This window comes from Falco biarmicus, chromosome 1, assembly GCF_023638135.1.
Source record: "Falco biarmicus isolate bFalBia1 chromosome 1, bFalBia1.pri, whole genome shotgun sequence".
In the NCBI taxonomy this organism is placed as follows: domain Eukaryota; kingdom Metazoa; phylum Chordata; class Aves; order Falconiformes; family Falconidae; genus Falco; species Falco biarmicus.
Genome location: NC_079288.1, coordinates 36,821,321 through 36,872,365, shown reverse-complemented (window position 1 = coordinate 36,872,365; position 51,045 = coordinate 36,821,321). Strand labels below are relative to the sequence as shown.

General features: G+C 37.5%; 1 protein-coding gene across 1 annotated transcript; it reads right to left on the bottom strand.

The window, feature by feature from the left end:
* Nucleotides 1-3,622: 3,622 nt before the first annotated feature.
* On the bottom strand, nt 3,623-24,789 carry CCDC60 (coiled-coil domain containing 60). The gene is given in 12 exon segments (XM_056324859.1): nt 3,623-4,010; nt 5,472-5,661; nt 8,273-8,404; nt 9,620-9,742; nt 10,887-11,059; nt 11,943-11,980; nt 15,744-15,879; nt 17,772-17,862; nt 19,488-19,592; nt 20,436-20,555; nt 24,220-24,399; nt 24,749-24,789. Coding segments are annotated over 12 exon segments (1,428 nt in total). The 3' UTR covers nt 3,623-3,911.
* Between the last annotated feature and the right edge of the window lie 26,256 nt (nt 24,790-51,045).

Genomic DNA, 51,045 nt, shown 5'->3' with positions numbered 1-51,045 from the left:
GGCACCAGATGAAGAACAGTCCTTTCTACATGCATTTGGGGTCATTATTTCTGCTCTGATAATTCACAGCAGCTCTGATACTATTTTCCGTAAACCAGCCCTTAACAGTACTAAATCATTAAACCATTACTCAGGCATGCTTCCCAGTAAAATGCCCTTTGAAGGGGCCTCTGAACCTTTTAGCAGCCAGAAAGAGGAAATCAAGTCTTTGGAAGTCTATAGATAGAGAAGTAGGATGGGGACTTCAGCAAGAAGAATGGGTCTCTACAGAAACCACCCTGCCACTGAACAGCTCAAGGATTTGTCCAGATCAATGACCTCATGCCCTTGGTACAAGTCTAGTACTCGTCCTTCCTTGGAAGTTTCTTTTAAGAACATGAGAAGAAAACTCACAGGACGTGGGAAATTAAGGTTAGGGTAGCTGAGAATTCTTCCCAGCTGCATTCCTTCTGTCACATCTTTTTTTATCTTTGATCATTTCCTTTTGGTGGCTGGTCAGCTTTCCTACTGAAAAGTGTATTTTTATTTTGCATTGTGTAGGCTCACTGCATAGTGAAAAGTATTGCTACAAACTCTCAGTGCCTTGAATAAAAGGTCGATCTGCTGGTTACAAGATCAGCCACTGCACTTGTCATAACCTATTCTGATTTTACAGTAATCAATACTCAACAGGGTCAATAAGAACCTTTCCACTGACCTTAACAGGAGCTGGAGTCAGTCCCAAATATCCTGAGGTTTGTTAGCCTGAGCTTTTATCTTCTGCATTGCTACAACAGTGATATTTATTAAAACTTAGCAAAAAGAATTGCTGTTATTATTATATAAGGCCGAATATAATTGCTTCTCTCTAACATGCTGGCATGGTGCCATTAGTTTACAAGATAGCAGAACAGAGTGGTGATATATAAAGCTGAAATTCCAATTAGAAAGACATTCTGATTTCTGAATACCCCTACGATTGTAACATTTATTTACAATAAAAGAGTCTATCTCCAAGACAGACAGAGATGTTTATTTTATAAACCTTATTTATAAGATGCTACTTTTTATGGCCAATATAAAACACAGTGGGAGTACTGTTGTTGATATAATAAGATGACTGGCTTTTTTTCTACCACAGTAAAATCTTTCTTATGAAAAGAAAGTAGAGATGACAATTTCAGAACCGTTGTGAAGCAGAAGGGAAGAGTGAATGGTGAAAGAGACATTGTTTACTATTCATTACTGAGTTTTCCTGTAACCCTTGTCAGCCTTATACCCTAGCAATTCTCATGCAACAATAAGTTTCTGCCCTGCTGAAGACTAGTGATACCCAGGAAAATGTTCCTATTTTGGTTTCACAGAGGTGTAATCCACGGGAACACATCAGGCAGCAGGAAACAGGATCTAGATTCTCTCTAAGTTCAGTGTCTGAATCCCCCCAAACATCACTTCACTGCATGAAGCAAGTGACCAATCCAAGCCTGCACAGTTTGTTTTGGCTAATGGATTTTGTGAATGACAGGCCCATTAGTTGAAATTGTAAAGGACCAGAACAGAATGGGAAGGATGGGTGGACAGAACGCTAATCCAAGCAGCTCTAACACATGTTCTGTTGAAATTGAGCAAATTGCTTAGACTCTTGGTGCATCCATTTCCAATGTGTTCAACTGATTACTTTGAACCTACCTCACAAGGTTCTACTGAAGCAGTGAGTCGAAGACTGTGAGACTTTTCACAGAGTTATTTAGGAGAATCCAAGGTATCTGCAAGAAAAAAACCTAGAAGTTTAAAAAGTCCAAGTCGTCCTTTGAGTATGGACCTCTAACCTCTTTGTATTGTTTTAGTCCTTTAAATTGCTAGACAAAGACTTGAGTAGGGCTGAGGATCTTGCCGGAGTAAACAAAGTTTGTCAGGAAGCAGGAAAAGAGAAGCTGCTCTTTTGCTCCAGAGGAGCTTTTCTCCATCTCAATGTAAAAGAAGCAAAAAATTTTTCATTTGGCTGGTGGCGGAGGAGGAGAAAAGACTATCCATTTTCTTTTTAGAGGAGGAATCCTTTTTGTTGCTTGGTAGCAATAGAAGCAAGACAAACTACTGTCAAATGAAAACATAGGTAAGGTATTTCATAATCCCACAAAAACATTAGACATTCCTAAGATTCAGCACTGGAATCCTGCTTTGGGAGCTCAAAAAGCTGCTCAGACATCAGCTAATTATGTTTGGCACAATCATCTCATCTTACATGCAGACAGACACATTAGGTCGCATGCTTGGCTGGTCTAAAGTTTTGATTTCAGCAGCACGGCTCACGTACTCCAGCTTGGGAGAAGCCCCTTTGTAACCATTTCTTATATGTAAGGAAAACTCACAAACTTACATCTGCAGTTCCATGTAGTGAGGAATGACCAAGATTAAGGTTTCACCTTGTGTAACCACAGTTCAACCAGGAGCTCCCAAGCTCTAAATTAAGACTTCTTTTTACTTGCTACAGGGTAAACACAAAAGCATTGATGATAAAATTTGACTCAGATCATGGTGAAATGATCTCAAAAGAACAGCAGAATTGCTGTTCCTCAAAATCCATGGTTGACTGCAAGGAAGTTAAAATAAATGGAAGAAGACAGTGAACAGTAGAGTTGAGGTCTCACAGGTCAGAATGAGACCTCATCCTGCTCATCTGACAGAAGCCCTGCCACTGATTTCACGAGGCATTAGATCAGTCCTACAGAGTTTTGGGTGGATGTTTGCTACCAGATTTTGAGATGGAGGGAAAGAAAAGCATGAAAAGGGGAAAATATGGCTTCACCACCTGAACAAATGCTAACTTATCACCACCACATACAGAGTGAGAAAAATGGGAGCACAACAGAAATTTAAGAGCTTACTTTTCTCTAATGGCTGCAAGTCAAAGAAATCTGTTATTGGCTCTTCTCCTCAAAAATCATTTATCCCTTGATAATGAGGAGGGGACAATTTGGTCATTAATAATAACATATGACACGTCAGTGGTCACTGTACTCACATGGACCCTAAGCTGGCACTGTTTCCCCTCATTGCAGCTGAAGGATCAACAACATTTCTCCCTTGTGGGTCCTCTGGAAGCTTTGACAGGCAAGTAAGAAGCTCATTAAGATCATCAGCTTAGAAGGTCACTGTCACTGATTCCATTATCCAGCAATTGTGACCCACCATACACAGTTAAGCCCAGACAGGTTCACATAGGTCACGCATTTATCACTGTGAGTTCAGGGGTGTCATTAAGGTCTGTCAGCCAGTAGAGTAATGGCAAACATATACTAAGGTAATCAGGGGAAAAACACCTTCAGGTGAAAAGCTGGGACATGCATCTAAGGATGTTTGTTTATTCAATACTAATTTTAATAAGGCAAGAATTAATCCACAATCACAGAATAAACTCAATGCAAAAACAGAACATCTAAATTACAAAAAAAAATAAAGAAAAAAAAGATTGTCTTAAAGCTTACAACTACCCTGTGCTTGGGATATTTTTTTATAAGGAAGAGGTAAAATGAAGAGCAAATAGAGACCATGCTATTTAGTTATGGAAATCAGTATATCCATACTGATCAGATGCTTGTTACTCTACAGTTATTGCTTGAGGAATGTCTGAAGAAATTACCTGTCCTGTGATTAGAAACTCAGCCTTCATCCTACACAGATGAGATTGAAATTTGACAGTGGTTTCAGGACATCATGCAGGAAGGAGCAGTAGTATTTAGCTTTTATTTTCTATGGCTGACTGCAGTGGAGCCACTGCAGAGAGGCAAATTTGAGTTGTGCAAGAGTGGTCAGTGGGACTTCCTAAAGCAGACTCCTCCTTCCCTAGTCTTCCTTGAGGCAAATCTCAACAGGCAGTAGTTTTCTGCTTGAAGACAGTTGTAGCTGGAAAACCATCTCATCTGGCCATTTGATTAAAAGGTGGAAGACTGTCCACTGACAGGGGCTACTCTTGTCTGAAACCACTTGCTGAAATCCTCTTCCGGCATCTGCACAATACTTTCACGTACAAACTGAAACAGAAAAAGGTTATTTCCTGAGCTTTTGATTTATGTATATGAGAGGTAATGTGGGACAATGTGACCATTGTAACAACAGTAACAAATGTAATGGCTCCTGCAGACAGTTAGCAAAGTGCTTTATATCACCAAAACATTTTAAATGCAACTTTCAAAACACCTGGATATGCTCTAAAATGAAGTGAAAGGAAGACTCTACAACTGTCATTGCAATTTAAATCCTGAATCCTTTCAGGTCAGGTATTTGTGTTTTAAACTTGCAGCTGTCTCCTACCTATCACTGCCATACATACATTAAAGCAACTCAAGTTAAATAAGAACTTCATCTGGAATCTCTGTCAGTACCAACAAGGTCATATTCCATGATGCCCTTCTTGCTCTTAAAATGCAACAGATTTCTTTATCTATTCCACTCAGAAGAAGCACCAAGGTCCTCCTCCCTCTGTGACTATTTTTGAAAGACATATAAACAAACAGGAGATTCAGCTATGCTCATGTTTTTCTCAGTTACTACTGCAGTAATATGAGGTTTGATCCCTGTCTTTCAAAAATGCAAAGGGAACAGAATAGAAACAGCAAAGAAATAGGTCTAAAACCAGCAACTAACAGAGACTTATATTGAACATTAAAGTAAGGCTGCTTCTGGTTAGTGACTATGCAAATTAGGGCACAAGACAAAAAGGTTATTTTTATAAGACTTCAAATAAATACAGGCAATCTGAACTTGACCTGTTGGGTGCTAAACTTTTGCCTTTGTAAGGCATGATAACACTCGAAGTCAGATGCACAGTAACCTGCTGCCTCTCAAGAGATTTCTATTGGTCTTGTAGATTAGGGAAAATAACTGTGATGAGAACAAAAAACACAAGGTGGCATTATTGCCATTTTCTACAAGTCAGTTACCTGGTTAGACTACATAGCACTATATGTTCTAAATATATTCTCTTCCCTTTCTTGTGTCCTTCCTCTTCTGCCAACTGTTTCTAGAAGTACAAGAGTTAAGCCCAACTTCAGATCCTGAGAAGCCTTTTTTTTTTTAACGTTGCTGAAGCAAAACAAAGGTATCTGCAGAGTTCTTGGATTGGTGACGAAGTATATTACTTGAATAGCTCATGGATGTGACTACCAGGAATGACAGGCCTTTTCAGACCACAACAAGTTAATGTTTCTGTTCAAGTGTCCTAACAATTTATGACAGATGTTGCTTTCACTGTGGCAGTAAATAAATCAACAATGCAATAATGATAAAATGATACTAATTCATAATCCAATGCTTGTCATAATGCCTTTCTTCCAAGGAGTTCAAAGTGCCTTGTAAAAAGTGAATAGTAGCATCTTCATTTAGTGTGATCCTAAATTTTTTCATCCGGTAACTTTCCACTGCATGAATTTCACTCATAGGTGCCTGCTCTCCCCAGCCTCATCACACAGAGAATCAAGAACAACTCATCTCACCTCCACAGCTGCAGCAATTTCTGGATAACACAGCTTCCCCACCTGTAGATCAGCCAGGGCCTTAAGAAAGGTGTCTGGATGAATTTTCAGGTCAGGAATCTTGCCATATTTTTCCAGTTTCTTTAAGATTTTCTGTACATAATGGCCACTCTTCACAGACTCTGGGAGTCTGGCAAGCAACACAGTAAACCTTTAGCAGAAAGAACAGCAGCAATAAAAAAGAAGCCATGGGAACAAATGCATATCTGATTAATAACTGGGTTTGTCTGGCATTTCTGCCACTTCACCACCTCCATAACGTCCACAGAAAAAATGGCTCTTTGGGGAATGCAACACTCAGTGTAATTCCAAATGAATAATGTGAAAGAGCTTTACTTTATTGGACTTGTGCACCAATTCCCCTTGCAGGGCATTGAAATAGATGCTTCTTCATTGTTCATTTAAATTTTGGATGACAAACTTGGGCATGAAAGGAAATAATAAAATCCTAACTAATGTTTCCATTTTACTACAGATCTGTCCTCTTCATCATTTCTCTATTTATCTTGTTTAGCCTCTACAGATTTTCCAGTGCAATCAGTGCCTGATCTGACACACTTTCTGATTCTCTTTACTATCCCTTTTCCCTGTGCTACCATCATTCTGCTATCTCTATGTGCTGACATAAATCTCACTGATGTAAGTGCACTGTAACATGCAGTCTTTACCATTTCACTCTGAATATAGAGATTCAGAAGCAGAATTACACATTACAATGAAAATAAAACTCTTGTGAAAAGACTGCCTTTTTTTTTTAATATTCTGTGTAAATTCTGCAGTGCTGCTTCGACAGTCCTGGAGACTGATGTTCCAAACCTTTCTAGACTGTGCATGACTGGGGTGTGCTGTGGCTTTCATTGCAAAGGGCTGAAGATTTTTCAGCACACCAGCAGAAAGTGCTGCCTCCCTCCAGTTTAGGATACATGTTACTGGTACAGCAGGAGAGGGGTGAGGAGTTTCCCCCTTTTCAGTGAAAAACGAAACACAAAGGTTCTTGTCTTCAACAGGGCCAGTTCTACACTCAGTAGTGCACTGCTGGTATGGCTGTATAGCCAATTTATTATCCCTGGGTACATTAAAAGGCCTGTATATGACACGATTATGGTAACCTGGGTATAATCCACCCATGCATTAAGATACTTTATCTGAGAAAGGAAGCTATGTTCAGTGTACTCTTTATTGCACTGTTTGTATTTTACATTATTTTCGGTTTTTCTCAGTTCATGAGAGATAAGACAACTAGGACTGACACCATATACCAGTAAAGTGTTCCTACTGTGATTCAGCTTTCTTGGCTAAGCAGTGTTTGCAAGAGCATGGGGAAAAAACAGCCCTGTTGTAAATGTAACAAGTGCTATGGGGAAAGTAATTTCTCTGTCATGACTTTGTGTCTCCACAAGGGGGTTGACCAGCCTTGGCAGAGATTTCACATCTCACGCCCTCATGGATAGATAGCACTTCGCAGAACAGGCCTGGCATAGAAGCATATACTCGTATAACTGTGCTGGCACAGTTCAAAGCAAGACAGCCTCCTCTCTATGGAAGCACAATTTTCATATAAAGGAACAGCAGACTTGTAGTACTGTTCTTGCATAGGGGGAAAAGTAAAAAGCCATACTGGTATAGTCTCCTTTACACTCATGGAGCGTTGTCCAAATTAAGGCTTCTTCTAGCAGAACTAGAAGTATAAAAGCAAAGCCACATCCACTCCCGTTTCGGGGCTTATTTACATGCCAGATCTAAAATTTAGGGAACAGCTGGAGCATATATGCTTGACAATTAAAACCAGAGTTCTGCTAGATAGGCCAAGATTAGGTTTATTCATTAATGCATGACTGATGTGTTCCTGATGTGTCTTGGGGCCAGCTGCATTTTGGACCTGAGATTAGAAATGGACTTTTGTTAACTCAGATTCTGAAGGACAGAAGGCTTACTAGCCAGGAGAGCAAAACAGAGCAGGCTAAAAAAAAACCAAACCCAAACGAAACACCATTCCATGCCATTTGCATACTCTGTAATCCCAGGTCCAAGGATTTCTCATGGACAGGGCAGCAGGGAACATGCTGTGAGCTTGCTGGGGTATTCTGGTAGGCTATTTCTAGCGTGTATCTGGAAGCTGCTGACTGGATACAGCTAATACCCTTCCAAACATAAAATGCTTGTAATCTGCAGAATTATTGTACTGGAAAGCATTTAGGTTATTACTCTACTTGCCCTTGTAAGTGTTGCAATATTATCTATCTGCAGTTCATGGATGGACAGCTAGAGCCAAAGAATCCTTTGCCATCGGTTTTCAAACTGTGAATGTTCAGTTCAGTAAGAAGTTGTCAATCTAACCCACGGACATTTATACAGTACCTCTTATCTTCAAGGTACAGTGTGTTTTACATACTTCTTAGTGAAAGAAGTCTCCTATAAAGTTGCACGCTGGGGAGAGTGTGCAAATTCAAGGACTGAGTGCTTTTTGCCCATTATCACTGGAAAAGAACTCTTCGTTATCCCCTTTCACACCATTTCCAATTAAACCATCTGCTGAGCAGGCTGAGACCTGGCTCCTGGAGATCATGTCTGTATTTTTGTTGCTACCAGTTTGAAAAGCCTGTGTTTCCAGCAACTGATTCAGTGGTTTCTAGTGATACTTTGCTTTGGGGAGGGAAAAAAAAAAAAAAAGAAAAGAAAGAAATCTTTTTTTTTTTTACTACTGATAGAACTCTGGGACCCTGACCATCTCATTTGAACTGAGGGGTTTGGGACCTTCTTACCAGTTTAGTCTACCTTCATCATGTTTTCTTTCAGCTGTCATTCCCAGCTGTCTTATTCTGTCCATGTCTCTTCTGAAATACTTCAATTGTTTCAAAGCCTAGCATTTCTGACAACATCGCTCTTCCTGTCTTCTAAAAAACACAACAAGCAACAACAAAAAGTAAAAGTTAAAGCTGTATTTTAACTGTGTAGAAGTATGGTAATGTTTAACTGGGAAGACACTAAGGAAGGCAGAAAACAATGAATGTGAAGACCACATTGTATGTTTAAGTCTGTGGACGCTAATGCGATTTTTGCTTTTGTGTTCTGTCTACATTGATATTTCTACAAACATATTAAGAAGCGTTTACATTTTATACTAACTCTAGGCTGTAGGTAAGAAACAAACTTCAGAATCAAAACATTTAAACTGAAATTCAACATCCACTCTTTATCAGATATCCACTGCTTAAAAAACCCCGACTGTATAGTGATTTAGGGTACAATATTATTTAAAATACAACATGTATTTTAAACGCTGATCAAACACAACACACTTGTGTGGCTGTATGGAGAATGGTAAAATAGCTGCAAGTAGAAAGTTTCCCTCTGATTTACCCTTCCATACTACAAGATGCTGGAATGGTTAGTTCCTTATGCAGTCACAACAGCTACTCAGGGAAGAAAACAAGGACCCAGCTCCAGATAAGAAAAATTCCGGGGACAAAATAATTTAAGTACAGAATGGAACTGAAGACTGGAAAGAAGGAGGAAGTGAGAGGAGCAAAAAACCCACCTGTGCCTGTAACACCCTTCAAAGCAATATTTAGAAGGATCTCAGGTCTGGTGCTTAATGAGACAAAAGAATATGTACAAACATCACAGATACATGTTTCTGGGTGAAAGGAAAAGGATGCCAGGCTTTGGCTGGTCAACAAGGTGGAAATGTCACTGATCTGGGAAAAAGTCTTGGGAGAGGACTGTGAGAAGAGTCAAAATAATGTTGAAGAACAAATACAGTGTTTTCAGTTCTGAGATCACAAGACAGCCATACCAATTGTATATGGACTAAATTTACTATTATGTCTTTGGGTGAAAAGGACTGTGATGCCCAAAGTAAATATATCCAATGTTTTTAGCAAAACTACTTCCAGAAAAGTAATTCAGAAATATCCCAAAATACTGCTGTAAATATTTAACCTGTAACATATTTTCTGTATACAGTCATAAAACTTTTTATCATCCCCTCTCCCATATTCTTATTTTAATGTCAGTCCATATAAGTGCATCTTTAAAAGGTCTGAAGACAAGTCCTAAATCCGGTCAGAAGCAAGGTGTGTAGTGTTTTAAAAGTATACTCTTCCTACCTCTCAGGGGTCACTAGGGTATCATGTAAACAACAAGCTGCTTCTTCACATACTGCTCTGAACTTCTGCCTCATATCAGCACACAAGCTAAACTTATTTTTAATGAAAGAGCTGATATGGCAACTGCAACTAAAACAACACAGAAAACTAGAATTAACATCTTGCAGTAACCATTTTGTGGTAAGCAGCTGTGTTGCTCAGAACATACAGCAACGTGAGCCCATGTAAATTTTGAGATCTCCTTATTCTCAGTAAAAATCCAAATTTAATAGCATTTACAGGTTTTGTTAATTAATCAGATTCATGAAAGAATTTTATGAATAAACCCCCCCTGTAAATTATAATCAATTTGGATTTTTACCATACTACATTCCAGTCACATCCTTCCAGGAAAGTGCCTTCGCATTGCACTGAAACGTACTAGATGTGCTGCAAGGTTTTGCTGTCCTGCTCTGGTGTCATGTAATAAAATGCTCTCTGACTTTTGCATACCAAATGCTTTCCAAACAGAGTGCTCAGTTTATACAGCATATAATGTGCTTCAAAACCAGAACTGGACCCTTACCCCTGCCTTCTGGGCCTCTGCTTCCTTGATATTGTACTTTCTTGGTCCTTAATGAATGGCATGTTTACTCTGTAGTTCTCAGCCACCGGCAACAAACTTTAAGACACAACAAGGTTTAAAATAGTGTACAGTATGCCTTCTCCAGAATGTGAAAAATTCTACAGGTGCTGATAAAGCATGCTTAATATTACAGACTTGCTGGAGTTATCCAGGTACAAAAAAAATTATTTCTCTTGACCTCAACTCAAGGGAAAAAATGCTTCAGCAAAGTCTAATTGTAGGAATAGTTTTTCATGTTGATCTTAAACTGTGGAAACCACCACAGAACTGAGTAATGGGGGAACACATCTAATGTAAGCTTAGTTGGAAACATTAGAGAGAGAATGCTGAAAAGTGAAGTGGTAGAAATGGAAACAATTCTACTGGAATAAAATAGAACACTGCTTTTTCTACAAAGCTGCTGAGCATAAGAGCTCTTCTCTTTGCAGCAGCAAGATTCACGGGGTATTTTACAGAAAATACATAACTGCTTGCACAGCAGTAAAATGGGCTATTCTGCCACCCATGCCAAAAAAATGAATGTCATCTGAATTCACTGAATGCTGGATTCAGTTGTTCAGGGGAGGGGAAAAAAAAAGAAATTAAAAAACCCCTTAGGTTTTGTCCTGATTAGTTGCTTCTCCTAGTTATTCGGTAACATACCATTGCAGTCCTATCTTCTTAACCATATCTTTTCGTTTATGGACATCTTTTGACACATCTTCATTTGTTACCTTGATGACTTTCTGTAGGGCTGATAAAAAAAAAAAATCTGTAAAAACATGCCAACTCAGTAGTGCATTCCTCTCTTCCTTGCAGAAAGGATGCCATATATGCTGGCTTGAATGAGACATCCTAAAGAAACTTGCTATTTAGTATTTCTAAAAATTAAAGTTTCTTCAAGAAAGAAGCAGATTTTTAAGGAGGTTTCAAGATAGGTACCCAAATATGAGTGCCCCAAACTCAATCATATCTGAAAACATAAGCTTTGTTCTTTCAACTGTGAAAAAGACCCTCAAACCATCAAGTAGAAGATACCAAATATTTTTTACATTAGATGCTTATCAGAATAGTGTATTAGAAAAATAGGTAGGTTTGAAGAAATTATGCAGAAAGTCTGTTTTCAGTTATTGTACTGTGCTGTTAGCATTCTACTGGCATAAATGTCAAGTCTTCTGAATTTCTAAGTCTACTGTATCACTTTGCCATTCTTCTTTTAAATGTCATAAGGAATTTAAAACATTTAACATCAACAGGTATCTAATTACCCCTCTGTGTCTCCTTATCAGCATCCACTAAAACTAAAGACATATCCTCAAGTAGCACTTCACTGGCTATAGTTTCCAGATTATCCACCTTCGAGCAAATCTCTCTCACTAATAACACTTCACTTCCTTTCTGCCTTCCACTATAACGTGAATGCTTATATTCTCTTCTCCTTTGAATACCTGGAAGCCAATTTAACTCACTGTTTTCCTTCAAACTGACATCTTTGTTTCCCTCCTCACTGCTTTTCATTACTGCTTTGATGCCAAACCTCTGGAGAGACACCAAGACGGCCATCTACTCTGTATTATTCCCTCCAATCACTCGTGCAGTAAAAACAACTGTCACACTTGTTATTAAAAATCCTAGTGTTAGCTTTCAAATTCTAAGTCATCCTCTGAGGTGCTCAATATATCCTACATGGTAATAAGAGACATTTTACTGAGCACTCACCTTGAAGTTGTAATTCACAAATTCAAAAGGTCCTTTTCCTACATTTTTGTGAAACACCACATATAGTATAAGAGAAAATCACCGCTAAATGTTGACTGTGTTAAATAGCAGCACAAACTATTTATACTTGTTAAAAGTACAGATCTGAATATTACACTGTGAATTTATAAATGTAAGACATGGATGGAAGAAGTTGCTAGGCACCAGCTAATGGGTTAACATTTTAAAGAACCATGCTTATAATTAAGATATTCTATTAGCTGTGGCCAGGTGAGTTTCAGTAGTGCCAAAGTCCCAGTCAGAAACTCCTAAATTCTAGCACTGACTAGTTCTAATGATGGCTCCACTGCCACCCTTACTAGTCTCAAAGTGTAAGCCTGTAAGATGTTGGCTAAGCCACTGGATCTTCTAGAACTCTAGAGCTGAGGAGCAGTTTGAATACAAAAGCTGACCCACACGGGGTCTAGAACCTGACATTGATACGGGCAGGGAGCCTCTCCTCAAACTGAGATAAGGCTGCATACAAATCTCATCTGTTCTTGGCATGCAGTGTCAGAACCCATGTTAGAAGAACCTAGTCCTTTCTATTTATGGTTACCATTTGGGCAGATTGAGTAGCTGGATATCTGAAACCCATCTACTCTGCAGATAATGGTGCTTCAGGGGAAGAGGGCTATACTAAGCAGCAGCTGCATTTGATTTTTTCTTCAAGATCAGCTGAGTTGTCTAAAACCAGTCCTGAAAGCAGTCCTTCTGGCAGATTGTGGGCAGGGATGACAGGAAGCAAACCAGGGCTAATACCACAAAATTACAGCTCCTCTCATTGGCTGATCAACAGAAACAGAGGGCACAATACCTCTCTGCTCTCCATTTTGTAGCATTAGAATCTGTTCCAGTTCTCCATCTGGAGAAACTGGGAAAACAAATACTCAAGCTTGCCCATATTCATAATATTTTTGAAACATTAACCTCCATAGCTGTAAGCTACTAAGAAATTAATTAGAAAAGAGAAAAAAAAAAAAAAGAATGTAGTAATTTCACCTGACCTCTATTTCTACGCCTTAGTTAATCATCTGTGAAATGAGGTACTAATATTTACCTGTTTGGCAGGGATCTAACAATGATAAATCAACTGAAAAGACAGTGTTCAATTCCAAGGAAAAGCCTCGAATTCAGGTATGCGTTTTATAATGAAGATCCCTTGCACAAATATTTATACCTCTTCCTTTAAAAGTATGTTTTTGACTGAGAATTCAAAGCTAAACTGCTGGCCCAAAAGCTTTGGGGATAAAATCCAGTTAGTGTTTAATCTCTCAGATACAGGTCTCACATTTTACTTCTCAGTGTGAAGAAAATGTATGCCATCTGAACTGATCTGCATACACACACACTTCATTATGCAGTAACCATGAAAAATTAGGCTTACATTTAGTACATTTACATCATATAGTCTATCTGCACAAAAAGAGACCCTTTTTAAAATGTGGTTAAGGAAGCAAGCTTAGAACACTCATCTGCTTTGTAAAACCTTTGACTGATTAGGTGGGGACTGGATGATAAATGAAACTACTTCAGCAGCGACCTGTCGTTATGCTGCAGCTGCAAGGACTTCAACTTCCATATTTACCTTTGTAAACATGACGTAACATTAGACTAGTACAGGTCTTCACTCAACCAACAGCACTAAAAAAGTCAAATCTGTATAAGCAGACATTCTACAGCAGCAGTCTCCAAACAACAGCATCTAAATTATAGTTGGGACAAAAGGCTTTATATTGAGTTATGAATTCTTTCCTTAAAATAAATCTTTCTGTAAGAGTCACACTCTGCTGTGTCTACTGATTAGCTGCCTACTACAGAATCTCTTTTCCACTTTTTAAATAAATATATGCATACGTGTGGGGTAGGGTTGTGTGTGCTCTCAAAATTATGTCTTACGAGTTACATGAAGCTTTGTGAATTTGGGATTTAAGGCTATAGGGCAGTTTTAATCCATTTCTGATTTGTTCATGAAGCATCCTATAATCAGAATCCTGGATTAAACATGATTCTAGCAGCTTCAGAATTCATTACACAATTCAACCTTTGCTACAGAGCTGCCCTGCAGAAACTACCTTCTCATATTTTTTAAAGCTAAGAAGATAATGCTTGAGAGGACCAGACTGGTAACTCAGGCCAGTCTCCTGAAATCACAGGCAATCACATGATAAATGCTGTTCCAAAGGGGACACTGAACATCCTTCCCATACATCACAAATACCACAAGATACCTCTTTATGTCCCATAGCAAACAGAGGTTCCCAGCTGCTACAGCTCTCAAGATTTTTTTCAAATCGCATGTCACACTCAAACCAATTGTTCACCTATGTAAAGAATTTGCTTGAAATTATAGCTTTGAATTCTCTGCTCCCCCGATTCATGTCATAGGAAGGCCATTCATCTATGCTTAGTGCCATGGACAGCAGCAGCTGTGCAGGTAACATACGATGTTATCGCAAGTTTCCTGATATATCCACCCAGCTTCTGGGAGTCTGAACCTAAAGGTCTTTCAGACCCAGAGAATGTATCCATTCCTTTACATTTAAGAGCAATTTTTTCTTCTGTTCATTTAAATAGTTTTTGGACTTGAATACACTTCCACAAATATATTGTAGCAATGAATTCCTAAGTTTGATCATTTGTTGCATGAAAATACTTCCCATTGCTTTAAATTTTCTGCCAGGAAATATAATTTGGTGCGCCATAAAGCTGGTACCAAGGGTACTTGTGAATAACTACTCTAATTGCTTTTTCCCATGCACTTTGTGGTGTTACAGAGATCTGTCATAACCCTGTATTCAGCTGTTTTTCAGCACTGAAGAGCCCTAGTCCATTTAATTGGTTCTCATATGGAAGCTATTCTGTATCTTTACCATACATCACACTTTTTTTTTTCCCCTCAATCAAACTCTACTGCTTCTGATACCAGCCTGTCTGCACTGGCAGGACTGAAACTGAAGAAGCATATAGAAAACATCTGTATTTTTTCCTAACATGTTTTCTGCTTTGTCTTCCACTTCATTCTTAGTATCCTTCTTGCCTTTTTGATAGCTACTGAACATTCACATAACTATCCCAGATGACTCCAAAAGCTCCTTCCGGAGTGGCAATTTAGAGTCTAACATAGCATGATGTCAGCTTAATAACGATAATATAATATCAATTAAAAGCTAATTAGCAGTACTACATGCCAACATGCTGTTCTGGTTCAGCTTTACTTAGAAGGAAGAGAAAAAAAAATTTAAGATTACCTAGCTTTGTACTGGAACACATTGCAGAGCTAACAGATAAAACTATTCTGTCAGGTCTATCAAGTGCAGATAATCACTGATGGATGAGTAGGAGGAATACAGAGTAAGAAACCCCTAAGTTAAATAGAACCCCCTAAATTAGACAGATACATATTCAGTGGATCAGTTGCTTATGACAGAGGAAAGTTTCACTGCCTTCACTGCCTGCTGGACCTTATAGATGTGGATGACAGTCTGATTATACAACTGGTGTAACTCAATTTAAAATCTTTACTTAATACTCACATGGAATTACATTGTCTTTAAACCAATTTGCTAATGGGGAAGGCACAGAAAGACTTGTAAAGTTCCATATGCCTGAAGAGAAATATACTAGTACATCTAGTATTGTCTTTGACACATGTTCTCCCTAATAACACCAAAAGCAAATCCATTTGATATTTATTGGCAGTCAAGAAAAGTAACTTACAGGTGAGAAGAGGTGGTTGTTCTTCAGGTCATGCTGACTCACTCATAAGATCAGATGAAGCTTCATTAATCTTGACGTCTTCAGAGCAAAGTACAGTGGAAGTTTTGCTGCCACAAGGGATTTGACCACAAGGAGATGACTGACTGTTAAGCTGAGATACACCAGAGCTGATGTCCTGCTAAGTGGATCATATCATGCTTTCCAGGTAAATTTCTGTACACAGAAGAAAAAATAAATAGAAAGGAGGTGTTTTCTATAGCAGTTTAACAACAAAGAATCACATTTCTGTAACTAATACCAATCTTAGATCCTTATGGTTCTTCTGTAACCTCGTAGATTTTTCTCCAGTGACTTCAAACAGGCTAGTGATTTCTTGGGTAGGACCTCCTTCATTTTGTTATCTTTCTTCAATATGCCTTTACTGTAACATTAATGCCAACAGATTAAGCTAACTTGTAAACACATAACTGCAACTGTAGAGAGGGTTGGTAATCGAGCAACCTTCTCATGTACAGGGAAAAATAGGTCAGAGTGGTTTGATAAATATTCGGGTCTCCTCCCAACACCCGAATGACCTAGCAAATTAATTTTCTGTGTCAGGAATGTAAACCTGAAGTCTGAAAGCAGACAGTTCTGCAGGCTTGATGTCATGGTTTAACCAACACTTGATAATCAGAACAACGTGTATTACAAAGCAAGCGTCTCTGAAGGAACCCAATACTACCACTAGAAGTTTCTTATCAAATATGTAAAGCAGTTTCCAAGTAATATTAGTGTAAGTGACAAGAAGGAAATTGTCATTAATTCAAGGAGGAAAACGATAAAAGTCTCAGCAATGTAAGTTTTAAAAGACACATCAAGACTGACATTTCTGCTCACATTCATTTGGACCCAATTCTAGAAAACTGCTAAGACTGCTTGGAAAAATCAGAAAGCCTCATATTTAGAAACAACTCTTATTTGTGTGACCTGCTAACTCTCCCTCTGTTTGCTAATAGCAGGAAGAATATTTACATGAAAACAGAATCTTTGTCTTCTAAATTTCACAACTTTTCCTGCTGTTTTGCAGGAAAAAGAAAGCTGTTTTGCCCCAACAGAAATTGCAATCTTCTACTGAATCATTTTAATTACTATGTCATGAGGGTACAAGTTGCAAGTCTCAACCAATAGCAAGAGCAAACAGCCTGCATGTAACAACAGCTCATATTTCTAGGAGTACCTCACCTAGGGTCCTAAAACCACTTCACAAAGCTTGTTTATTTTAGCCTTATAGGGGGCAAAGCAAGGAACTAAAAGCTGCTGAAGATCAAAATGTAAGATGTGCTACACAGTGAGAAACCCACTGGTTCTTTATTGAGTTCTCCTAGTTATACTCGTAAGCATCACTCATTCCCCTTCAATTTTCCTTCAGTCACTTCAGCAGTTCCAAAAAGCCTGTCTGTGGTTTCACAAGTAAACCAGCATTACAGATAGTTTTATAGTGTTTCATTTCCTCTCAGGTATTAACTTTTTCTTTTAAAAGGCTTTCATCTGAATTGCTTGTTTTCTCCTTTCCTTGGCTTTGCTTTCAATGTGGCAAGTGAATCCTGCTTTCTTTAAAGCTCTCAACACTTGGCATTTATTTCCAAATTTAGCTTTAAATTCTGTGTAAAAAGGCAACCAAACAAATCATGACTTGAACATAGCAGAGTAAGGCCTCCAGGATACCAGTCTGACATCTCCATTGGACTGGAAAAGGCCTATTTGTGAGAACAAGTACTGCTACATGACTCTAGGTCACAAAAAAGGGGCCAAAGGCAAACAAGAGGCTAGTTATGTTTTAGCTGAATATTTAATTCTTCCCACATCAGTACTTAATACTAGGACCAAGCCACAGTTTCAATTAGGTACATACTGCTCTTCCTGTTACCTGGTATCAAATCATTATTCTTCAAATATTACAGACACTGGTAGTCTTGCAGTCACAAGATCCAGAGTATAAAATGTGTATCATGGAGTTCATTAAAGCAACAAAACAAATGCTTGAAAAGTTGGATTAAGTCTCAAGGGAGAAATTAACAATGAAGTTACCTTTGTGTTTGTAATAAAGAGGTCCCACATGTATGTTGCTAACTTTTCCTCTTCTGTTTCTTTTGCTGTTTTTTTACAACTACCAGGGTCCCTAAGTGAAAACAATTTAGTTTTCCATTTCGAGATTCTTGCTTTTCTTTTAAGTTCTTTCAAGAAATGTAATAAATGGAGACTAAATGGTGGCTGACCGCTACTCTGATGTAGATCTTTGCTCATAAAAAATGGAAAGACAATGCAAGGTGTATAAGCCATGAGTGAGTTACAGTCACAAGTGAAGAACCACCTAAAGAAAGCACAGTCATTCGACAAACTATCATGCATATACTGGGTCAGATTATGCTCTCAACTTCCTCTGCGCAAGTACTGAAGAATTTTGTACAGTATATCAAGATTTCATAGACAGAAGTGACAGCAGGTTCATACAAGTTTGACCTTTCCATGCTATTAGCTGAGTGAAGATCTATACTGGTCCAAAAATTTAAATGTTACATCATGTTGACAAAGGTAAATGTGGAAGCTGCAGTATAACAGGTCACTGCTGAGGTAGCTTCATTTATCATTCAGTCCCCATCTAATCAAAGGTTTTACAAAGCAGATGAGTGTTCTAAGCTTGCTTCCTTAATCACATTTAAAAAAATATATCGTTTTTTACAGACAAGAGACTATATGATCTAAATGTAAGCCTAATTTTTCATGATTACTGTGTAACGAAGCGTGTGTGCATGCAGATCAGATGACATCAAAGGAGAGGAGCGGTGGTTAGAGACAGCAACAGAGAGCAGAAGCAAGTATGCAACAAGAGATTGCACTACTTCAGAACCTGGAAATTAATCCAGGGCTTTACGCATTTATACTCTGCTCTCAGCCTGTATTCTGTGAGACTTGCTGACAAACTGTTTCTTTTATCCCAGTCTATTGATTGGTCCTCATATGTAAAGAGGTGAAAAAACCATCCACAATATATACTGGACTGATTCCCTCCTCCAGTGTATCATGCTAACTCTATATAACGCTACTCTGCCACCTCTGTTATACATGGGCACAGTTTGTCTTGACTGAGAATATACAGAGATAACAGCTTTGAAGAGCTCTGCCCTGCAAATAAAGCATAAACTGCTCTTTTACCAAACATGAATAATTTAAATACATGTTATGTCAAAATGATTTTATTGACTAAAAATGTTGGGAACTTTAATATTTACTTTTAACAGTATAAAAGTTCAGAAGCAATGCATCTTTTACAAGTACCCATCACTGTCATACATAATTGAGCGAATAAATCCAGCTACTACATACCACTTAATAGCTGGCTTTGTTCCGTAATTACAATGTGTATGGAACTCTTGTTGAGTTCACTGGGATAATCCTCCAAGGGAAGGCTATGGGAATATACACACATGTATTACTACATGTATTTAAGTTGCATAATTATTAACCAAAAAGAGAAAAAGAAAATACAGCTAAATTTGGCTGGGATAGCTCAGTGTTTTCTCCTAGTTCTGCAACCTGCAATAACAGAGGACCATGCTGCACCACTGATTTGACTATATAACTCCCTGCTGACTTCATGGGGGCAAAATTTGTTTGTTGCATGGCACAGAAGTAACAACGTATCACTCAAACAGTTATTACTTGAAAGAAGAGAAACAACAACATATAAAGGACAGAAGGTCCCAAACTCCTCATTCCATCTACTATGACGCATTGCACACGTACCTTTGATTCTAACAGCTTAATATTGAATGCATCAAACCGTTGGATTCAAAAGTGAAAGCTTCCAAAAGCCAGTGTATGGCACACAGTTGTTGGAAAATACATTTACTGCAAAGAGGAGAAACAAATATGTTATACTACACTGTCATAGAAACAGTCAAACTGGCATCATGCTGGCTGAAATACACACATCTAAGCACTTCTGTAGCAGATGATCTTTTTCATTGTCCCAGTGAATTCTAGATACTTCTCAAGGTTTTTGTAATGTTAATACGTAACTCTGAATCCTGAAAGCATATTTTTGGATGTGAAGTTTTCAATGGCCCTATCTTGATAATGCGCTCAGTGCTATAACACCTATGAGGACTCTAGCATTTATCCCTTTAAGGTATGGACTCTTATGGGTTTGGAATTCTACAGTAACTTCTAAGCTCTGTATTTAAGAAAAAGCAGCATGTAAGTATTAGTGACTAATATAAAATATAGAATAAAATATAGAAGCATACACCGTACCAGTACTGTATTCTCCCTCTCTCTTTCATAGGCCTATGAAAAAAAAGGCCTACTTTTTTTAACTGGGATTAAAATTTAATTTTGACAGCCTTTCCTTAAAATGAGCCTAATAATCTTGAGACCTATATCACTTAAGAAAACTTTATGCTACTTAGAAGTTGCTGAGTGAAGATCAGCAAAGCGAATGATGTGTGTTTGTGTACACGTGCACATAAAAGGTTATCAGTATCTCATTAGGATTCAATCATTTAATGTTAGAATTTAACAGTTGTTATTAGTAAAGACAGACTATTTCACCATAAACTCCTGAAATTCTCAGGACACATTCCCAGCTGAACAGCAGCTCTAGGTGTATCTATTATGGGTCTGCATTGCTGTGAATTTCACTCATGTCCTCCTACCAAGGAGGGCAGGACATATATTTGCCTTCAAATATACCTTTTTGCTCCAGGGAGGACTGAAATCAAGACACTGGAATAAACAGGAGTGAAAGACCACAAGGTCGTCTTTTTCTTCTTCCCCGACTTCCTCAGGTGGTTGCCTTCTGTTAGAGAGCAACTGTGGGAAAGGACAAAGACTGAAGTTAAAATAGGAGTATATGAAATGAAGACAGAACCGTAAAACTGTTTATTATGTTCATATCACCACACTCCCTCCTCTCCTTACCTTTAAAAAAATACTGTGGTGTATTTCTAAACTGTTAATTACTGCACTTATTAGCATTTATTAATATTACAAATCTGATATTTATGTTTACCAGCATATATAATTATATTTCTAATGTTGATGGTACTTTATGAATTATAAATATGGTATCATTTGCATTTACATATTTATACTAATACTTATTATTAGCAATTAAGCATTTATGTGTAATCAATTTTTGGGGCAGACAAAATAATGTGACTGATTTGTTTGAGAAAAGATGCCAAGATTGTGCCTACTTTCCATTACACTTTTTTTCTGTTGGTATCATGCTGATGGAGTCAGTAGGATTATATACAAGGCCAAAGTTTCAAGATTTGCCTCAAATTCTGTTCAGTTTTTCCTGGGTTAACATATTGTGTGCGCAGAAGACAATAAAGTCAAAAAGATTCACCCCAATGACAGGGAGTCCTTGAGGGCTGGCCAAACCAATGTAACAGAAAACTGAGTTCTCTATAGGCTGTAGGCACTGTTCCTTCACTGACACAAGCCTGTTTGGCCATTTATACCTGTGCAAAGTACTTATAAAATGCTACCGAGCAAGAAAACAGAACGTTTACAGCTGGTTTTCCCAAGTATAAAAAGAACGACCTGCACCTTGTGTTAGACAATGGAGATTCAAGCTTAATAAGCACAGTGAGATTTTGTAGCCTTCGTATACGGCTAGTATACAGAAGATAGAGGTCTACACAGAAAATATAACATGAACTATTATATGCTGGATCATAAATTCGTAAAAAACTGAAGTGATACTGGCCATAACAATATAGCAGAGAATTTAACTGATGTAGGTGAGTCAAAGCTTTATGCAGATTTCTTTAGCAAAGACTTCCTAGATTAATGAAATAATGATTCTGGATTAACATTTCCTTTCTAGATCTGAAGTAGTTTGGGGGGTGTCAGCTTACTATGGCCTACTACATACTAGCAACTAGTTGGAACAAGGGTTGATGAGTGCATGCCTCAAGCGTTCTATTGATACAAATTTCCTAAAGCGAAGCAGCAACTGTAAATAGTACATACAAGACTGGCACGGGCATCTCAGCACTTTATTTAAACAGAAATCAACATCTATTTTCTTCAGCTAATTAACAAATTAATAAACTTACATTTTTTTTGTCTATCAAATAAGATATCTAACAAACATTATAAGCTGGCAGGTGTTCCTGCCGTCCAAAAAGTTCTTACACAAAATCTCAAGAAGTGGTTTTCTTCATTCAGATAATCTTAGATAAATTGTAACTATAATTTTGTACTTAATAAAGATAACAGAGCACATGAATTCCACATACTTTTACTGTTCAAAACAACATGCCTGTCTTGTGCTTTCTCTAATAACATTTCCAGTTTTCTCCCCTCTGTAGTCCTAATGAACAACAGAATGCCAGAATAGACAGTGAGACCATTGTATAGACAGTGAAGTGTCTGACAGAGTCCATATTCCTACTAATGAGGGATAATTAAATTTCTGCTTTGTCTGTTATGATAAGAAACTGTTAACAAGTTTAGAGTGTCAATACATTTAAAAGAGTTGATAACAAAATTAAATGCTACAAGTTATTTAACAGCAGTAAGAAAGTCCCACTAGAGGCTTAATATTTGCTGTTGTCTTACAGGATAAGAGAGGGAAGCGGAGTGGAAAAGGCCTACATCCATCACTGAAATCTGTCCATATAAAAGCATGCCAACACTTTCAGCCACTCTGAAAGACTGAAGCCAGACATCATTTGTTAAAAAGAGACATCATGCCCCAGCAGTTTAACATTGCTTCAGAGCTTTTCTTAATCCATGAAGTTCCTAATTTTTAAAAGTCAGCACTATGAAAGCTAGGAGTGAAGTAAGTCTCCACAAAAGATAATGGTTTCTATTTTGTATTTAGGCTTCCCCCCACCTCCTTTTAAACTGCTTACCACTGCAGGCAAGCATATGTATAACCGCACAACTGGAACTAACACGTGCTAGCAGGGCTCCTGCAGGTGTGCAAGCCACATGGGACAGACTGAATGAGTAAAGGCACACCTGCCAAAGCCATGCGTTTCTTGTTTCATGTGTGTTTCATTCTGTACTCCTGTCCCCCTCAACGCATCCTGGAGCTGAGAAAGTTATCCATAAGACTCCTTAATTTTGACATCTGATCCTAAGTCTAATGAAGTCCCTCTGGCAGATGTTAGAGTTCTTTTCTCTAAGAATGAAGTTAAACTCTCAATTAATACTAGTTTTAAGCAACACACAGAAAATATTAAAGGATATCATGTTCACACTAGGAACTTTTGCTACTGTAGATTTTTAGGATAGTTCTAAGATTTAGTAATAAATTTTTACAATTGGCAATACCCCTGGTGCAGAGGTAGGATTAAAGTGGCTTTGTCAGTATTCACCCACAAGCCTGGTATACTCTGCTCCAATAGAAGTTTTTTTTACTGCTAGGAGAAGCAGTGTCTAAATGAAGATAATTTTGCTTATGCAGGTATCCTCCTTCATAAAGGAAAAAGGAACATTAAATCTTTATAGGTCAGCCTTGCTGAAGAAAGAAGCCTTTCCTTACAGAAGAAAATTACTTCAGTAATCAGAATGGTCACAAAAAAGGCAATAGTATTTTTCATATGTGTAATAAATTACTTGTCTGCAATAAACATGGATTAGCTGAGTTATGGGTAGATAGAAGTTACATATCAAAAAGAATAATAAGCATATAGTTTAAAAAAGTTTTCAGGGAGGTTCTTATGCATTCAATTTATTATTTTTTTAAATGAATAATCTTGTTTACCTAAAATGTTCACATAGCCTTCATTAACGTAGGATCAAAGTGCTTCATAGTGCTATTTAAATAATACAGCTATAGGTGACTTCTTTAAGGTGAATGAGAGGAAGCTGGTACCTGGGAGTGAAAAAAAGCCACAGCAAACTGATGAGAAAAGACTGCTGGAGATGGATGAGCTTTCGATGCAATAAGGTTCCAAAGATGTGTAACTTCTAGAAGAGCTACTCTGTCCTGCTGAACAAGTACTTAATCATCACCTAGCAAGGGCTGACAAATGGAAGACAGCATTACAACAGGCATTAGAGGTGCACTGGCAAGACCAGCGTGAGCCAAAGGATTGAAGACTATCTAATGATCAAATGGAGAGAAACCCACTCCGCAAGCTAAGCCACTTATCCTGCTGAATGCAATTCTTTTTTATTCTTAATGCTGTGGTCCCATCGCGGGAACAAAAGCATGGTATAAACTCATCAGGCCTCCTTCTTTTCTCCTGAGAGACTCATTTCTGAGTTGGCTACAAAACCTCTCCCAGGTTCATAACCTGCCTTCTAAACGTCTTCCTTTTTAAACAGGATCTTTTTTCCATGCTTGTTAAGTTTACAGCTGCTCATTTACCCAGATCTTAAGCATTTTCTCTTTCTAGTTCACACAAGTAGTAATATTCTGCTTCAAGAACAAGTAACATCAGAAACTGGAAACGGTCACTTTTTAAAACCACTGCTCTCAGACCACCCAAAGCCCACTGAGTTGACTTACATGTTTATCTCTTCATCTGACTCCTCCACATCAGAGGAGCATCTGGGTGGCTGGAACTCAGTTCTCCATCTTGTGACCTGAGCCTGCTGGGCTGCTTTCAGTGCATTCTTCCTCTCTGGTGATTCTTGGTGAAGTATATGAAAGTATTCTCCACCTTGCTTCACAGAATTTATATGATGCCTGCCAAAAATCACAAGTTGGTCACTGCACTAAAGACATGCTATCAAATTAATTACTCTGTTGCCCACCAACTTTGACAGTTCTATATTCAAGAGTTCAATGTTAGCATTTCCTTCTACAATATAACAAAGGACAAGAATTCCCCAGTAAGAACTTGAAGATCTTTCCCTTATCTCTTTCAGCACCGCACAGGTTAACTATTGGATGTCTTGAACTTAGCATCACTTTGTCCAGTACTTGATTTAAAAACTCCCTGGCTAATTCTAATTTATAGCAACCAATTGACCACTGGGTCCCTCACGGTCTTAACTCAGTTGTCACAGCCTGACAGGCACTGCCCTGAAGCTACCTGTTAGCTGCTAATTTGCACTTGCTGTCAAAAGGCTGCATTGTTAGTAATAAGGAAGGCACCAGTGAAGCCTGTGAGCTGAAGGCAACAGGCCGGGTATTGCTGTAACACAGAAGAAAATAAAGAAGACTACATAATGCACTCCATGTAGGATGACAACAGGTTAAAAAAAAAAAAAAAAAAAAACCAACAAAAAAAACCCAACCAAGAAAGGTGAGCTAGGGCAGTGAAAGGGATATGGCACACAATTACTCTGATTACTCTGCAGCCTTTGGTTACAATGTTAGCCAGAAACTAGCAGCTGATTCAAGTCACACCAGCATACTACGCAGGCACAGGACACATCCCCTTAAGTTAATGTGTGGCTGACACTTGAAGCAAGTGTCATCAAGCTGTATCGATTCTTTCAAACCCAATCTAGGCTTAAAAGCTGGGCCTCATTTGTTTTACTGACAAGCAATAACTCCCTTTTCTTACCAGACATGTATTAAAGCACCTGAAGGTCATGTAGGGTGCAAATTTCAGGCATCAAATCCACTAGTTCAAGGAGAGCAGTTTACTCCCTCCTTACTTCCCTTGGTGAAAACACTTGTACAATTTAATTGAGTTTGGATTGGGGTTTTGGTCTTGCTGACATTATTTTTTAAGTCCAGCAACTCTAAAGACAAGCCTGAAAACATTTCCAGTTCAGGTAGATAACCTGTCTGCTAGATATTTCTAAATTAACCTTGGGGATAGAAAAAAAAGAAAATAAGGTGTCCCTAATAAGAAAAGCTGTATGCTTTGGCAAAACATAAGGATTTCACAGTCACATCAGACCAGCTTAATGTTTTTCATAAGGACCTAGTATTTTACATAACAGACTGCTGTCTGAATAGTAGGAAATGTTTAATGGCCTCAAATTCTTGCGTTATGTCTTTTCCCAGTAGTTGTCTCTCTCCTTTCTGTCAACTATCAAGATATTTGTATGTAAGAGTATTTTTTTCCCCTTCGTAGTGCTTTTTCTACATTTCTGCACACACTAAGTATTCCTTCTTAAAAATCAAAATCCCTGTTGCAGCTGTGTATTATAATGCCACGAACAGCAAACAATAAGGTTATTACATGAATCAAATGCAAGTGGTAGGAAAAGATAATTATAAGCCAGAAAGGTCTTTTACACTAACAGCCATAACCAGTATTATTGGAAAAAGACGCATAAAGGGCAAGTACAATCAGTCCTTTTTAAAGGTTTAACTAATATAGAAGGCTTTAATAGTGTATACCAAAATCAATGATCACTCTCATACACCGATAGGAATAGGAAACGTTATGCACGCTTGTGAATGAATGTTTTTAGTCTATGACTCCCCTGAAGTCCCAAGTATTACAAAAAGAAATAAAAGAATTAACAAAAATGCAGCATATAAAGCTATAATAACTAACTGATTTTTAAAAAAAATCCTCTCATAATCCCATAGAATTATTTCTAGGATATTTATGAATGACCCTAAAGGTCAGGAAAACAGTAAAATAAATCCAAATTTAAAATACAGAGGTGACCAATGTACTTTTCTATACTGTAGACTTACAGTAGATTTCTGGAATAGGACATCAAATATTTCTCCATTTAAATTCTGGCATCACAATATTCTGTTTATATGATAACTTAATAAATTTAGCTGAGCTACCTACTCGACAAGTAGGTGAAAATTGTTCATTAAAATGTAAATTAATCAAAGTGAAATTTGGAGTAAGTTTATTGAAGTAATTGAGCTTCAGTCAACTGTAGTCACAACTGCATTTCAGACAGAAGGATTTGGCTTATTTTTCTAATTTAATATCTTTATCGGTATGAAAACTAAGAGTTTCCTGAACAGTAATAACATACCATGGAATACTTCCTTTTCTCTGCTGGAATATATTATTATAGATAAGGGTCAATGACATGCACAAAGGAGTGATCCAGTAGTATACTACATACACAGAAAATTGGTTGCAAGCGTATTCTCAGTGCTTGGTGCAACTCTGTACTTAAATTACTCTAAATCCTTCAGGGACTCAAGGTCATCAGTTAATTGTAATATGAGGCCATTGAAGTACTAGGGAACTGAACTTTTACTGCTAAGATTTGGGATTCTTGGTGCCTTTCTTAGAGTAAAAAATGACTCACAAAAACAAAAGGAAATCATAAATTTGTCTCAATTATAATTTAGGTTCTAGAAAAACAAGATGCTATAATATACCTTAAAATATACCTTTAAGTACACTGGGTCATCTTTGCTAAATTCAAAAGATTGATACTAAGGATTATTTTTTCCCAGAAGATCAGATTTTACAGTTAACAACCTCATATCTACTGTATAAAAAAAAATAATCAGTGGGAGATGGAATTGTGTGCCCTCCTGAACATGTGATGCCAAATCCTTGTTTACCCTAAGCTGGTACACCTCCAGCCTCAACAGAATTGCTAGAAAGATAGGGAGAAGGCTGCACACCCTTGCGACTGACTGTGCTCTAAGCAACTGTGTTCAGTGCGGTGGGCAGAGTTACCTGGGTGCTGCAGTCTCATTAACTCTTCCAGCTAATCTCCCTCTGTCCCATTCCCTGAGGCACAAAGAAGTTGCGGTCTATTTCTACCGGCCTGACACTCTTCTCTCTCTAAGACCAAACATTATATTATGATCACAAGTAAAACAACTATGTATCTATCAAACAATCTAACTACATACATATTTCTCTGATCATGGCAATTGTTAGCCACCTTTTCGTAAAAATGGCTTATTCAATTTTCTTATCTTAATGGATACAGCCTTTATAGCAATAAAGCTAATGACAGAACATGTCCTGCTCCAGCTGCTACACAGAAAGAACTCAGCCTTTTCCAGAGGCTTATAACCAATTGTAAATATAAATGAAACCCATGTGGCATTTCTCTGAAAGCCGCTGAGAGCATAGGCTTTCTAAATGCCATTTCCTGTATTTTCATAAAAGCATTTCAATCTGCATCAACTTATTACTAGACCAATAAAAGCTCCTCTTCGGGCACAAGGCCAGACCCTACTAAGGGTGTTGCAAGGTTAGTATCAGCTGGGCACTGCCTAACTTACTCAGGTTTGTCAGTAGTGCAATGTAAGTTAAGGCTTCCCAGGTGAAAAGCAAGTGCAATTTTATGCACACTGCCACTTAAAAACATTCCGAGCAAATATTTTTTATAGCACAAAAAAATACAACAATCAGTTTCTGTATAAAACAGAAAGCACAGGAGACAATAACTTTGAAACTACAGTAAATACAGCTAAATTGTATTATAAACATTACAAACTAGACCCATGGATTAGAAAAAACAGTAAAATTCTTCTAAATGAACACCTAGTATTATTTGCACCTGTGCCACCATAAGCTGTGATCCCATCACAAATTTCACATGAGGCTGATGAGTATTTGGACACTAAAGAATTCAAAGAAATAGCCACTGAAAGAAGCACCAAGAGCAGGAAGCTTGCTTCATTAGGATTAAACTTGATATCTACAACCTTACCTAGTTTTAGGGGGCACTATGGTACTGGAGGATCTGTCTTTTTAAGCACATAATAAAATGGAAGTTCTGACAATCTGAAGTTATTAAAGATCCTATGGTAACCTCTGCAGGAACACAAGCGTTAACACCTGCATCCTCATCAGACTTCAATTGATTAAATGTTACTGTCCTCACTTCTCTTTCAGTTTGAATATAACACTTCTTTATCATTCCAGTCCTTCAAAGTACTATCTTGCGTGAATGTGCATTAACACACCTCAGACTCCATTTGAGCCGTTGCTGTATTGAATAGCTGAAGTAATTAGTGTAATTTGTCCCTTAACTTTCTGACAAGGTACTGTAACACCTAAATAGCTAGTAATTGTGAAACAGCAGGAAATGCCAAGATAAAAGAAAATTCATATGCACGCAGTGCTTTTCTTATTTACAAAGCACACAAGAAGGAGTGCAAACTTTGCATGTCTTTTAAGTTGTCAACAGTGATACTGACGTACACCATTGGAGAATCTCTTCCACTCTCTTACCAGTAAATGCTGGAGCTGTTGACCATTTCATTCAGTTCTTTAGTACTTTACAGTCAGTGTTTTAATCTATGCCAGTATGTTCCAAATTTGTTTACATTAAGGCTGCTTCACACCATTCCTGAGTGATGCAAGGCAGTCATACTATAATTGAGAATTAGTGCATTGTTCACTTTGATTACTCAGTGAGTTATTACAGGGCGCATACACTCTCCACCTTCTGAAATTACCAAAACCCATGGAGTTAAGTTTACATGGTAGTGAGCCTGATCTAGCAAGTCCTACTATTGAGCTTCACATTCGGGTCATACCCTGAAAGCTTAGCATGTGGACAGGAAAATCTTCCAACTATTCACAATTAATATGTAGATACTAATATAAATAAATAATGAATTCTGACTGGGTAGTGTTTACAGCCAAGTTGAGATGCAAATGTATACACAGAAGGCAATGGAGAATCAGGAACATGCTGGTTACTGCTCTGATTTTAAAGTTGAGTAATCATACAGTAAGAACCAAATGGGTAAATATTCATACATCTAGTCTTCTTAAATTCAGTGAAGACTAGATGATAATGACATTAAAAATCTACTAAATACAGTTACTAACTCACAGAACTCAGACACATGTGATCATTACCTACCATACTGAATCATTAACCATTCTGGCAAGGAACTAAAGTAGTACCATATCAACATCCGTTTGAGGAGTTTAAGACATACAATCTAGAGTACCCACATTATTTCAGATGTAGATTCCCATTTTATTCTCCTGCAGGCAAGTACAACATTCTATACCCAAACGCCTGTTTAAAAACAAAACCCAGGATCTGCATAATGGGAAAGATGCATATTATCACATGAAAATCTGACCACGAAGTCAGTCATGAAACAAAATATGAGTAAATCTGTGGTATGTTCACAGAAGATTGTGCAGTAAGAAATAAGGATCTTCGATTGTCAAAACTATATACCCCACACTATTATAAAAGATGTCACCATGTGAATGTATTCATGTATTACTGCATATTTAAAGATGTCTCAGAGTGGTATTCAATTAACTACAACAACATTAAAACACAGAGGATGCTGCTTCCATTGTGAAAAGAGGCAGAACCTTTCCTTTGAAAATGAGGAAAGATTCTCTAACATTGAGAGGCACAAACATTTGGCTACCTGGAGATACAAAAAACAACATCCAAAAAAAGTAGCTTATTCTTAGCTGGAAATATGTTCTTCTCCACCTAGAAAAAAATGGCAGCAGCAATTTCTCTTTTAAGAAGTCTCAGAACACAAGAACATGCACACACACACATCCCTCCATTTATGCCATGCTGTAACTCCCATTCCTGTCAATATTCAATATAAAAGTTTTCTTTGCAGGTAGGCACATCTAGGTTTCCAGCCCTTGGTGTCTCTGGAGAAGTACATAAACAAAGGTGAGTGGGGGAAGTACTTCCAGAGCAGCACTGAGAAGATAGCTTCGCACAGATAAAGGGCTGGGGGGAAAATATTTATCTGTGAGATTTCAAGGTTTCACTTTATATTCTTCTCCAAAAACTTCTGGGAAACTATTACTAAAACTTCAAAAGAAAAAAAAGCAAACATCTGGAGATTTCTGGGCCTTCCATTTTCTTGCTGAATAATGTACAATAGTAACTTTATGTTCATATTACCAACAAAAACTCACTGCTTGTTAAGTGGAACTTCACTAAGGTCCCTGATCCTCTACCAGGAAATACTGCTGGCCCAAGATTTTCACACAAATGAAAAAAATCTCATGATCTAGTGTCTTGCCTTACCACATAAAGGTATGTACAGAGCAGTGACATTTAACTAAGGAATGGAAAAGCCATTTTAAAGTGGTAGCTTTGTTCAAGCATCCAGTGACAACGTGTCATTTTGTATCAGAACACATGGGATTAGACTGTTGTGTTTAGATAGACAGTAAAATCTAATATCTGAACTATTTCCCCTTATGAAACTTCAAACATAAACAACCGTATTTTTGCACAAAAGGAAAGAAGATTGAGACTCAAATGAACAGCCTGGAAAAGCAGAAATGTTGATAGGAATAGCAGTCTTTCCCCTGACTGATGGTAGAGATAATGATTCATACATCCATACACTTAAATGGTTGTCTTTACCCATGACTGCTATCTAATTAATGTGAGCCATCATTCATGTAAAAGAAAATTTTTGCTTCTGGAAAAAAAAAAAAAATGCTGCAAACTGCCAGCAGTGACAGTGCTAGAAACATGCCAATTAGAGTGAATTCTGCCAAACAGAAAAAGGGCACAAAACACTGGTTTCCAAGCAACTGACATTATGAAGTATTAAATACATTGAAAACTAAAATTGGCAGATAAATGTTTCACCTTCTCAGTTAGTACTGTTTCTCTCCTCTTCTTAACTCTACGCTGCCTCTCGTTCCTGCTCTTACTGACTACACTGCATCTTCCAGTAAACTCTATGAATTAAGGAATGCCAACTTATAACTCTAAGCACCAACATCTTTTTTGCCTGCATACATTAGAATAGGATTGGTATATATTCACAGGTAAGGATGGACAAGGTCATAACTAGAACTCCAGAAATAACATATTTCTTGCCATTTAAATCACAGAATTGAAATGGGTTTGTATTAAAGTAAACTACAAAGCCACTAGCAGGAAAAAGAAGTAGGAGAAACTGCTCTTCAGGTAACAGTCTAACTGTTGTTGCAGGCATAAAGAATGCATTAGTAGAGGTTAGGCTTCCTGCATGCAGAGCGACTTACAGAGATTTGCCTTCAGGAAACGAACCATTTTAAAGAGCTGTCCAGTTCCTAATTTAAAACATAAAAAGCATCCAGTTGAATACTGTTAAACTGCCAGCAGCTTGACATTTATTTAACTAGCACAGCACAGTGAAACAGATGCACAGGAGCTGTTTTCTTCAAACTATGGGAAACACAACACAGAGGTTTAGCATGCCCTTTTTGCAAGTAAAGGCTTGACCAGCTCATGGAATAGCATGGACACTTCTCCTTTGACCTTGCAGCTCAAAGCTGTCAATTCCTAGACATCGCTGGCCGAGGAGGACCACAACTTGTTATTTTTACATGGGCACCTACACTTAGATGACTGTCACTACATACAAAGTTTCCATCAACTTTCCTACCTCCTTTTTACACATTTTCAACTAGTTTCATTTGAGGCAATATGCTAATTTTTACTAATTTTTGTGGCAATGTTTAACAACAAGGGAATTTCCAGTACACTTAAATGGTCTTGGTGGGCTGAATTAGAGCACAGAAGTGATTTATGGCAACCTGCTTTTATTATGGATTAACAACTACAAGCTTCCAATGCTTTGGTAAACTCTTGCTGTGTAACTGTTCTTACATCTTTCTACAATTTCCTACTTATAAAGACTTCTACTTTCTCAGTTCTCATATAATACATCCTCACACAAGTGTGGATTACTGAATATAATTTCTGGATCCCATTTACAGATATCATTGGAAGAAAGCAATAAGAAAGGATCTCCTTCAGAGTGGAATGTCATTTCAAAGGGGCTGTGCTTCTTGAGTTTGCTTAGTTTTGCTAAGAATAGTAATAGAAATGAAACAATAATCCTTAGCTCAAAGCTGAAGATATCTGAATGCTCAAGGACAAAGCTGTTGTCTTTTCTGCCATACTGTATTACACCCACTGAATCTGACATCAGGAAGTACTTAGTCAAGTAAATCAGAGCTACTTTGTGTCTACATGGGCAGTTTCTACTGGAAGTAAGATGTATTGATCTACAAAGGAACAGGAATGATCATTATCTGTAGATTTTCCAAATTTTTTTTCATTTTAGACTACACAAAGATAAGAAAATTCCTTCCTACATTTTAATGCTGTGTCTAGGTGGTAAAATGGTATCTGACAGCTGGCAGGTGTCTCCCTGAAGTGACTGGCTACAACTCATCGGTAGGAAAGTGCTGGTACCTCTTTCTACTTGGGATTAGTGACTGATAAGTTTTGAAAGATGAGCAGTCCAAGCAACCTCTGCATCCTGTCATCATCAAGACTCAAGAAAGTATAAGAGAATATTACTGACAGGAGGTATGAGGTCATCATTATAAAGGTTTATCTTCACTTTAATTATGCTTTTAATGTGTAAGGTAGAATATTAAAGCTTCATGAATGCAGCTAAGTCTGTTCCAGTAATGACTCTTCAAACATTTTTGAGATAATTTTAAAATTGATACGACTGTGCTATGTCACTGTAATCATTAAAAAAATTCCTCACAGTTTGTTCCATTATACTCTTTCATACAAACAAGCTGCAAGATCACAGACACTACTTCCTGTGAATATGTGTCAATTAACGTCCAATTATGACAACTGCTGGGTGTTCCTTTTCAATCAAAAGGAGGAAATGGAGCAAAAAACAAATCCACAAAGGTCATTTGTATTCACCGACTCCCTGTAGCATATATTAGCATGCTGCTCTGCTAGCCTGACTGCTTTAATTGAAACTAAAAGTTGCTGCTCTTTCTTTAAAAAGCAGAGTGGAAAATACAAAATAGCTCCTTTTCTATAGTCTAAAATTGTTACTAAGAAGCATTGCTAACATGCCCTCTGGTCCAAACCAGCAGTGCAGTCATTCTCCTAACATGCCCTCTGGTCCAAACCAGCAGTGCAGTCATTCTCACTTGAAATTATCTTTTCCTGCAACCTCATATTTCAATATTTGGTTAAAGAGTCTGGGTTTGACTGCTCTGTTTTTCTAACTGATCTTTTTTCTACATGCAGATTTAGTCGAAGTAACATTGTGCAAACACTCAAGATGAATGGCTAACACATTGTCATTCTTAAAAGGTCATAAAATGGCACTCAGGGAATTTCCAGGGCTTACACAACACAAAGATTAAAAAACAAAACCAAAACGGTTAATGTTTACCTTTTATTTCCAGATATTAAGTCTGTTGGATATTTTTCCATATACTAGGTCATTTGGCTACCATACATTTCAGAGGGCATTAAGGGAAAGTGAGTTCATATTTTAAAATCTGTTTCCCTGACTTCTCGAGCAAATTTCTCCATGGCCATTATAGTTCATATCGTACTTCACTTCTTAAATAATATAAAACATGTAGGATTCATCATTTAATTGCCACAAAAAATAGAATTAATTATATTAGATGTGTTAAAGGATCACTAAGATTACAGGGTAAAGAATGTGTGGTACTGCACCATATGACAGGCAAACTTCATTTGAGCATTTATTTAGATAACAGTGCTTTCCAGAAACTAGTGTGACCATTGCCTACACAAGAATAAAGAGGCACATTTCTCCTGAGGTACTAAGCAGCTTTGACTAGGCCCTGACCATGCTACACTTCCGATGTTCAAAAAACAAAACGTGTGTAAATATATCATTCACTGTTTATCAAGTGTAAAAGTAAACATACATTTATTAACGACAAGACAAGGTTAAGTCTTCCTCTTTCTTCATCTACCATCCATTTCAATTGCCATGGAAAACTTGTGGTCAGGAATATTTCCACCAAGGTATCTGAAATCCCATTAAACTAGTTTTGGATGCAACTGAATTAGATTTATGGGACTAGAAGGAGATGGCACAGTTGGAGATGCTTTAACAGGTAGGTATTTTCTTACTTGATAAGTACTTCAGACTCTGCTTGGGATATTAAAGTGGACTTAAATTCTTTCCATAGTCTGCAGCAGCACTAAAAAGGACTCTGCAAGCTAAATTAGATATTTAAGAACAATTGCACAATATCACTATTCTCTGTGATTGTGGTGCAGGTCTGATCAGGACTTAAACAATTCTGCTGATAATGTACTTAAAGGAATATAATCTTGTTTCTCCCTTCAGCTATATTGGCTTCTGGAGGTAAGGAGGGATGAAAAGACTAAAATCTAGGAGTTTAATCACTCACAGAAAAAGACATGACATCAAACCACTTTAGGATCAAATCTATTTACGTCATAAAATTATTTACATTTAACATAATTTTTCAGATTGCATTACCATTAAAAATTCAGTGGAAAGCAAATATGCATTTATCGTAATGTGGTACAGGAAACAAGAAGCATCTTCAGTTAAAAGTAGACTAGACTAAACACTTCATCTGTTACAGGAAACAACTGCACTCACTCAGAGTAATGGGCTGGATCTCATAAGACAACCTTCCCTGGAGCTTCTAATTTAGTAGGCCAATTTTGGAAATAAAAATAAAAATGAGAGAAATAAAGACATCACTGAAGCCTAGAAGAATAGCTAAGGCATTTACTTACCTGAGACACCTGAAGTTCCAGCTCTAGCTGTTCCAGTGATAATTAATCTTTCATCCCAAGTTTGACTTCTCTACTATACCTATGACAGTAGTAATATTTATCCACCTAACACCTAGCAGTGCTGCAGAGATGAATAAGACAATGCCTGCATGTAACGAGTGCTAGGCATTGCAAGATTTATTGAATTAACATCCCTAAAAGCATAAGATAGTGGTAATAAGATTTAAAAAATTAAAAATAAAACTGTAGGGAAAAAATATGCCCTATATGCAAAAAAAAATAAATTTGCCTTCCGTAATGAAAGCAATCCTCATTCACATTCTGCATTCATGTTAATTTAAAAGCCATATCTTTATGCAGCGAGTTTAGTTCAGATACATTGCCTAGTTTCCAATCCCAATTTACTTGATAGAGCTGCAGAGGGGTCAAGTGATTTGCATGAAGGTACATAAAGTTAGCTGCTCAGCCAAGAGTTAGGATCCATATCTTGGCAGCCCCGCACTCCCACAGCATTTCTGACCTCCCCATATAGCGCTCAACAATGCTGTAAGAGTCAGAAACAGACTGCACAAGGAGGCAAATTACTTTTTTTCCCTTCTTTGGCACTGACAAATCACACCAGCTTCAGTTTGTACCACTCTTACCCTACATGGAGCTTCTTTAGCACATGAAAAGGCTAACTTTGAAAAGCACAGCCTTTCACACCATTGAATTCTTCAGATTTAGTCCCTCCAAGGCCCCAAACACCATTTTCTGTGAAAGTAGTCCTGTATCACGTTACTTGCTATAATCTTGAAGATGATCTAGGTTTTTATAAAATCTTATTTAATTTCACAGGTCTCTACAATTATAAGCTTGGAAACTCAATCTACTGAACTGGAGAAAATTTCAATGCTGTGGAAAAGCTCAGCTGATCCTAAACAACTCTAGGCTGGCCAAGATACACAAAAATGCCATGTAGATCCTAATGGCATTTCAAAAGCACATTCGCCAACAAGTATCAAATCAAGACCCCTCATGTTAACTTACTAACAAAATGACACTTCATTTGTTCAAATTGTGCACTGCATTGAAATGAATGGTCCAGCCTGCTTAAAAAGTATTAACAAATTCCTTTGTAGATATTAGACTAAAACAATCAAGATCTTCAGTACCAAAGTTGATGGGAATTTTCATCCTGCAGAACACTTGCAAGTATTTTTTATCCTACTAATCTGAAAATAATGTAAAAGCAAGCAAAAGCAAACTCCAAGCACCTGCAACTCTTATCAAGCAGCAAATTGATCTTTGGCAGGTTATTATCAAAAGAATTTTAACTTGACCTCATGGAGACAATCCCACTGAAACTTAGTAATGAACAATGAATGCAGACAAACATAACTAAAAGTGCATTTATGGCAAAACGAAGTCATACTTTACTGAAATGGCTTATCCAACCTCCAAAGTACATAGCATTTATTATTTTGTTTACGGTTTACTACTATTTTCAGCCAAGTTTATCAAGTGAAAATTCACTACAACTGAATGAACAGAGTAAGTGAATAATAAAAATAACTGGGGGTAGAGAAGGATAAAAGGGGAAAATGTGAAATTTAATGTTATCACTAGTAACTACTATAAAATTTAGAAATTGCTCTGATGTAAAAACTCAGGAATTATTTAAACACACTACATAATTGTGAAATGTAAATTTCCGATTCCTCTACAGTAGCACATGCAAAGCAGCTACTTCTCTAACTTCCTTGACTTTTATACAGTTAATCTCAGTCAAACAATGCAAGAGACTAATTTGTCTTCAACATATTACACTGATACAGTATCATGTGTTGTCTTGACTGCCATATTTGCTTAGATTTAACCTAATTATTAGGGTTTCATATACATCCCATCTTATTGCTGCTTGCTTTAATTCAACTATTTTTATCTAGTGAACAAACTCCAAAGACTCAAAGTCTAGGAGCCTCATAAACACTTGTGTAATTTGTACACTTCTGGGGCTGGCAGTGGTCATTTGTCAGTTTTATTTGCATCAGGCTGTAACTAAACCTTGCCAGATATAAATCATCTTTTTGTACTACTGCTTGCTGTATCAGTTGCAAATGAATCACATTTCTTAGCTTAACACATCAATAACTCTAGAAGGTTCCAGGAAAGTTTAGAAAACCCTAGTCACCTACTGCAAGTCTTTTGCAGTTTGTTTAGCAACTGTTTAAGCTAATAGTGAGAAAACAGAGTGAATGGTCTCCATAGGCAAGTTTAGAGTGCAATCAGAATGCATGATGGCAACAAAAAAGCATATTGAGCATCACTTGCAGTGAAAATGGTGAAACATGGGTGACAATAAGCCTAAGTACATTTAAGAGTATGAGTACCTAAATGGGAAAGTGCTGTTTGCTAAAGCTAGTTCCCAACAGGCCTCCCTGGGTTTTGGGTTGTTTGGGTTTTTCTTCTTTACATGAGCCCATAAGAAATGCCCTGCTAGGACAGAAGTTTACTGTATCTAGTGGCAACAGAAGATACTTTCTAGGAAAAGCATGCACACCCTGCTACCTTCTGTGGTCAGTCCCATAGAATACTAGCTGCTGTCCAAACTTGGCTAACTAAAAGGCATACAGGATCCCAAACCTGTGTCCTATTAGAACAGCTCACTACCCCTCAGATAAGGGGCACAAAAATCTGTCCCTTCCATATCTGTATCTTCCTGAGGCTTAAGCTGGTATATTCCAAGTGAGTCCATGCAGGTGTTTAACAGCAGTAGATATTTTCACCATTATTTTCTATCACATAATAGACATTATACATCCTAACATCACTCTTTTTTACGACTGTTACCAAATCTTGGCACAGCACTGTCTCATGCAAAAGAGTGCAAAGTAACAAGCACCTTTATAAAAAGAAAAATAAAACAATATAGTATTGATACAGACAGAACTACCAATCAATCATTCCTCATACAGCATTGACAACATTTTAAGTATACATAAAGCCTATAAAGGAGTAACTGTAAACTATCTTTTCTAAGCTGTTACAGTTAGTTATTTCACCTATCATTCAATTGCTGTCACTGCAGAACCAAAGATTCCTTTAGCCCTGACTGGCCCATTTCTGCGTGCTCTGCATTCCCTTACCTTGAGCAAGCTAGAGCTTCACTAAGAGTCATCAGCTCCTTTCCTGTTTCTCTAAATGGAGGGAGCCTCCTCACTGGTTCCAGTGGATCAGACTGAAAGTAAATATTGCAGTATTAGGAAGAGCTTAGCATAGAGAAGGTATGTGCAGTCTCAGGGTTCAGTTTTAATCACCAAATATTTTCTGAGATAGTCATCATCTGGGACAGCATTGTGTCATTTTACAAGCATGTAAGTCAGTCTTACATGATACCACTGTGCATGCCTCTGTGTACATGTATTACAACAGCTTTTAATTCATTGGCTGACTTCAAGTTTGACAGAGATCTTACAGGCAGTTAAGCACCCATGAGCTTCATTAAACTACGAGGCAAGAAGAAGAGATTGTTCAATGGCCTAGACGTAAGGAATGGCTGCTGCAAGTGCTTATGCATTAACTACAAGAAATATGCATGGAAGAGAAATATTTTAATAAGTACCAACCCAGAAAAATTTTCAGTTAAGACTCAAAATAAGGAGATCGTATTTCTAAAAACAAAAACATTAAGAAAAGCTCCACAGTCAAAGCTGGTTTTGGAGCACAGAACATAATGTTTATTTGGTGGTATGCAGACTGTGGTGTGGCCCAAGGTATTCAATGAGGTAGTTCTGTGCATTCATGTGTCTTAAGGTGCCCCAAAAAATTAATTACTAGTAAAGGAAATAAAGATGATCCTTTATTACGCACCTGAGAAAGCATGCAATAGGATATCCAACCAAGATCTGCAATCTGTAGAGAAAATGCTCACCTACTTAAGAGAGGCTGAGATGCTATTTCAAATCTTTATGCACATCTAAGCAGGCTGGTTTTGATTGCTGAAACAATTAGTGCTCTGTATGGAAAACAGCTTGTATATGATTGGGCTGCATACTTCACCCTTTCACAGTATGTTTTTAACTTTAAGAGAAAATTCCAGAAAGTCCAAACAGAAGAAAAGACGTTTCTTTAATGAGATGTATAGATAATAATTGTAAGTGAAAACTGAAAAATGAATGCGTCGGTGGAATGTTTCTAGTGTTCAAGCCAGAGGGCTTCTGCCAGCAAAACACCTAGTGCAGCTGCACCTTTCACAGGACTTCCATAGCACATCTCACTTTTCAACTTTGTTAGCTTCCAACAACTGGCTGATTTATGTTAGATAAAAAAGGAAATTAAGTATTGTATTGTGATAGATGAGATATTACTGGATGCTGAAGTCAGGCTAACACTTGTGCTTTCCTTCAAAGAAAACTTAAAAGAAGAATTGAAAGAAAATGTTATTTGTCAGTTTTCAGATAATTGCAAATGTACCATCCTTTCTCTTTTGTTTACATTTTATTCTTCTCTTTTATAAAAAACAGTATGATTAAATCAGCTGCCTGGCATTCAGTTTTGTTCTAAAAAAAGAGGAGATAGATCAAATTTTAAATAAGCTAACAAAGACAACATTACAACGAAAAATTAAACCTTTTTGCTGGATTGTCGAATAAAATTCAGATAAATTGTTGAATGCATACAGAGAAATTAAAATTTGCTTCAATTCCAACATTTTATTTATATTTACAAGGCCTGAATTGCTTTTGGATAGATAGCCACAGACTGCACTAACTCTGTATGGCAGGCCTAAGTACATTATCAAACCAAAAATACCTTGGGTGGTCTTGGATGAGTTTGAACAGATTCTCCACAGTAACTACTCTGTGATGACCAAAAAATTGCCTTTAAGTGAAATTATCTCCCAGCCTTTCAATATTTAAAATCGCAGGTTAGGCTCACACCAGACAAAGGTTGAAAACCCAAGTATAGGCTAGATCTTCAACAACTGTTAATTTGTGCAGCTCTACATAACACTGCAAAGTAACAGCACTTTCAGCTTCAGGTTTTTGAGGTCTAAGGATGTGCAATATTGGCCTATGTACTCTAATAAAAATACAAATTTTTGAAATAAAAAGTAATTTTAAATGTATTAGTCATTTCTATGCTAAACTGTGATAAAAGGTCAATCTTCTAGAACTGGCACATGGAACAACTAACAGTTCAAATGAATTTTCAAGACACTATTTTCACCAAATTACAATAGAATCCTACATCAGCGATTTTTTTCTGGTACCTTCAGAAGGAGTTTTACTGCATAATACCTATGAAAACATGATGTTTGTCTGTTGCCTTAAGTCCATCTTGAATAAAAGCTTCAGCAGTAGTCTCATCTCTGGACTGAAAGAGTACTTGTTAGTAGTAACCTCAGCCACTTCTTTGGGTGGTCTTTCCAGCACATCTTTCTTCACTGGTTCCTAAGAAATCAACAAAAACATGTAACCATTTTTGAAATACTGTTAGTTACCCATACCGTAGCAAGTAATCATTTTCAAAATTAAATGGTGCAAATAAATTTTTCTACAGAGATGCAAACTAAACCAAAAATAATGGCTAGTCTATTGTAGAAAAGCTTAAAATGTCACTAAGTAACTTTAATGCACAAATAGATTCTCATATGAAGTACTTGCTGACAAGCTACTGTGCAAAATGCATACATGCTTTCTAAATTACTGTGCTTAAATGCTTAGAAAATGTAACTTCTCTCTTGGAAGACTGTTATATAGACTACTGTGTCTAACATAAAAAGAAAATCCAATTTCCAAAACCAGGAATAGAAAATTACTTACCTGCAATTGCTCTTCCCTGAAGATACACACTGTGATAGACCACTATTCTTTAGTCTGTGCTTTCACCCACAAGGCAGGCACAGACTCATAAAAAGCCACGAAGTCAAACACAAGTACACTTTTAGAACTCCTTCAACCATCAGTTTATTCAAGTGGAAGGAAGAAATATTCCCTCCTATTTAAAAATTATATAGGTAGATTAATAAAAGACTTCAGATCACTCAGCAGCGTATGGTGCTTAGGCTAAAAAGGATATGAAAACAGTAATTTCTTCCTGCACTAGTTTTAGATCAAAGAGCTCATTTATTGATTCCAAGCAAAGCAAAGCTGCAGGCCCTACCAAGTTGCATCCATATAGCCAGGGTGGGCTTGATGTACAAAAAAGGCTGCACAGCAGACTCAGAGCTGCAGATTAAATACTTGCTATGCTGTATAGCTTCTGCACAGCACAGCAAAGTCTGGAAACATTCAAGTATTTAAAAAAACAAAACAAAAGACAAATCGAGAGCAGAGCATTTTGCTTGCTGGAATCTTGACTTGAGAAGGCACAAAATTCTTTCCAATTTTACGTTCCTATGTAACATTTCAGCAAAACAAAGGTTCAAAGTGTAAGGAACAGTATCTTCACCCATTGCTGAACTGCAGACACCAGTGAGGCAGCCCACAAACAAGTAGAAAACTACTGGGGAAGGAGGGCAGATGGGAGAGCAAACCCAAACTCAGGAATGGTACTAAGAGCAAAGTAACTGGAATGGAAAAATGTTTTTCTGCAGCCAGAGTAGAAGGACAGACTAATGAAATGTCAGAGAGAAGTCTGAAGGCTCCACTATTTCATGCAATTGAGGTGCACTTGACCAAGATTTATCAGCAGCAGAGAGAGATAGCAAATTGACACTACTCAGGAGCACAAATCTTAAAGGACTACCAATACACCTGAGAGTCTGCCTCCGTGAATAAGAAAACCTCATTCACACACTGAACAAGAAAGGAATCCTTTCATAGCCTGAGTGGGCACCCATACTTCATCTGTTGGAAAAGCTAATCAAAGATTACTGGGGATGAGTATGCATTCAGTATGGAGAGCCTGTTACACTGAACTTCAGGGAAAATAAAAATTAAGTATTTGTCATTACATAAATCTTATCATCAATATGTGGTATATTTTTCCAAAGATCAAAGTTATATATTTTAACCATTTGTAATAAAAGCAGATTCTGAATACTAAATGTCTTCATCTGCAAAAATAGGGTTTCAAAAGTAGGCTGGATTTTAGAAACTAGTTGCCAAACAAAACTCTTTAAAAAAAATTGCAAGCATAACAAGTCTGAAATATTTTTAACTACTTTCCTCTATATTCATGAACACAAATGGTCTATGCAAAACATAAATAATGCCAAAAGACAATTATTAATTTTGTTTTCAGAAGCAGCAAAATGTTTACAACAGCCTGGTACCATTGCTTTTACAGCTGGCGATACCTTGAATGGCATGGCTAAAACAAACAGTCTTTCAGAATAGCTTACTACTCAAGGGCAGGAAGAGTGATAGAATGTAGCCCTAAGGTTTCAATAGCTTGAAAGCACCAGCACACTGCCGACTGGTACAGGGCCTGGAGCCACGTATCTATATTCATTTCAAGCATCTAATGCCACAGAGCACTGAAAAAAAGTTCTCTCAGGTGCAACATTTCCCTGCATCCTACTTCTGGCCAGCCAGCTCTGCCAGTTGGCAAGAAAAGGAAAAAAAGAGCCGTGAACCTACCTAACCTTTACACCACTGCTCAGGGATGGAGGTATCACATACACCACCCCCTCTACTCAAGCACTGATAATGTGATTCCATCAGCCTTATCACAGGAAACAGAAGGGAATAGCTTCCTTTTCTACAACATTATCTTTTGTTACAACGTTATGTATTGAAAAGGTGCAATCTGAGCTTAAATTATAGAACAGTAGAACTCTCTTTAATTTTCAGTGCAGATACAAAAAAATGGAGAAAACACCAATACTGGTACATCTAATTTGTTAAACTCAACAATATATTATCATGACATTATCTGAACAATCTTTGGAGTCTGGGTGTTGAGGTTTTTTTTAGTGTTTCCAACTTATCAAGACTTTCATCATAGTTAGTCTAATTTGCTTTTAAGCCATCAAAAGGCCTGTTTCGGTGATCATTTCCTGCTTTCATTATAGTGAAATAACAAAATCTCATACAACTCCATATGTAAGAAACAATTTTAAAAACAAAAAAAAAATCATAAGGCAATATACGAAACATCATCTTAAAGTGATATTACACGAGGAAATGACCAAGTTTCCCATGAAAATGCTTACGGCCATTTTTCTTGAGATGGCATCCAGCAGCTCTAGGTAAGAGGAACTACAACAATATTGCAGCAGGTGGAGCTCGACCCCATCTGTCTGTAGCTCGGCTCCTCCGGCAGACGGGAAGCCCTGGCGTTCCTGCTCACTGCCTCGCACAGCTCTACGTGTGTCCTCTCCATCTTTACAAAGAACATCGAAGGCTCTTAATATATATTTGGATGAACAAGTTCTTTTTAATAGCTTGTTTCAGTCAAAACCCACCACCTGTAGTCTCGAGATTTTACCCTAACAACTCAGGAATACTTCCACTTTCTCCTCTAAATAATTCTGAGATTAAAAATTGTGCAGCTCTGACAAATCCTTCCTTTTATTAAACATTCTCTCAATTTCACATACCTCCAAATCTTGTTGTTGAAATGTCCCAAATTGGTAGCGTATATGCCAGCTATATAGCTGGAGAATTAAGGTACAATAAACATTCTTTTAGGTTGTACTTTTTTTTTTCCCCTCCTTTAAGCTGGCAAAAGAACCTGTTTCCTTTGCAACTCCTGAAGTTTTTTCATTCTGGGCAACTCATTAAGTTTATATGTTATTGTCAAAAATAGCAGATTGACACACCTATTGCACTCTTCTTCCTTCTAATACATCACTTGAATAGCAGCATTATGATTACATTTGCAAACTGTGAATGTGTTTTGATGAAAATAAATCAGCACAGCCTCATCACAAGCCAACATTTAGTCATCCAAATGCAGGATCAACCTGGTGAAATACATATTTTAATTTTACAAAATTGTTCAGAAAGCTTTTGTGAAGCACTGCATATAGAGATGATTACTGCTGTTCTGCAGGTGGGATTCTAAATATTGAATTTTTAAGGCAGTATTCTAGCCAAGTACTCAGGATTTTTTTTTTTCCCTTCCCCTGGCTTCTTTTACTGCTGCTTAGTGCTGACCCTTTCTGCCCTTTCACTAGAAAGTGGGAACATGGAACAGACATCAGGACCAAAAGAGAATTTTCAATTAAACACAAGAGGCTCTGAGGCAAAGGACTTCACTAAGAATATACTGCAGAAAATTAAGATTTCTTTAAAAGTAATACTATTTTAGTGCTTCAGCTTAAAAAATATCACAACTAAACCTGCAGATACAAATACACATCAGCAAGGACAAGATGCCCAATTTGTTAAGGTTGTGCTGTACCATATCAATAATGCAAAGCACTTTGCAGTTGAGAATCTCTGTTGCCAAGGGAAGCACTTAATAAAATCTATTGCAGCAGCTTCCATTCCTTGGTCTCTGGTCAGAAATGACCCTGATATCGACAGAAAGGGGTACTCATCCCACTGTTTTGCCATGAGTAGTTTTAATGAGTGAAGGAGTTCCAGTCATGTTCGGCCTCCTGCACTCCAGTGAACACATCACTGTCAACGCAGACATATCAGGAAAATGGAAGGAGACAGCTGAGAAGTGAGAGAAGGCTTGTCTACTAGTGAAGGCATGAGAATGAAATTTGGAACAAGCAGATTCAGTTTCACCTCTGTCAGAAAATTCCTGACATGCTAAATAAAATATTTAACACCTTATCCCAGCTAGCAGAAGCCTTTTTCTTTTCACCATAACAAATTTTTGTACAAACTCTACAGCTCATTGTGCCTCTACTCCTCACATCTCAAATGGAAAAAACCCTTCTCTTTCATTAACATCTATGAACTATTCTCATATTATAGTGATGGAAAGCCTACGTACAGAAAAGCAGCTATTTTCATAACAAAACCTGCTCAAATAGCTTGGTATTGCTTATACCATCAATTTCCCTCTATTTCTCGTATTCCTTGGGGAAATACTTCTTATTTTCTTGTCTCCAAAGACTATTTAGCTAATTCTGATAAGTTTGGTAAGTTTTGTAAAATAATTGGATCAAATTAATCTCAGTTGTAATACCACTGTTGTTAGTGCATTTACCCTACAGTTACTTTTAACCCCTTAAGCAACTACATTATTTCATCTGACATCTTTATAGTCTCCATAACCTCTTTTCATTAAGATGATTTGAGAATTTTGAAATGTATCCCTGGAAGTCAATGCAAATAAGCAAGCAAAAAAATTATCACTTCTGTATGACATCTCTCTTACACTGCTTATAATTCTGTCTTCCATTTGTCATTTACATGGTCTCTGGGCAACATGCCAGTAATTTAGGTATATGCAACACTTTCAAAGTCTCTTATTCATATTTTTCGTTGCATGCTGGCAATAATAATATTACTCAGCATTAGCTAACGTTTTCTAGATACTTTCCCCTACTGAAGTCAGAATTACAAGTATTCTCACCAGATCTTCCAGAAGACCAAATGTCCCAAAGACATTTTGGATGACCAAAAAACCATTCTACTAGAAACGAATGTAATCTGTCCTACACTGAAAAAAGAAAATCCTTTTGTGCCACAGTAGTGCTCACTTCCTTATTGCATTTAGTAAAGTTTAAAACAGATTACAAAAGTGCTGAAAAGAACCCTTTGGGCACAAAGGACACTCAAAAACCAGAAACATCTACAAACATCTCTAAAAAATTAGTTTCTTACTTCTTCTAGTCTAACACAGGATTTCTTATTAGAATGCTATGCTAAGAACATGAAAGTTCATGAACTAAGGCAGGAGTACCTAATAAAATTATCAGATCAATATCTGCTACAGAACAGAGTCTCTATTCAATCCCAAAGCAACAAACAGAAAAAGAACATGCTATTCTGCTTTATTTCATAGTCAGAACAAAGTTAATTTGAGAAAGAGTTGGGGGAAGACACAGCTGGAGATCAGAGTTATCAGCCTCAGGAAATTCACAGAAATGTAACTGAGAACAAATTATCTCTTTAATTACTTTTGACCAAATCAATAAAAACCATGGGGGAAAAAAGCATGACGACTGCCACCTGGTAGAGGACAAAGAACACTGAAGTTGAAAACTACCACAAAACTAAAATACAGCCATGTTAAGAACAATCAAAGCACTTCTCTTACAGAAGAAAAAAAAAGAAAAAGAGAGTGAAGGATATTAGTTCGATAGACAAGCTGTGAAGATTGTTAACACTTTACTATGTTGTTTGCATTTCAGATTGTCCCATCATTACTCAGGGATCAGAAAATAAATCCCAAGAAACCCCAAGATCTCCTGTTTCGTTCTGAACTTCCACGGTTTCTCCCACGCTGGCTTTTATTCACTAAACTCCAGTGTAGGAATTATTTATTATTTAAGGTGCAGCACTTGTTCTACTCAGTACATTAATAAACCAGAGCAAGATCTTACCTCTTCTCTGGCCTCATGCCCAGATATGAGCAGTAATACTCACACCTGGAGGTCACAAATATGTAGCTAAGCACAGCTGGCTCCGAGTGTGATGGATGGGACAGTCTTCTGGCTAAGCAGAGACGGACTGGTTACTGGGGCTGCAATGGCATCCAGTGGCAGTGAAGACCCCAAGGCCTATCTATCTATAATACTTACAGAGTCCCCATTACTATAGTAGGTTAGCAGTTTACTGCTTTTAAGACAAAAATCCTCACAATACTCTTGTCAAGTAGAAGTGTGGTATTATCCTCTTTGCATACATGAAGAATGAAGGTAGAACAAGATATGTGACTTTTCCCTGGTCACATACAACATATACAGTAAGAGTGAGTTATCAAAAGCAGGTCTGTCAAGCCAGAAGCTTTCATCTCAGTCTGGAAGTCCCAGATCCCCTCTCCCAGCCTGGCTGAATCTTAAAGCATTTGCCATTGTTACTGAAGAACATGAAAGGAGGCAAATTACTGAACCTCCTCTCCTTTTTCCTCAACCACGTTTTAGTTTAACAGTACACAATTGTTCTTCATGTGGATGCTGAGCACTGAACTTAAAGTGAATTTCAAATGTGCTGTTGACACCTTGCCCTCTGCTGTTTTCTCTGTCTCATCACAACTCCTCGTGGACCTTAAGATTCTTCAGAGTTTCAAACAATTCCTTTAAAAGTCTTGGCATTTATATGTGAGGAGGACAATCTGTTTACTTTATGGGCTGAGTAAAAGATACTTCACTGTGATGTGACTTTACTTGGATTTGTTCTTGGAGAGAAGCAGGGTGGCCATTTTCCATCCCCAGAATTCTGCATCTAGATTCATAGCAAATATGCTGAGATGACTGGCTCAACTGACCAGTTAGTGAACTCTTCACAAGGTGTCTGACAGCAGTCATCTGCTTTATCCTGCTCCACAGTAGAGTCAGTTTAGCTTGAAAAGAAATTCTGTTGTCTAGTAGAAACTAAGGAAGTAGCATCAAGGCGGACTGTATCTAAGCCATTATTTTTTCTGATATCATCTTCTGCTTCTTTCTTACAGGCCCCTACAATCAGGAGTTACTTCAGCTGGCAACAGCAAAGGACTGCAAAATGCTAAACTGGCTCAGGAGCCTGAGACAAAGTACCCTACTGTGTAATAATCTTCACAGTACCCTGCGTTGTCTGAATAGCTTAAATGTTTCACAGAAGAACAATCAGAATTAGCAAACACAGAGGCCTTCAAAACAATAAAAAAGGTAAAGAAATTAGGTGGTTTAGGAAGATGGTGGTATCTCACAGGTTTTTAAATAGTAAGCTGTCTTTGAGATATATTCTTTCCCTAGCAGTAACTAATGCCTTCTTCCTCTCCTGCCCAGCTTATACCTTAAACTCATGCATAGACTAAGACCTTCACACAGCACCGATTATGTATAACCTCTACAGACCAGACAGGATGGCAATGAAGGATCAATCAATACAGCAAATTGAATGCCTGTGTTATCTAGAACAGTCATGTTGGCTAGAATTTCAAAATTCTTGAAAACTCAATACTACAACACTTTTTCCCCCCCAGGAATATATGTCTTATAGTTTTTTAATAGATCTTATTAAAATGCAGACATGCCTTAAAAGTTATTTACTTTTTCAGTGAAACAGAGCTGACTTCTACTAAAAGTACCATCATTGGCCCAGAAGAAAAAAATCACAACTCAGAAAGATGAGCTACTTATTTCACTGTCAGACCTACAATGGAGAAAAATTTCAAGTGACAACATAATGCAGACAATGCAGTGAGATATGCTATATAGCCTGAGGTAAGAGGAACTGGGGCTTTGGAGACTTTTTTTCTTGTAAATTGCTGTAGCTCACTTAAATAAATGGATTTGGGGCCAAAACCATTATCATCACTGCATCTGTTCACACAGAAATGCATTCTCCGAGAGGTCCTGGAAGTAAACATGCACCACTCTTACTGGTTTTGTCGATAAATAGAAAATCTCATTCTGCAAAGACTGCTAGGCGAGCATATTTCATAAGATTTAAAATCATTTTAAACCCCAGCAACAAAGAAAAACACATTAAAAAATACAATATGACAGGCTTCCTGGCACAATTTTCTCAAACAACAGCTGGCCAAGTACACCAGACTCACAGGAAAGAGCTAGCTGCGCTTTCTAAAGGACATTTTTTCAAACAAACTAGATCCCAGAACTCCCTTGATCTTAAGAAAGAAAAAGTCTTTTTTGTTGGCATAGGGACTGGAAAACTATTGGTAGAATGAACAATGAATTATGGTTAAATTCACCTCTAGAAGAAACTGGGCATGTATAAGCAAGACCAGCTTTACCTTATAAATAGAACACACAGTGGATCAGTCCCAAGAATGTCTATGTCAAGCTCTGAGACAGTTACTTTCATAACTTCTTTTACACAATGTCTTTCATGCAAGAAAGGAGTTCAAAGTTATCAGCTTTATGTGGCTGATTTTGCTTTCCTGATGTCTCAGAACACCCAATAGCTTATGTTAATAAGGTTTATTAGAATACATTTCATTTACCTGTATTTGGGTTTAAAAAGAAAGGAGAAAGGGCTTAGAGAATTTTCCTGGTACTTAAGAGTCAAATTACTGGATGTTAAGTTTCTAATTGCGTGAGCTAGCTTTGTGTCTACCCAGCACTTATTTCTAGAATGTCTCAACCTGACAAGCTATACTTATTTTTTTCCCACACAGACAAAGCCAGCTGAAGTCTGAAAGCCATTTGACATGAACAATGACTTGTTAGAAGCCTCGTAGTGAACTAATCTGATCTCTGGGCAGCCAGACCCAGAAGCGGTTCACACCCTGCATGTAAGGACAAGGTGACTTTGAGAAACAGTTCTTAAAGAAGATGGGCAGCACCAATAGAGGCTGGGAGCAGCAATACCACAGAACACCACAAGTTTATTAGATTAAATGTCTTAGCTTCCAGAGCTCTACAACACTGGTTGCTCACTGACAGCAACACTCCAAACTTTATATCAAAATAAATATTTGTTTGACTGTAAGGTACTAAAGTGGTACAAAATGTATTCAACATTTCCATGATTAAAATTGGTTACTCTCAGGTGACAGTAGAATAAGTTTCGGTCCTTCTGTGTAGGCAACTGAAGAGCTAGAACTGTGATAATCGGAAGTCTAAAACACTGTAACTGATCATAATTTCAGATTGCATGACCCTATTTGCTTGCAAGGAATATGCAAGGAATAACGTGTTTTACCATGATTCTTCCCTAGGGAAAACCTGAATAACTGGAATAGCCATGGTGATTTTTGCTTGTATTTTTATATGCACAGGATGCAAAAATAAGCCAATAATCTTCATCTCTATCCTAGGCTTTACCTTGGCACAGCAAAAAGAATGGACATTACTAAACCGCTTCCACAGTAAAATTTTAGAGAGTCTCTCAGTTATTAACTCTTCCCATGTTGAAGACTGAGGGTTTCCTATTCAGGATTGGGTAGGAGAGATTCATCTTGGACTTCTCCAATTATATTCTAAGCTAAGCAGGATTCAGTCACATCAAGACATACTTACCAAAGCCCTATTGCAGTAGACAATTTATTTGTTCCACATACCCAGTTTGGTAAGAAGCTATAGAGTCTAGCACAGCCTTAATCAGTGTGAAAGACTACTCACTTTATTTAAAGGCCTTATAAGTCTTCGGGACATGTCAAGAAACTAATTTCTGGTCAATCCATATGGATAGTCTAGAATTAGCTGTGGGACTATGACATTCTAGTGGAGCAGCAGAGTCTTAGACTTAGGATAAATGCTTAAACTAATGTGTTGTTTGATAGCTGTTTTTTGCCAAGTACTACCTAAACCTCATATAACAGCAGCCTGAAGGCGTTGGAAAGGCTGGACAGCAATATTGTGGTTCGAGAAGAAAATATCAAATGTATAGGGAAAGATTAAGCCTGAACTTGTTAGAGCAATTGTTTCACTTATCTTCCCAGTTCACTAGTGGCACTCTTAAGTGTTGTTATTCTGGGAACACACTGACTCATGTTTCTGTGGAAGTAAATAATAGAAAGCCAACAACATTAACAGAAAGTTCAGCTGATTAAATATCACTTTCTCCCATCTATGGCTTTCCTAAGAAAACTTGTGTGAAGGAGAGCTGTGCTAACAGATTGCTTTCCAAGTAAGAAATCTAAGTCAATTATTACTCAGGCCAAATAGTTATCAAAACTAACCACTACAGAAAAAAAACATAGCTGTTACCTGCAGACCTTGAGCTTTTGGCAAACAAACACGACATGCAGTTCAGGGACAGGGGAGGAAAGACAGCTAAGACTCAGCGATTAGGAAAAACAAATTTCTGCAGAGAAATGTTAGACAAGTTTAGTAACAGCAATTCTCTTCCATCGTCACAGTACTTTAAAACATTTTTGAAAGGATGTAGTTTTCTAGCCACATCAAGATAGATAATATCCTAAAGCACAAATTACTGCTACATATTACCTCCTCTAA